Source organism: Mauremys reevesii, linkage group 25 (assembly GCF_016161935.1).
Source record: "Mauremys reevesii isolate NIE-2019 linkage group 25, ASM1616193v1, whole genome shotgun sequence".
NCBI classification, from domain to species: Eukaryota; Metazoa; Chordata; order Testudines; family Geoemydidae; genus Mauremys; species Mauremys reevesii.
Window position 1 is genome coordinate 18,845,297 of NC_052647.1, and position 62,063 is coordinate 18,907,359.

Here is a 62,063-nt window from a genome sequence, read left to right on the forward strand (position 1 = left end):
AGGTGCTTCAATAAACCTTATGTTACAGTGGCACCTTACCAGCCCCAAATGACGCTTTCCCCGCACAGTTGCCTGGATTTATCTAAAGTCCAAGTTCCCATAGCCAACAACTTAGTGGGCTGACGTGGTTAAGACACATCCGTTTTGTAGCCAAGGGTACACGAAGGAGCCATGTGGCCAGCATCATGTCCGACAACCAAGGACGGTCTCTAAATCAACTTAAATACTGCAGCCATCATTCAGTGTTTAAATATTGATCTGCAGCTGCCTTAGAGCCGTTCCGTTCAAATCAATCCATCCCTGAATTGCACCAAACTCTTACAAACTAGATTTAAGTAGTTAGTCAATTCCTTCCTGAATTAGACTTAAGAGCTGGTCTATACTAGAAAATTAGGTCGCCTCAACTGCGTTCGTCATGGGCATGAAAAATCCACAGCCCTGAGCAACGTAATTAAAGTGACCTAAGTTCCCGTGTAGACAGTGCTAGGTCCCTCGACCTAGCAACCGCCTCTTGGGGAAATGGATTGCCGACGGAAGAACCCCTATGCTGCACTACTGCGGTATTTCCAGTGTAGACAAGCCCAAACAATTTACCCAGGTTTGTAGCAGTGCCATGCAATTCAGTGAGGAACTGACTTCAGCTGAACATCAGGTTTTAATGGACCGAAAAGCAACCTCCAGTTGGGTTTTGCATCTGTTTAGATAAAGTGGTTTAATAACAGCATCTGATCAAATGAACGCAGTCCTCCAGGCTCGACATTTGCTGTTCATGCTTCTAGATCCCCGTGATCTAGTCCTGGCGGACACTCCGTCCCAGCGGTGTTACAGGTGCTGGAACCAAGGTGAGTGATGATTGGGTTAGCAGGGAAAAGGGTTAGCCCGGGGTTAAGCCACTAACCTGGGACTCGGCCTCAAGTTCAGTTTGTCGCTCTCCCCCACGCTGCTGGTGTGACCTTGGGCAAGTCACTTCGGGCCTGATCTTCAAAGGCTCCGAACTTCCATTGATAATGGGAGGATCGGGGGCTGAGGTATTTGGGTACCTGCTGGGCTGTTCGAAAGCGCCGCTGGAACTCACTGAGAGTTAGGGGCTTTGGGCAATCTGTTAGGTGCCTAAATCTCTTTTAAAATTGGGTTCCCAGGGTGTGTCCTGGGGTAGCAGGACTTGCGAGCCCCCTCACTGCCACCTACCCTTAGTGTGAAGATTTCTTCTCTGTGCCTACTGAAGATTAGTGCCCTCGCTCTCCCAGCCTCTGACCATGCAAGCTCTGCCTTGCAGGCCTTGCGCACGCGCTCTCTCTCTCTCTCTCTCTCCAGGTTAGCCATAGGCACGAACCCACCTGGGAGTTCTCCCAGCATCTCTGGAGTGCCCAGGTCCTGTGCCACTGAGCCCATGCAGAGCTCTGAGATCCGCTACTCCCCGGGAATACCGGCATCAACTCCCGATCCCCACGCTCTGCTTAGCACACGGCACTTGGAAGTATATCTTGTGAAAAGAAGAATTAAATTCATCGTCGCAGAACAGAGATTCAAAAGACAGTAAGTACGAATATCGGAAACAAATGGTTACATAGCAAAGAAAATCATAACACACCTGCTGAAGCCTAAACTTAACTCACCCCATCTCCTACAGGCTAGCTTACCCCAAGTCCTTTGCCCCAGTGTTTTCAACCAGGATGACTGAGATTCTCCCTTTGATAAGATTGAACGTATTGTCCGCTTGGCTTCACAGACTGAAGGATCCTAGGGTGTGTCTCTGCAGCACCACGCATAGCAGGTCTGACCTTTGATCTTCACTGAAAATAGGGTCTGTCCCCCTGCAGGAACAGTTTCTCTTCCCGTTAATTTCCTTCTGCAGTCTCTGCAAGGGTGTGCGGACGTCCCCACGGGGCTCAGCCTTCCCTTGCCTTTGAGCACCAGGGGCTGCGGAGCGGCAGCGGAGCCCAGCGCTTGCAAAACCCCAAGCTCCTTGCAGGCTGTCGGAGGCCCTGAGGCCGGGAACAGGACGTTTGCTCCCCGCGCTGCCTCCCGTACGTTTGTGCAGGAAGCTGGAGCTGGCAACGCTGGGACTTTGTGGTTTCCTAACTGCACCGAGCTGAGAACATGCTTGGCCTTGTCTACTTTCTTTTGTTGTTTTTAATCACCTCGGGGCCCGATTTCATTCCGTATCTTGCAGGAGAAACCAGCACAATCTCGCACAATCAGAGCTCTGTGTCCAGTCCCTGGGCTTGGACGGCTTTTGTGTTACTCTGGCCAAGATTAATTCCACACCGTTGCCCACCCCCCCAGATAAAAATCCTGCTTGGGGCAGGAGCGTTGCTCTTGGCATTGCGGATCTGCTCCCCGAGAAAGGTATTGGTGCAGCAGCTGGCAAACCTGTGCCATCCCGGCACCCCACCTTCCCTGCGGGAAGGGATCTAAAGTTGTGGAAACCTAGCAGAGCTGGCTGGGAATGGGGGAGGGGAAATCAGCATGAGAATGCCCCAAATCTGGGCGTCCTCAAGACGTGCATTTATCTAGTTCCTCTTCAGAGCTTGTCTCTGGGGTTTCTAGCTGTTAGAGAGAACATGGCGTAGGGGCACTTCCGCTAATAGGGCCAGATATTCAACTGGTTTCACTTTGCAAAGCTCCATGGACTGTTTTATGCACCAGCTGAGGGTCTGGCCCAGTGTGGAACTGATTTGAAAACCCTCTAAAGGGGTATGGCCAACAACTGAGCCTGTTTGAAGGCAAATAGTACTTTTTAAGAGGAATCTGGTGCACTGTTTGGTTAAGCAGGGTCCTATGTGGGTTCGCTGGAGAATTATGCTGCAAAAGTTACGTTTTTGTTGTTTGATTAGAACATAAGAACGGCCAGACTGGGTCAGACCAAAGGTCCATCTAGCCCAGTATCCTGTCTTCCGACAGTGGCCAATGCCAGGTGCCCCAGAAGGAATGAACAGAACAGGGAATCATCACATGATCCATCCCCTGTTGCCTGTTCCCAGTTTCTGGCAAACAGAGGCTCGGGACACCATCCCTGTCCATCCTAGCTAATAGCCATTGATGGACCGATCCTCCATGAATTTATCTAGTTCTTTTTTGAACCCTGTTATAGTCTTGGCCTTCACAACATCCTCTGGCAAGGAGTTCCACAGATTGGCTGTCCGTTGTGGGGGGGTGGGGAACTTCCTTCTGTTTGTTTTAAACCTGCTGCCTATTAATTTCATTTGGTGACCCCCTAGTTCTTGTGTTAGGAGGAGGAGTAAATAACACTTATTTGCGTTCTCCACACCAGTCATGATTTTACAGATCTCTATCATATCCCCCCTTAGTCATCTCTTTGCCAAGCTGAAAAGTCCCGGTCTTATTAATCGCTTCTCATATGGAAACTGTTCCATACCCCTAATAATTTTGTTGCCCTTTTCTGAACCTTTTCCAATTCCAATATCTTTTTTTGAGATGGGGCGACCACATCTGCCCGCAGTATTCAAGATGTGGACGTATCATGGGTTTATATAGAGGCAGTATGATATTTTCTGTCTTACTATCTATCCCTCTCTTAATGATTCCCAAATTCTGTTTGCTTTGTTGACTGCTACTGCACATTGAGTGGATGTTTTCAGAGAACTATCCACAGTGACTCCAAACTCTCTTTCGTGAGTGGTAACAGCTAATTTAGACCCCATCATTTAATATGTATAGTTGGGATTATGTTTTCCAATGTGCATTACTTTGCATTTATTAATATTAAATTTCATCTGCCATTTCGTTGCCCAGTAACCCAGTTTTGTGAGATCCTTTTGTAGCTCTTTGCAGTCTGCTTGGGACTTAACAGATTCTAGCTGTTGCGGTTGTAAACATAACCTTGAAAATGTGAACAGGGTGTATGCTGCCGCAATGATGTCTGCTTGAGTTTGCACACAGCCTGAAACAATAGCACTGGATGGCCTGATTCGGGTAATTGAGCTGTTAACCCTGAAACCTAATGATGGTCAATTGCCAATGCTATTCCTTTTCGCAGAAATACCCAGGGTTACGATCCCTCTCCAAGTTGGGCCTGCAGAGCCTCCTGGCTGAGGCATCTCCCTGGGCTGCCCAGAGTCTCCCTCGCTCTCCCCAGCTCCACACTGCCTCAGCCTGGCTGCTGCTGCTGCTCTGCCTTCAGCTTCCTGGGCTGCTTCTCTGGCTCTGGTTGCTGCAGGTCTGCTCTCTCTGGGCTGTGCTCTGGCTTTTGGGCTGCAGCCCTGCTCCCCAGCTCAGCTTGGGCCCCTGCTCTCTCCTTAGCTCGGCCCCACTCTGTCCAACTCAGGCAATTCCAGCTCACACAAGGACAGGACCCCCCGGCCTCCTGACTCCCTGATTAGCCTGGCCCCTGTCAATCAGGCTGAGCTGGAGCATTGGCCTCTCCCCATTGTTCCTGGGGACGGTCAGTCTCAGGCTCCTGATTTCCCATGGACCCTTCCCCTTTTATTGCTGGGAGCTTGCCAATTAAAACGCCCCAGTCCCCTTACCCATAGACCGCGGGAACCGCGTGGTATCTATTGTTCTGTCCCTCACCTCCAAAGCCATGAGGCAAATCCATCTTTGCACAAGTGCTTGCGACACTCGCCTTTCCTGCAAGCATCACCTTTTCTCGCAACAGGAAGGGAAGGAGCGTGTGAGTAGCGGAGTGGGAACACCGTGCTGTGGAGTTGCAAATGGTCTGTCCAATATTCCTTTTCTGGTGGCGCCTCGTCGAAGGCCGGAAGGGAAGTTTGAACTACCTGCAGGAAAAAATCCTTGAATGGTAGTTAGTGCAAACTCTACCCTGCACTCCCCCTCGTTGATTCGATTAATTTCTCAGCCACCCTGGGGGGAAATCCTGTATAATTCCCCTTTCACCATGGGAAACTGAGGCACTAAGACTGTCGCATGGCCCACTCTGCTCCCAGCTGGGAATCGCCCTGCTGTAACCACTAGACAAACTGGGCCCGTTTTCAGTTTGGAGCTGAGCCTCCCACAACTAATGTGAGATCAGCTGGAGTTTTCAGGGCTGTGCAGGAAGCATGTTAGACTAATTCCCCTGGGTCACTTTAACACCTCCCATGGGGCCGCAGCAGGGCTCTGTCCCCCTGAGAGCTCCAGCCTCTTGTCAGATGTGGGCTTTGTCCTTCCTATGTTAGGAGTCGCTGTCCAGTAGGAACCCAGCCTCTCTGGCGCTAGCAGAACTGGCAGGACAGCCTCTGGCTGTCTCATCTGCTTGGATAGCTGCAGTGTATGTGGCCATGGAGCGGGCATTGCTCAGAGAGCCGGATGAGCCGGCTTCTGGTCCTGGCTTTGCTGCTGACCTGCTTAGAGACCCTGGGCTTCCCCCCCACCCCGCCTGCGAGCTCCAGGGCTGGGATTGTCTCTCACCCGGTGCCTGTCTCTATTGGCACCTCAGAACCTGAGTGATAATGGTGCTTTACCCAGGGTGGGGGATTTGCAGATACAGCATTGCCCATGCTCTAGACTCCAAGGTCCTGCTGGTCTCTGTGCAACAGCCGGGGGTCCCGGACTGGTGCTGGGCAGTGGGAAGGGAAGACAGGGTGCTGCTGACGGCATGGGGAACAGTGCTGCCTCTGTCAGACCCCTGCTTTGCAGACATGGCAGACTGCCTTCTCCCAGTTCTATTAGCATCCAAGTGAGATCAGGGCCCTCTTGGGCCGGACGCAGCACAGACACAGAGCAAGGGCCAGGCCCTGCCTCTAAAGACACCTATGGGCTAAACAGCACCAGCAATGGGAGCATCCTCCTGCTGGCCACGTTCATCTCATTGTTACCTTCGATCCTCCTACATGTTGTCTATTGTCCTATTCTGTTTCTAAGTGCCACAGGGCTGCCTTGTTCGTACAGCCCCTGGCACAATGGTAAGCTGAATAATAACTAATGAGCTGGTTAACACAGCATCAGCTGTGGGCAAGGTGCTTTGTCACTCCGTGCCTCAGTTTCCCCTCTTAGCTGGTGAGCTCTCTGGGGTAGGACTCAGCTTTTTGTTCTGTTTGTAAAGCGCCTAGCGCAATGCAGGGCTGGCCCATCGCTAGGGTTCAGAGTTGCCACTGCAGTGCAAATAATATTTGTTAGCCCTGTTTTATCACTGGGAAGCTGAGGCACGGGGAGGTCAAATAACACATCTGAGGAGCCTGGGAATTGAACCTAGGTATCCTGAATCACAGCCAGTGTCTTAACCACGGGGCTACCCCCCACTCTTGGTTTCCCTTGGCCAGTTGCTGCTCTCTTTACATTCTAACTCAAACATGCCTGTGATTAGCAATTCAGAGGCTCCCCCAGCCCGTCCCAGATGCTGAAAGCCCTCCTTTGTTCTGCTGTGACTCACATCTGTGTACACATGTGCGGCCACATCTCTGCAAGCACAGGATGCCGCGATTGAGATGCTCTCTTGGGACTGTCTGTGTTGGCAGCTGTTGGCCTTGCTTTAAAGGTGGCTTGCAATGGAAGAAAATGGCTTTATGTCCCCCTTTTTTTCCTGCTGCTTTGTTAGGTGTATTAGGGTAGCACCGAGAAACCCCGTCCAAGCTCCAGGCTCCATTGTGCTAGGCACTGTACAAACACAGGGGCCTGGTAAAGGGAGGGGGGTGGGTGTGAATCCTAGTATGGACAAGGCACGTAGCAGCTTTGATTAGAACCTCGTGACATTTTTCAGCTCAATTTTTTTTTTTCTGAAACAAATGCAGATTCAGGTCCACCCAAAATGTGTTTTGCAAATTTGTGTTCGTTTCAGCACGTTATTTCAGTCCCAAAAAACCCCCAACCAAACCAAACCAAACCCGTCCCCTCACAAAATCCACAAAGAAGCCGAACATGTGTCTGAAACGACTTTGTTTCAAAATTTCCTTCCATTTTATTTTTGAAAAAACGACAACCATTTTTGAAAAGCGTCAAAACGCAAAATGAAGTGGGGAAAATGTTTTGACTTTTCAGTTGGCCAAACATTTCCAGGGCAATTTTCATTTTGGGGTTGATCTGAAACAATTTTTTTCCCCCTTCAATTTCTCGGAACGGCCCATGAACCAAAAAACCCCCGTTCCTCCCACAGCTCTAGTTTTGACACCTACGGGCTGGTCAAGGCCAATTCTAGACCCCTCCCTGGCACTGGAATGAAAAGAGCATAGGGCTGCTGAAGGAGGAACGGTGAAAAAGTGTGGGGGATGTTCCAGTGTAGAATCATTGGGGATGGGAATCAGTGTAGGGACAGCAAGGCTGATAGTCACATCGTTAGAAGCAAGAAGTCAAAATTTTTAGAGCCGATCAAAATTTTCCATCAAAAATGAGAAACTGGGTTTCCAAGTCAGACGCTTTTCACGGGAAATGGCTGCTTGCCTCAAACTGTCGCTTTCTGGCCAATAACTGCAAAGTTTTGGCTAAAGCCCAAAGTTTGTTTCAAGTTTTGGTCAAAATTTGTCTGTTTTTTCCAATAAAAAATGGAAACGTGTCTTCTGAAAATGCCCACAGAAGCGACAAATGGTTGGTTTTCATTGCAACTTTGCTGTTGGGAGCAGGGAAATGTTTTTCATCCGGGGCTGGCAGCTTGATTTAGCGGCAGCGCTGGCTGGAGGGCTCTGAGAGCGGGTGACCCTGTCAGTGAGGCAGGACAGACCCTGGGGGCAAGCGCATTCCAGGCTTATCCACGTGAAGCATCCTCTTGCCAATGCGATCCTCGGGATGGGTTGATCACATCTGACTCCCGGCACAAAGCCGGCAGGGCTTATGGGAGAAGCGTCACCACGATTCAGGCATGTGACTTTCCCTGCACCCCGGTTTGAGCTGGTGCTAATAAAGTTCACTCCGGCAGCTGCCTGAGGCTCGTGGGATGGATAAACCAGACACAACAGATTGCAAAATGGGCAGCTCCACCCCCCAGACCATCTAGCAAGGGAGGGTGATGCCCCAGGGGAATCTTCTAGCTATGTTAAGTACATAAGATCTGCCATGCTGGGTCAGACCAATGGTCCATCTAGCCCAGTAACCTGTCACTGACAGGGGCCAGTGTACCCAAGCATCACGGAGAGTGTACAAGACAGGGAAATTTGGCAGAGATCCACCCATCTTCCTCTCCCGGCTTCTGGCAATCAGAGGATTAGGATCCCTCTTTTTAGCAGGGGCGACTCCAGGCCCCAGCACGCCAAGCACGTGCTTGGGGCGGCAAGGCACAGGGGGTGCTCTGCCAGTTGCCGCAAGGGTAGCAGGCAGGCTGCCTTCGGCGGCATGCCTGTGGAGGGTCCGCTGGTCCCGCGGCTTCGGCGGACCTCCCGCAGGCATCCCTGCGGAGGGTCCGCTGGTCCCATGGCTTCAGCGGACCTCCTGCAGTCTGCGGGATTCAAAGCGCGGGTGCACCAGGGATTTACATAGTGATATTTTCTGTTCCTTTCCCTAATCGTTCCTAACATACTGTTAACTGCTCCTGCTGCACTTCAGTAGCACCGGGGCAGCTCCCGTTCTTTAATAGCGTTGTTCTCAGGCTCCCCCCGTGAGGTAGGGCAGTGCTGTTACCCTGGGGAACTGAGGCACAGGCTGTATCTACAGCAGTGCCGCCAGCCACACAGGTCCTCACCCAGGGTTCCTGGTGGGCACGCACAGCTCCCCATACTGCACCTTCACCTCTTTAGTACTTGCGCGAGCTAGATTTACATCCTGTGACGGCGGGGTAGGCATATCCCGAATCACACGGGCCGCCTGGAGCAGAGCAACCTGGGTCTCCTAAATCTTAAACTGCCATCCTGCAGTCAACCTACAGCCTTGGAGGCAGGGGGCGGGAGCTCTTTGGAAGATCATGATCAGATACTGTGGAGGGAGACCCCATCGCTAAAGTAGCTCATCCCTGGCCCATTCCTGGCTTTGCAGATCAGGGCCAAGCCCCCTGACCTGCCAGCAGAAGCAGGTTGGGAGCCGGCGCAGGGAGCTAGATGCTGAGGGCTGATTTTTATCCTGACACCGTTCCAAGCCCTTCCAGTCCTGAGTTCCTCCGAGACGCTTCGGGGCCTGCGGGATATTGAGTTTCTGTCTCTGTTATTAAAATGCCCCGGGATCCATTCACCACTAACTGCACGTAACTCCCTAGAGCTACCAGCTGGAATGCAAGGCAGGGGCGGGCGCTGCAGCCTTGCCAAATGCACGGGCCTCTGTGACAAAGTGGGAATGTTCTTAATGTTTTCTCCGAATACTGTGCGGGTGCCTCAGTTTCCCCTATGGAATGAGCGACAGGGGATGGATCACTTGCCGATTCCCTGTTCTGTTCATTCCCTCCGGGGCACTTGGCATTGGCCACTGTCGGAAGCCGGGACACTGGGCTAGAAGGACCTTTGGTCTGACCCAGTCTGGCCGTTCTTATGAGACTCCTTAGAAAGAAGGAAAGAGTTCATCTGGGGAGTGGCAGGGGGCGGTTGGCTGGTTCCGAGCTTCTCCCGCAGAGACATTAAACCCCAGCCCTTGGTTAATTCTCTCTCTTTATGGCACCAGCTAATGTGATCAAGGGACATTGCAGGGGTGGGGGGTTAGAGGATTCCATGGAGGGCTTAAAAGGGGCTTTTGCTGACATTGATTTCTGCTGCTCCTTTGCCCTTGTTCCTAATGAATTAATCCCAGCCAGGCCAGGAAGAGGGAGCAGCTGACAGAACCCAGGTACAATGACGCAGAAAAGATTCCTGTGCTGTGCTCTGCTTGCTGAAGATAAGCTCCCACCGTTGCAGCGGTGACGTTGGGACAGGCCCCCAGCCTACGGTACTCAAGGCACGAAGCATTTTGGCAGGAGCTAGAAGGCTGGGCCACTGCATTAATGGCCCATCGGCCCATCCACTGGGCATGATGTCACGACGGCAAAGTGAATCAACGAGGCCGATTCCAGCTGGGAAGAGTCCGCCGCAGCCTCGGCAGTGAAGGAAGAAGTCACCAGGTGTGATGAAGTGGGACTGTTCTTAATGTTTCCTCTGAATACTGTGTGGGTGCCTCAGTTTCCCCTAGGCATTTCTTAAGTCTCCAGCAGGCATAAATGGCCGACACTCTGTCTCCCGGCAACAAATGGCCGGGGCCCTTGCCCCCTGCAAGGGGATGGCTAAAGCTGAACAAAGAGATCAGGTGACCTCCTGTCCCAGGAAAGAGACAAAGGCCAGGAAGGAGGGGCTGGAGGGGGTTTCAGTTGGGAGCTGGTTGGGGATGAGGGGTGAGTGCAGACGGGGTTGTCTGGCTCGCTGAGTCCCAGAATGGACCCACCGAGGGGTCCCGTGCTCTGTACCTACAAGCTCTGTTTTAGACCCTGTTCCTGTCATCTAATGAACCTCTGTTTTGCTGGCTGGCTAAGAGTCACGTCTGCCTGCGAAGTTGGGGGTGCAGGACCCGGTGGCTTCCCCAGGACCCCGCCTGGGTGGACTCGCTGGGGGAAGCGCATGGAGGGGCAGAGGATGCTGAATGCTCCAAGGAGAGACCCAGGAGGTGAAGCCGTGTGAGCTTCTTGCCCTGAAGACAGTCTGCTCCAAGGGAGAGGAGGCTCCCCGAGGTCCTGCCTGGCTTTGTGGGGAGCAGTTCCAGAGCATCGCCCGGGGACTCCCTGACACCAGGTTCCCCAGGTGGCAGGAGAACTCCCCCCCCTTTGGGGAGGCCGGCCTGCCCGCCCACACCCCAGAGCCCCGAGCGTGGTGTCCCCCCCTACCGCCGCGACTGGAGGAGCCCCAGCCCTCCCGAGCACCGGGCCGGCCCCAGCTCCGGGCCGAGCCACCGCCCCACCCCAGCCGTCCACGGGGTCTGACATGGGCCAGGGATCTAACGCCTCAGAGAGGGGCGAAGCGCCTGGCAGGGAAGAATCAGGCGGTTTGTTTTGAAACAACCTCCATATCTGGCAGCCCAGAAATGTGCTATTTTTAAGGCTGAACTCTGGATAACCTTGAACCTGACCTCTTCCACCCAACCACGCAGGCTCCCGGCCCCTCCCCGCCTGCCACAGCCCTGGGCTCGGGGTGATTTCAGCAGGGCCGAAAGGGGGGCGCTGTGTCGTCTTGTTTTGCTGGGACCGATCTCCCCAGATTTCCCCCCCTCCCCACCCCCACCGCTTCAATGAAACTAAGCAGCCGGAGGCTGGAATTCGGTGATGGTTTCCCATCCATATTAGCAGCCTCTGCCCAGCCAATGGCTGATCCCAGTCATCGAATCGGGAGATGCTTCCGCCCCTGGCAACGCTCAGCTTGGGACGATGCCTCTCTCCCATTCCTGGGAGCTGGGCGCCGTTCAGATCGTCTCTTCCCGCGGCCTCGGAAGTGAGACCCAGAGGCTAGCACCGAGGAACCTTACTGAAATCAGGGGCCGGGGTGTTGTACGGATCCTGGGGGATTTGTGTGCACCAGGGAAATGCCCACCCGTGTAACTGGGATATTAACACACGCTTGATTTCCCCGGACAAGGCCTGAGTGAGAAGCAGCCCCTGAGCCCTGAAGGGGCCTTGAAGGCTCAAGGTCACAGAGCAGGGTGCAAGCAGAGCAGTGATTGGAACCCAGGTGTCCTGACCTGGTACCTGAGCCACCAGCCAATGCTGCCCCCTTCTGCTGAAGACCCATCTTGTGAGGGCAGAGATGACGGACAGAAACTCCTCAGCCCCACACCCCGGGGCTCTGGTTGTTTCCCCCTTGCGCAGGTTTGGGGAGGCGGGTTAACCGTGCATTTGCGACCCAGCAGCGGTGGCTTCAGAGTTAGGGATCAGCTGGGAAAGGAAACCCGGGGAAAACGGGTCCCAAAGGAGTCCCTGAGAGACAGCCGAGGCCGTGTCGGGTGCCTGGGCGGGGAGCTCAGAATGAATGTAGAGCCTAGGGCCAGATGCGCTGCTGCAGCAGAGCGGCTGAAAACCCCGGCAGATCTTACAGCAAAGAATCGGGTTGCAGAACGGGCCCGTCTTGCCCTGGAATATCTTCTCCAGAGGGCTCTGCCCTTCCAGCCAGTGCTCCCAGTTCAGTCTGGGAAGCTCTTTGATCACGGGAGCACCCAGACACAAAGAACTCGCAGTCTGACCAGGCAAGACGGACACAGGGTGGGAGGGGGACTAGGGGCCCAGACGGAAGTGAGTGGGGCGGGGCAGGGAATAGCCCCATTAGGGCGGGGAATAGCCCACATGTCTCCTGATCGAAAGCATCAGCCATGAGGCCACTGCCTAAAGCCGCGCACATCCCGTCCGCCTCCTGGCCGTAACCCAGCCCCGTCACAGCCGCGCTGCCTAGTGGGACTCGGCTTCCTCACGGCAGCAGGAAGGAATTTGTCGCCCGCCTGCTCTGGGATGCTCCGTGTCGACACTGGTCCCTCACATCAGGGCAACGGTTCTGACCCCCTGACCCTTAGGGACGGGGCAGGGAAACCGGGACCCCGCAAGCTGCTGGGACGCCGGACCCCGCCCCCAGCCCACATCTTCCCCGTGCAAGAGACTCAATCCACCTTCATCCCAGCCCTGGCTCCATCCGTGTACAGCTGCTCCAGTGCCCCACCCCCCAGGCACAGCACGGAGGGACACTTCCACACACCAGGCCAGGACTCCTGGGTTCTCGCCCAGGCTCTGTCGCCAGGAGGCCTCAGACAAGCCCCTTCCCCTCTGCTGACCCATGTGGGTGGAAAGCTCCATCAAGCCCTTGGCACCATTATCAGTTAATTAACGAGCACGTGGCCGGCAGAGGCAAGCGGCAGAGGCCCCTACCCACACCTACGACCTTGGCGGGGGGGTGCTCTAAAACAGGGGACTGCCTCTAACCCCCCTCCTGCCGGCTCTCCCAGACCTGCAGCTTGTGCGGTGGCACAGGGGCGGGGCGGATGCCTTGTTCCCCCACTTCTCTCCTTATCTGATCTGCTTCCTGGCCATGTGGACGGCCTGGGAGAGATGGGAAGGGGTGGGTGGGTGAGTGGGAAGCAAAGTCATTCCTCCTCTTGGGAGCTGGGCTGAGGGTCTGCAGCCCCAGAGCCGGAAGGCTGGAAGGAAACAGACGCACACATAGACACACACATATATATATATACACACACAGAGCACATATATCTATTTGCTCTGGAGGGATTTCAGAGCAGGAACATGTTTTCAATTAGCCACTTCCACGGCTTGGAATCATGCACTGAAACGAGGATCTCTTCACCCTTCAAATCTACACACAGACCCCAACCCCTCTCCGCACACCATTAGCCCCAAAGGTTAAGACCCCCTTCCCCGTCAGCTCCTGGCCTGGCTGCATCTCAGAGATCTTCCATCTCCACCTGTTGACGGGCCCCAGCGGCGTGAGCTCGCAGCTCACCCTGGCACGGCTGACTTTGCTTTGGCACCAGACGAAATATTATTAAGCGACTGTGTGTCAGAGCAGGGGGGGGGAGCAGGGCAGGAGGTGGAGTTTTCAAGGCAGTTTCAAAGAGCCAGAGGAAGAAAACAGCAGCGTAGACAGAGGAAAAGCCGGAGGGAGCGGTGGGGACCTCATGGGCTGGGGCAGTGGCTCCGAGTGCTGGGGACACGACTGCTGCCAGCCACCCCGGGGGAGCAAAGGCAGCAGAACAAGAATGCAACTGACCAAGGTGTGTTACCAAAATCTGCGCAGCAAGGGGGGGGGGAGAAGGGAAGGGTCAGATCATGTGACGAACAGCTTTGGGGAGGGAGGAAGCGCTGCGGGGGGGTGGGGGAGAAGTGCGTGTGGCTGCGGGGGGGTTCGCCGTCAGGGGATGGGAGCCGTTGTTTTGCAAAAGGTGACGCGATCTAGCGGGTTAAATGGGAAACAGGAGCCGGGAACTCCCCGGATTGGCCTCCGATTCCCAGCATGAGTCACTTCCCCTACGGTGCCTGCCCCCTTCCCCCCCATCTGCACAGTGAGGGTCCCAGCTCAGAAACCCCCCTCCAACAGCTCCAGAGGAGAGGGGGCCCAGGGACTGTGGTAATGGAGCAGAGCAGGGCCCAGCCGGTCCTGTGGCCAGCACCAGCTGATTCAAAGACAGGGGCAGCCCTCCCCAGTATGGACGATTATGCAATCAACATTGCACCAGGGAAGAGCCTTCCTGACCCCCTGGGACTGGCATGTGCCCTGAATTAAATCCGTGGATTTACATCCTTGCTAATAACAAATACCAACTAGAACCAGCGCATGTTCCCCCACAAACAGCCAATCCTTTTTTTTTTAACCCTAAAGTCCCAGCCATTTCATGAGGCGGTGAGTTCCGCAGGCAGATTAGGATGGAAGGATGCGCTGGCCAACGTTCGGAGGACAAGAAGTGCTGAGTGTGTTCAAAGAGGAGAGGGCCTTGCTTTCCTCCTGCCTCCTGGGCTGCCAGAGGGGTTTGCCATGGACCACACGTTGCGGGGGTGCCGCCGTAGCGAGGAGGCAGCTGTGTCAGGGCTCCCCATTTCACCCGACGTGATGGGTTTAAGCGCCAAGCTGCGGCAGGGAGGTGAGAGAGCTGCTGAACCGGGGACTTGTCCAGCTGGGAAAATAAAGCCCCTTTCTGTGCTGTTTGCATGTTCCCCAGGCATGGGGCCTACCCAGGGTTTGTGTTCCCCTGCCTGCATATTTTAATTCCTCCCTAGGCTGGGAGCTCTCGCTTTCCCTTTCTCCAAGCCTCTTTCTCTGGCCTTCTTGGCGCCCTCTGATTCGGAGGACGTTCTTTGCATTTTTTGAGGTTAAAACCTGATTTGAGGGGATTTTGTGTGTGTGTGTTTGTGTTTGGCCGGAGCAAGGGGAGCAGAGTGCACCGGGGTGAGATCCGGTTGGGGATCCTCACAGATGTCTAATTCACGGGGGGCAGGGGGGAGGGGCCAGGGGTCGCTGATGGGGGGGGGCTAGGAGACGGAGCGTGGAGGGAAGTGTTTACTCCAGGGCTGGTGGAACAAGTAGCTGCTAGGAATCTACTCTGCTGGCAGGAAGCTACTGGAATTCAGCAGGACCAGCTGATGGAATCAACGGGCCAGAACTGCCCCTGGAGATGACGGGGAAGCAGCGTGGTCTAGCAAAGACGGTGTGACATATTGGCTAGGGCATTGCACTGGGTGTCGAAACCCTCTGGGTTCTCTTCTGAGCTTCGCCCCTGATGTTAGATGAGTGGCTTCCCTGCTCTGATTGCCTCAGTTTCCCCTCTTTGGGGCAGGCACTGCTTGGTGGGCTGTGATCTCTGTTGAGCAGAATGCAAATCGCGAGTGGACAGTGCTTGGTTTTACGCAGAAAGTTAGTGACTAGATTTGCCATCTGCAGACGGACCACTGAGCCTGGGGTATATGGACGGGAGAGCCCTCAGTATAGCTAAAAATGTCACTTATCTGAGCACAGCTGCTGGGTGGAACACGAGTTGCAACAATGCGTCATTTCATCTCTTCTAAGCCAATAGAAACAGCAGCTGCCTGGGGTTTTAATGAAGTCACAACCCTTCAGGGACTGTGTCTGTGGGGCCCTGATCTTGTCCCCAGGGCCTCTGCCATACAAATCACTACCAGCAGCTTGTTCTCCCATCGCAGGGAGCTGGAAGGCAGGAGCTTGTGCGGGTAGAAGCAGCGGCTCGGATGCCCAGGGAGCAGGCCGACCCGATCAGCAGGGAGTGGCTTTGCAGAGTTACCCTTCTGCAGGAGGGAAAGTTTGCAGGAGAATTTCAAAGGCCTTGTTTGTACTTGGGACTCAGCCATCAGAGGCCAGGAACCGACGCAGCAGACAATGGATCTCGCCAGCTGCACGGGGTTAGCCGCACCAGGGCAAGCCGTGGCTTGGGCTGCGTCGGGATCTGTCACACCCCATCCCTTACTGAGCACTTCCTGCAGCAGAGCCCTCCACAGGCCGTAAGGCGGGGCAGTACCATTAGCCCCATTGCACAAAGGGGGAAACTGAGGCACGGCAAAGTGACTTGCCCAAGGGCACACAAGAAGTCTGCGGCAGAGCAGGGAATGGCCCCTCTGGGTCGCCTGTGTTGATGGCTGGTGCCCAGCCATACCGCCTGCCCACGCTGGCTGCTGGCCATTGCCTGAACTGGGCTAATCCCCAGTCTAGACATGGATTTCGGGGGCAGCCCGGGGTGTGTGCGTCACACCCAGGTGAGGTCTCCCAAAGCCCTGTTATCGTGGCGTAGCCCCTGGCCATTTGATTTCATCTCACAGCAGACTTTGTCTAGCTGCCAGGCAGGGGCCCTAGGCGGGAGCTGCCGGGGAAAAGATCTCACGGATGTCGCAGCAGTCGTAGGGTAAGGCTGGCTGGCTAGGTGCTTTCCACGGGCCCATCACCACGGCATCTGGGCGTTTTGCAATCATGAATGGATTTTATCTTCACAATCTGCCCTGCGAGTAGGACAGGACCATCGCCCCATTTAGAGAGGGTGAAACTGCGGCTCGGACAGGGGAAGAGAGCGATCTTGAGATTTTTCCAAAAGCCTGGCAGATAGAGCCCTAGGCTGGGACTCAGGAGACCCAAGTTCTACTCCTGGCTCTGCCAGCGACTCTGGGCAAGCTACTTTGCCACTCCGTGCCTCAGTTTCCCCCCTCTGAAGAAATGGACAGTAATTCTCTTTGCGCTGCCCTCCCACCAACCCCCAGAAAGACATAGAGACCCTCAGCTGCGAGAGGCTCTCCATGCAAAGCAGCGTCATCCCATCCCCGGCCCTGTCCTGCCCACCCCCAGGCCTTCCAGCTCCCTTCCCAACCCTTCCCCGCTCCTAGCTTGCTCCCAGGCATCACCCTGCCCCTCATGATCCCTGCAATGCCCCTGCCCCATTTCCACCCACAGGCCCCCTGCTCCATTCCCAGCTCCTGCCGATCCCACATGGAAGCGTGTGCCTGGGGGGGGGGTAAACCCAGCCAGGTGCCTGTGCCCACCCTGCAGTGAGCCAGGCCGGGCACAGCGGCTGCTCTGACAACCCCGTTGCTCCGGCCTGGCGCTGCCAGAATGTCCTGGAGCCGTGCCACAGGCCTGGCAAAGCCAGGACCCCCTGCTCAGGTTACTGATCCCAGCCACCCCCTTCTACTGCCCCTTGCCCCCCACCCAACCCTTCGGCACAGCCGCACCGAGCTGGCAGGCTGGCCCATCCTAGCTGCGTGGGCAGCGGAGTGAGGGGAGCCGGCAGGGACCCTCGTGAGTCGGACTCCACAGGCGGCTGCACTGACACGGCTGGCAAAGGGTTAATTAAGGACATTCCCCCCCCACACACCAGTGCCCCCAGGCTCTCCGTACAGGAGCAGAGAGGAGACTGGTTAGGAACTGGTACCCGGGGACAAGGGCTCAGTGGGCAGATCCAGGGGCACCATGCTAGCCCAGCCTCTGGGGCAGGTTGCACCTATTGCGGATGCCGGGACCGGTGGCCCTGGCTGGCCCCTTCACCGAGGCGGGTTACAGCGGCTGGGGCAGGGGGGGTTAGAGCTTTTCCCCTGCCAACCAAGCTGCCGTGAATCCCATGCTCTCTCTCCACAAGCCCCTCATCCAGCCCTGCCCCCTGTGTGCCCAGCTGGCATAGAGGGCAGAGTCTGGGCAGAGACCCTCCCCCCAGCTGGAGAATGGGGTGGGGAGTCACCAGCCCGTGCCCACTACCATACCCCTAAGTCTCAGTGGGCCAGTTAGGACCCAACTGAGACCCAGCAAACTCATCGCATGTCACCCCACCCCCTCCAATGTTCCCAGCCTGCAGCACAGACTCAGGGCACTGGGCTGCCAGGGAGCTGTGCCCCGGGCATGGATCCTAACCCCCCCAGGCCCGGGGGAAGCTGGATCCAGGCCTGAATCCCAGCAGCCAGCCCAGAAAGCCTGGCCCCGCTCCAGTTCTGATAACAGCCTTCCCCTCCTCGGAGCAGGAACGTTACCCTGACAGGGAGCCTGGCGTGATGGAGTGAGAGTGGCCAGGACACCGGATGCAGGCAGCTCGGCCAGGCCCTGCTCAGAGAGGGGGGTTGGCCCTGGCAGGGCTAATTGCCTGTGACGAGCCCATGAAGGAGGCTGGGATCGGCAGCCAATTCCCGCCCCCCTCCCGTTTCCTTTCCTCTGATATTTAGCCCCAAGATAATAAATATGTTCAAAAATCCCCCTGAATTGGCAACAGGCCCCGCTCGATCACAGCCGCACAACAGAGACCGGGGCCCTGGGGTACCGGAGGCTGCACAGCCCCAGCCCCAGCCGGCGAGTGGGGAAACTGAGGCACAGAGCAAGGCAGGGCCTTGTCCAAGGTCACGCTCTGGGGCTGTGGCAGACCCGAGCCCACATCTCCCCCCGGTCTACTCCAGCGCTCTGCCCACTGCGCCACGCTGTCTTCCCCTCTGCTTGGCCGTTGTGCACATCTCTGGGCCCCTTCCGAAGACGTGGCCTCCTGAATGGCAGGTTGGCAGCCTCTGGTTCCCGCCACCGATCGCCAAGCGCTTTGCGAACAGGCAGCCCTGCCCCGCCTTAGGGAGGGGTGGACGCTAAGGCCCAAGGACCTGGCCGAGGTCATACAGTGAGGGCATTTGCAGAACATCAGAATCCTGAACTTCCAGCGTCCCCCGCTCCAATCACTAGGCCCAACTCCCCTCCTCAACCTGGGATGAGAACCCAGGAGTCCTGACTTCCAGCCCCCCTGCTCTAATCACTAGACCTCTCTGCCCTCCTAGAGCTGGGATGAGAACCCAGGAGTCCTGATTCCCAGCCCCCTGCTCTAATCACTAGACCTCTCTGCCCTCCTAGAGCTGGGATGAGAACCCAGGAGTCCTGATCCCCAGCCTCCTGCTCCAATCACTGGACCCCCCGCTCCCCTCTCAGAGCCAGGAATAGAACCCAGGCGTCCTGATCCCCCCACCCCCTGCTCTCCTCACTAAAGCCCACTCCTCAGTACCAAACCTGGTGAGACGCAAACAGCTGATGTGCTCTGATGCTGTTCATTCACCTTCAGGGCAGCAGAACCAGGCAGGGTTTGTTTCACGCCCTCTCCCGGGTAGCAGCCCCTGGTGAGAAAGGCAGGTCCGTAGACTGTCAGCTCTTTGGGGCAGGAGCTGTGTTTGTGCAGCCCCTGGCGCCCTGGGGTCTTAGGACGAGATTGGGGGGGCACCAATAATCCAAATAATAATAATAATAATAAAACTGGAATCCCTTTGCCAGCTGCATCTCGCCCCGTGCAGTTTAGTGCCTGCCCACAAGGTGGCGCCCCGTGACCTGCGCACAGAGCCCAGGGGCGGATGGCACAGAATTGGCTTCCCGGTGGACTTGCACTGGCGATGCCCGGGCGAGCCTGGCTCCAAGCCGTGGAGGTCACAGGAAGCCGGCGGAGTTCCTCCCAAGCCCGGCTCCTGAGTGCTATGGGCCTGGGGAGAGCGGGTCAGGGCCAGGCCGGGCCTGGGAATGGGACGGCGTCTCTGGGGAGGGGGGGCCGAGATTTGGGAGTCAGCAGGCAGAGCGGGCCATGGGCGCAGCTCGAAGGCCAACTCGGGGGCGTTAAAAGGGGGCGGGGGGGCAGCACGGAGCGCCTGGCTGCTCGGGCAACTGCAGCTACCTCTTTGCTAAGAACTATATCAGACCAAGCGACAGTGTGGGCTAGTGGGCAGAGCACTGGGGGTCTATTTCTGGCTCTGTCGGTGACTTGGGCAAATCCCCCTCCCCCCCCCCGCTCTGTGCCTCAGTTTCCCCTCCCATCGCATTTGGATGGCGAGCCCTTTGGGGGAGGGGCTGTCTATGCAACCCCCAGCGCAAGGGGCCCCTGGCCTCAGCCCATAGTGCAGGTGACAGTGGGTAAAGGGGCGAGGCCCTAAATCTGTTAACAGCCTGGCCCCCCGCGTCCTTCGTTACCGTGCTGCCCCCTAGCTGGGAGCGTCCCGGGGCCGGAAGAGGGACGGGGTCCCTGCCTCCCCATTGGAACAGAGATTTCATACAATCTCCCCTGCAGGGAAGAAGCTGCCGTTAGCCCCTTGGTCCAGCGAAGACGCCCTGTTGCCCCTGTTCCCCGGCCAGCCCTGCGGGGGCCGCCCCAGGGAGCTGGGTGGAATGAAAGGAAAACACGAGGCCGGAGGAACGTCAGAAACATTCCCAGTTCTCGGACTCTCCGGGGCGCGGCCGGGTTTCCAGGGGGCGTCAGACCCCGTTTGGGGCCAGCCACGGGGGTCGGGACGGGACTTAGGTCATGTTTGCACCCGGCCCAGCCCAGCAGGGGAATCCGGGCCATGTGCCGAGCATGGGGCCACCAGCCCCAGGATTCCTTAGGGCCGAGAGGCCAAGCGGTTGATCCCTCGACATTAACGCTTTCTGCGCCTCGCAAGGGAGGTCCCAGGCCTGAGCTGCGTGAGCCGTTATATTAACACTCCCTGCGGCTGCTGGGCTGCCTGTGTCCGGGGGCTAATCCCCCCCCGCCTTAGATGATTTCATTTCTGTGGCAGGAAGCCAGCACGCTCAGCCTCCCTGCAAGGAGGGTGGGAAAGGGGGCCGGGACGAGCGGCTGAGGGAGGAGAGGGGGTGTTTTCCTCCGCCGGGGCTGCATTCCGGAGGATTCGCTCTGACCCAGAGGCCCAGGAGTTTCCCCTAAGCAAGATAGCGGCTGGAATAAGACGGAGGAGACGCCGCTGTGTCCGGCCAAGCGGGGACAGCTATGCCCGAGCCAGCCGCTGGGCAGCGAAATTAGCATGAAGGTAGGGACCAGGCAGAGCCCTGGGCCGGCGGGCAGCTGGCAGCCCTGTCATGGGGCAACAGGGCAGGGAGGATGGAGCGATGCTGGTTCTCTAGGCAACCGTGCGGGTCCTGGGCATGGGACATAGGATTTAAGGCCAGACGGGACCACCAGGTCATCAGGTCTGACCTCCTGTGCATCCCCGGCTAGCAAACCCTCTCCTCCCCGCATGCCACACCCCACAGCTGAGTGCAGACATTCCCTGGGAGAGCGGGAGCGGGGGCAGGGGACGCCCCTGGCCCTCTCTGCTGGGGGAGGAGGGGTGTGTCCGATACAAGCAGCTGGTCCTTAGCGTACGGTTTAAATCAACGCAAGAGCTGCAGGGCGCTGGGATTCGGGGGGGAGAAATGGATCCCAGACTCATCATTAGAGAGAGATGGAGATTGGGGCAATCATTTTCTTTCTTTCTTTCTTTCTTTCTTTCTTTCTTTCTTTCTTTCTTTATCCTGCACCCCAGTGCTGTATTCACTAGGCCACACGGCCTCCCTATAGTACTGCCAGATCCCGATCCTTGTTATCCCCAGTGTAAATGCAAAGCAATGTGAATGGAGTGACTCCAGATTGACACCGGTCTAACTGAGAAGAACTGAGCTCCAGTTTTATTAGAAAGCAGCGTCACTCAGGAGTTGAACGCTGCTGGCCGCGGTGTAGGGGTTTGCGGTCACTTCCGCTCTTTCTCCACCCGTCCAGCCTCTGTGTTTATTTAATCGGTGCAGCCTCGTCTGCCCCTTCATCGGAAAAGGGAACGGGCCGAATTCACCACTGGCATAAGCACAGGCAACTCCACTGTTACAGCAGGGAGGCCTCTGAGCCCAGACGTCTCTCTCCCAGACCAGGATGGGCCGGGTTTGCCAGCGGCAGGGCTGGATTTGCCGGTGCCCCGCACGCTGCGCCTCTCTGCAGAGCTGGCGGCTTGTTTTGGAGCCTGGTCGGGAGCTGAGGGCATGTGAAAATCTAGTCCGGAGTGGTCCGTTCCGTCGCCACGGCTTGCTGGGTTTGAGGGCACGGAGCAGCTGGGCTGTGGCGGCACCGCGTGCCTCGGTGCGTGTGAGACAGCATGTGAGGAGGCGCTGGCGGGTGGATCGATCGGCACGGTGATGCACGAAAGCCGCTGCGCCAGTTGCAACCCCTAGCGTGAACATGCACGAGGGTGGTGCAGCTCCGTGTGTGCAAAAACACCCAGCGGGGGAAAACCTTTAGGCTTGACTTTCGCCTCCCTAGGTCTTCACACCACGCACAGTCAACCTGTGGAACTCATTGCCAGGTGATGTCGTGAAGGCCAAAAGTGTAACCGGGGCCCAAAAAGAAGGAGATATGTTGATGGAGGATAGATCCTTCAATGGCTATTAGCCAAGATGCTCAGGGACATGATCACCATGCTCTGGGTGCCCCACAACCTCCGCCTGGACACCAGGGGATGGGTCGCTTGATGGCTGCTCGTTCTGTTCGTTCCCTCTGAAGCATCTGGCCCCGGTCACTGTCGGAAGACAGGATCCTGGGCTAGCTGGTGGCCGTTCCTATGTGGACTCAAGACCTGCCAGATCTCAGCATTGGCCTCTCTTTGCTCTACTTGACAGCTGGTTCCCCGGCCAGCCCTGGGCTGAGTCACTCCCCCCACAGCTGTTCCCAGTAGGAACAAGCGGGAAAAGAGAACCGTTTTCCAGGTCTGGAAACCACGTGGGTGCTCTGGAGGTGAGGGGACGCCCATGCCCCATCTTAAAGGGGCAGCTGCTGCTCGGGCCGCAGATCACTTCCTTGGGCTGGGAGGAGCTGGAAGCCAGGCTGGGCGGGTGGGATGACACGGTGGGGGGGTCCCTGCTGAAAACCACGCCCCCTCCAGGCTTCTGTGGGAGACTGCAAGTGGAAAGACCCTTCCCCCCGCAAAGCCTCTTGCCCTGGCAATGCCAGTTCAGCGCTGCAGACACAAGAGGAGTGGGATGGTTCTCTGGGGTGCTCCGGATGGCTGCAGCACCCGGAATCATGGTGCTCCCCTGCACCTGGGCTCTGTGCATTCTTGGCCTCCGGGTGAAGCTTAATGGGTGCATGTTTCAATGCTGTCCTGCCCCCAGGGCAATGGGGAGCAAGGAGCCTGCCTGCAAAAGGGATGCCAGCAGCCCAGGGAGGAACGAGGTGACTTGTGCCGGGTTGGTACCGTGGGAGGAGTCAAGGCTGCTTGGATCTAGCATGCCTGGTAGTCAGAGGAGGAAATTGGCTGGCAGGACTCCTGGTTCTATTTCTGGCTCTTCTGCGGACAGGTTATTACATAACCCACTGAGGGGTGTCACACGCCTTCCTCCTCTGTGGCCAGGGCCGCTGTCGGAGGCAGAGTGGTGCCCCAGAGAACTCACAGTCTAGCCTGAGGATGGGAGGGGAAACTGAGGCACAGAAAGGGGCCATGACTCACCCCGGGTTACCCAGCAGGAGAGGTGGAGCCGAGCCTAGAACCCAGCTGTCCTGAGCCCCAGGCCAGTCCCTGACCTCTAGAGCAAGCCAGTCTCAAAGCGCAGGTGGGTCCTGAAGGCCCCCGGAGCCCTTTGCGGGGCACGTGCAGGGGATTCTCCAGGCGACGGGCAGCAGGACTGACCTGAGGTGCTTGGGGAACAGGGAGCGTTGGAGAAACTCAGGACGGGGGGACGCTTGGGTTTGCACGAGAGCTCCACTCCCCTGCACAGTAGTTAACCCAGGGCCAGGGCGGCAGGGAACTGCGGCGGGAATTTGCCAGGGGTTGGTTAATTAGCGGGTCACAAGACTCCAGTGGCAGCCCCTTGGCACCCTCCCAAGGTGCCTGCGGCCCTGGCGGAGCAGAGACAGCGGAGAGACACAGCAGAGGCGTCAGGCCGGGAGCAGGGTCAATTGTGCCCTGCAATTCATTCTCCAGAGCTGTGTCCACTCTGGCTTGGAAGGGGGAGCCGCGCAGGGAGACGGTCAGTTTGCCCCAAGATCGCCCTGGTTCCCCAGGAAGGAGCACCCCTTCCCATGCTGCCTGCCACCCCTTTGCCGTGATCTGCCCCCATCCCGCCTCGCTGCTTTGGCCTGTGCACTGGGCCACGTGGACTCTCAGCCTTGGGGGCCGGAGCCTGGTTTGCTCCATGTCTGTACAGCACCTAGTGCGGTGGGTGCTATCGGCCCAAACTTGCCTGATCCCCCCTTTGCCCGAGACAGGATCCCCAGCTCTGAGCCAGCACACAGTGACTGGAGGGGGATGGGGCTGGGAAGTGGAGGGCCCCATGGCTGGTTGCCTCTTGCTCAGTCGCTCTGCATCCCTGGAGGGGCAACTGAATGGGTGAGAAAAGAAAACAGGGTGTTCAGGATTCACACACACACCCGCCCCCCCCGGCCACTCTCGCAGGGCTGCGCCATGCCCCTCGAGTGGGCCAACCCCACCAAGGCTGAGGAACTGGCGAGAGCCCCTGGGCTAGGAGAACTGTCCTATGGGCTACGTTTACATCCAGCGGCCCTGGGTTCGAGTCCCACCATGAGCCACCCACAGGTGTCCTTACAGGGGGCTGAGTTCCTCTCTCGGGTGGAAGGGAGAAGTGAAAGCTGAGCTGGCATCTTCCAGCAAAGGCCTCCTAGCGGGAATCCTGTGCCAGGGGGTCTCTGAGTGGGGCTGGGAACTCTTGGCCTGGGGGGATGGTATCTGTTGTTGGAGGGGGGCAGGAATGAATTATTCCTGTGCGTGGGGAGGGAGAAGGTGTCAGGCCCTGGCTCTCTCTGCTGCCTGGAGTGGGAGTGAGAGAAGGTGGCGGCTGGGGGCTCCCGTCCATGTTTGGGGCCTGCCTGCCCCAGGTGACAGGGGGCTGCCGACCCCTCTAGGCCTGACACTGAACTGCCTCTGGGAAGGGGCCAGCAGCAGCATGGGTGTCCCGAGTGCGTCAGTGCTCAGCCCTGCCTGGCCCACGGTGCCGCGTGCGACCCTCGCCGAGGACAGGCTCCGAGACGTGTGGGGTGGCCGTGCCAGAGCCCAGGCCCAGCCGTGTCCTGGCGGGCAGGGCCCCGCCCGCGGTGGCCTTCGCTGTGACCTCAGTGTGAAGGGAAGCAGCTATTGTGAGTCAGGAAACACCAGCTCGTCCCTTCGTCCTGATCCCAGCCCCTGGGCCGGGTTCTGGCTCATTGTTTCCAACCTCACATCCTATCCCACGCGCCCTGGCCCCCTCCGGCTCTGACCGGGCTGGGCTGCCGGGGGAGTTAGACCGCTGCGGCTGGGACGGGCTGAGCCCACCGTGCCGTCGGGGGCCACCCTGGATGGGGCTGCCTCGGCGCGGGCGGGCGCACCCTCTGGCCAGCCCAGCACCACGCCCGCTGCCATGAAGCCTAGGAACACCGTGGAGATGCTGCTGAGGGCGCTGGGGAGGCGAGAGAGCACCCGGGGGCCAGGCTCCAGCAGGGTAGGTGTGACCCCCCCCCTTGTCCCCACCCCCCAACTCAGCTGACAACCCCCCCAGTCCAGGGAAGGTCGGGGTGGGATGGGGTGGAGAAAAAAGGATCAACTCTGCAGTGGGGGTTTGGGGTGTCAGCAACATAGGGGGTCACCTGCACCCCATATCTAATCTCCCCTCATCCTATCATAGGATGAGGGGAGATTAGATATGGGGTGCAGGTGTGGGGGGGGGTCTAGCCCCTCTCATAGGCTCTAGGGCAGTCAGCCAACGGGGGGCACCTGTGGGTCCGACCCTCCATTGGTAACCAGGGTAACATGGAGATGGGGGGGGGTGCTAAGGGAGGCCAAGCCCTAGCCAGTGGGAGGCGCTGTCCCCTGCCCGTGCAGCGGGAAGGATGTCGAGGGTGGGGGCCACGGGCAGGTCCCGGGGCCGTCCGAAGGTCCCGCGTCCGGCTGACTCATAAATAGCTTCTAGGAGGGCCCGGCCTTGTGACGGGGCTGTCAGGGCGCCAGGCCTGTGCTAATCGGCGTAACCCTGGAGCACGGCCCAGCCGGAGCCATTCCAGGCTCGGAGCAGCAGGAGGAGAGGCTGGAATGTGGGGCCCCTGCTTCCCCGGGCACAGCACGGCCCGGAGGCTCCGGCTAGTCCCCGGGGCCGGATCGCGGCCCTTCAGTAAAGAGTGCGGCACGGCCCTGAGCCCTAACGGGAGGCGATGAGCAGAGATGGTGGTGTGTGTACAGCAGGGACGCTGGGCGGAAAGGGTTAACCAGGCAGGGCCTGGCACTGGGACTGGGAGGGAAGGGTTAACTGGCACTGGATGGCATAGGGAGGGAAAGGTTAATCAGGCAGGGCCCGGCACTGGCACTGGGAGGGAAGGGTTAACTGGCACTGGATGGCACTGGGAAGGAAAGGTTAATCAGGCAGGGCCCGGCACTGGCACTGGGAGGGAAGGCTTAACCAGGAAAGGCCTGGCACTGGCAGTGGGTGGCACTGGGAAGGAAGAGTTAACCAAGCAGGGTCTGGGACTGGCACTGGGAGCAGGGGCGGCTCTAGACATTTCGCCGCCCCAAGCAGGGTGGCATGCTGCGGGGGGTGCTCTGCCGGTCGCCGGGAGGGCGGCAGGCGGCTCCGGTGGACCTCCCGCAGGCGTGCCTGCGGAGGGTCCGCTGGTCCCACGGCTTTGGTGGACCGCTTGGCGTGCTGGGGCCTGGAGCCGCCCCTGACTGGGAGGGAAGGGTTAACTGGCACTGGCACTGGGTGGCACTGGGAGGGAAGGGTTAACCAGGCAGGGCTTGGCACTGGCACTGGATGGCACTGGAAGGGAAGGGTTAACTAGGCAGGGCCTGGCACTGGCACTGGGTGGCACTGGAAGGGAAGGTTTAACTAGGCAGGGCCCGGCACTGGCACTGGCTGGCACTGGGAGGGAAGGGTTAACCAGGCAAGGCCTGGCACTGGCACTGGATGGCACTGGAAGGGAAGGGTTAACCAGGCAGGGCCCGGCACTGGCACTGGGTGGCACTGGAAGGGAAGGGGTAACAAGGCAGGACCCGGCACTGGCACTGGCTGGCACTGGGAGGGAAGGGTTAACCAGGCAAGGCCTGGCACTGGCACTGGATGGCACTGGGAGGGAAGGGTTAACCAGGCAAGGCCTGGCACTGGCACTGGGTGGCACTGGAAGGGAAGGGTTAACCAGGCAAGGCCTGGCACTGGCACTGGGTGGCACTGGGAGGGAAGGGTTAACTAGGCAGGGCCCGGCACTGGCACTGGGTGGCACTGGAAGGGAAGGGTTAACCAGGCAAGGCCTGGCACTGGCACTGGGTGGCACTGGGAGGGAAGGGTTAACCAGGCAAGGCCTGGCACTGGGAGGGAAGGTTTCTCCTGGCCCATCCAGTGGTCTGTAGAGCTCGATGTCCCCGTGCTGGGGCTGCATTTCTGACAAGCTTCACTGGGGGGAAGCTCAAGCCTCTTTCCCTTGCTGGCCATTCCCTGCGTGAAACGAGTTTGCTGGGTCTCAGCCCAGCTCCTAGCCAGGGGGTGTTGCCAGGCTGCACAGCGGGCTGCGCCCATAGCCAGGGTCCGTGCCAGGTTTGCCCCCTTTCCTCCCCCCCACGGCGCTGCGCTCGCTTCACTGCCGTGATGACCCATGCCAGCTGGATTCCAGCGCGCTTGGGCAGGGTAGCCTCAGGCACCGCGTTTGCTGTGTAGACAGCCTCACCGTTTATACCCTCCCAGCCTGGGCGCTTCGGGGATTATAAAACACTCTCACGGGCGGTTCTGGCACCAGCGTGGGAGGCTGCGATTGGGCGACGGTGGCGCGGGCACCGGGGGATGGGAATTACAGACACATTCTCGGGCTGGCCGAGGGCCGTGGCTGAGGCTTGGTGCACACAGAGGGTTTTACCAACCCGGTAATTTTCGTGGAATTGGTTTCCAAACGAGAAGCGAGATCCTCGGATTCCGGGCAAGACGTTCCCAGGTTCCCTCCCTCCTGGGGACCTGACCCCAACATGGGAACCAGGAAGTGAAACTGACCATGCTGCAGGGAGGGGAGTGAAATGGTGGTGCAGCGTGGTTTTGGGATCCCATGCAAAGGGATTGACTGGGAGGGAGGTCTCTTTGGACCGTTCAGTTGTGGCCCGATCCGTGGCCCAGGGGAAGAGAGGCTGGTTCTCACATCGATCGTTTGACAGGGCCTATTTTAAGGCCGGGCACCCTCCCTACCCGCTCCCTGCCAGCCATTCTCTGAGCACGGGCGTGTTTCCTGAGCAGGGAACACGGAGCTCAGCTTTAGGGGAACCTCCCATCCCGTGTAGAGCTAGACTGAACTGCAAGGGCCGGTGTCTCTGCTGTGGCCTGGTGTGGGTGCCCGGGGGCATCGGCACATGCTCTTAAGGGGTGCAACAGGGCATCCCCTGCCCATATATCGGACACCAGGAGCGACCGGAGAGGGGCGGCAGGGCAGGGACTGTCTATGGGGTACCAGGAGCTGCCGTTCTCTGCCAGCTCCCTGGGGGGGGGGTGAATCTCTAGAGGGAGGGGGGAACACACACTCCTGCCCAAGGGTCATAGCATGGCGCCTTTGCCCTTAGGGTGGCACTCACAGGGGCGCTACCCCGGAGGAGGTGCTGGGCACACCTGGCTGCCCCGTGTCTTGTCTCCCCTGCCGAGGGCAGGGCGAGGGGAGTAGAGCAGGGATGGGCCAGGGAGTGATGCCAGATTGGGCAAGGGAGGGTGTCTCTCATGTTATAGGGAACCCTCCTCCCTCCCTGCTCTGCCAGCTGCCCGGCCTCCCTCAGGCCGGCGGGGAGGTCACAGGCCCAGGCTGAGGAGGCCTGAATCTCCCCTTTCCCGAGTTGAGTGGGGGCTGGAGCTGGGTCCTGGCTCCATCCCTCCCTCTGCATTTCTCCTCGTCCTTCCTCCCTCTAGCCTAGCTCACAACACCCCTCTCCCAAACGACGGTGAACGGGCCCCGGACACTGAACTCTGCCTGCAAGTGGGTGCCCTGCTGGGGGCCAGCCTGGGGCGTGTGGATGGGGTGGGTGATGCCTAGAGGCCTGCAGGCCTGGGGACGAGGGCCCAGCTGCGGGTATGACCCAGAGAGGCTGGGACGCTGCCCGAGGCGCGGGCACTCAGCAGGCAGCATCGTGACCCGAGCCAGTGAGTAAACATGTTCCTGGACTCGGCTGGGAGCGGGGAAGGGCTGGCGGGAACGGGGGGGGAGGGGGGGCTGACTGTGTCGCAGCTCCCCACGGGCAACGATTGCGAAAGGCAGGCAGAGCCGAGCCAGATCCCTGCTGTATTTCCCCGCCGGCCTGGCCAGAGAGCAGCCCGCCCCGAAGGGAAAGGACGCAGGGTGGGAGTGCCCTCTGCCCGCCCCCACGCCAGCGCGGCTTGAACAGGATGCCGGTAAGCGGTGCCGGTGCGCTGCGGGTCAGCCTGGCTGGGCGGCACCGCCCACGGCCTGTGCTGCCAGGGGTCGGGGCTGGAGGCTGGTGGGGCTTAAGGAGGCGGGGGGCAGGGAGTGGTGCATGGGTGAGGGCTGCACCATGTGCGGGCCAGCAGGTGTTTCGGATCCTGCCCCGCCCAGCGCCCGCTGCCGTGCAAAGACGCTGCCGTTCTCCTGTGCCCGGCTGATGGCACGAGGAACGGGGGAGGGGATACTCCAGCTAAGTGACCTGGCTACTCGGGGGGGCCGTCGGCCCAAGCTAGAGCCGAGCCGGCTGCACAACCGTGGTGCCCGTCGCTGGCGTATCTGAGCCCCTCCGAGCACCTGACTGGAGCCAGCGGCTCGGCCGGGCGCTCTCTGTTGGACACGTGCCCGTGGGTGACTGCGGCGGGTCCTGTGCCAGGCATCCAGCTCAGAGTGAGGAGGGGGCATATTAGCAAAGCAGGGTTTACCCCCGACCCCCCCGATCTCGCTGGGCCCTGCCCGCCTTCTCCACCTCTCGCTGGGCCCACCCTCGATCCTGCCCTTTAAGAACGAGCCTTGTTTTCGCAGAACACGCCGGGCAACAAAGCGGGCGATTCATGGCTATTTATAGCGCGGGCGGCCATGCCCGAGCCGGCGTGAATGGCCCATTCAGCGGGGTTTATACAGGCGCAGGCACGGGGCTGCTTTCCGTCACCCCTTCCCTTCCCTTCCTCCCCAGGGACGAACTACATGTCCCAGGAGCCTCCTGCCCTGCTGGGGGGGTCGGGGGGGTCGGGGGAGTGGAGGATGCCTGGCTGATTTCAGGCATCATTAACCAGATGGGGGGAAAACCTGGCTGGAACCAGTTTGGCGCAGCTCCTGCCAGCCTGGATTGGATGGCTTGGCAACCGGGGCGGGCCAGGCCAGGCCGGGGAATAGTTGACTCCAGTGTCCGCTGGATGGTGCGATGGAAGAGAAAAAAGCGGGGGGCTTTGGGGGCACCCTGTGTCTGTCCTGAACTGGTGACCCTCCCCGGAGTGGGGTTAAAGGTGGGGTGAGGGTGTCAGCCCCCACCCTCCCATCACCTTCATACGCAAAACCCAAAGGGGAGCGTGGCCAGACCATGCAATGGGGCAGGGAGGACAGGGCTCTGGAAGCAGCAATAAACAGCCCCTGCACTTAGGGGGCAGCACGGGGGCACTGGCAGGGCTGGTCTCTCAGTGGGGCAGGGGTTGTCTCAGTTTTGAGGGCTTTCATGGCTAACCCCAACGAGGCCTGTTAACTCGGCCCGCCTTCTAAACCCACCCACCTCCCGCTGCAAAGGCGGAGGCATCGCTGCTGTTACGGCAGCAGGCCCTGCGAACAGGGCCCCGTCGCGCCAGGCGCTGTACATACGTACACAAAACAAAGCCGTCCTGCCCCGAAAAGCTCATGGGCCAAACAGACCAAGGGTGGGAGGGGAAACTGAGGCACGGAGCGAGTAAGTGACTTGCTCAAGACCACTGGTAGAGCTGGGGGTAGAACCCAGGTGTCCTGGCTCCCAGTCTAGCACCTACCCCTGTGCCTCGTTCGCTGGGCCCAGTGGTGGGCTCTGGCAAGTGGAATTTGGCCCTGTGTAACTGAGCCCTCCCCAGCAGAGGGCCGGTGCGTGGGGGCAGGGACGGAGACTCTGCGGGGAATCCATGGCATTTCAGACCGATCCCACACACACACACACACACACCAGCCGCACGGCTGGAATCCGGCCCCTCGAGAGGCTGCGTTTCCGGCCGGCCAGCTGTTGCGTTTCTGGCTAATTGGTGCTGCACTGTGGGGGGGGCAGCGGTTGGGAAAGGCCCCCCGCAGCTGGCAGGACACATTCCCTGCCCCTCCGTGCAGAGCTGACAGTCATTGGCCCTAAGTGGCGCTCGGAGGGGCTGGGGGAGTGAAATTTGGCAGTAGTGCCCAGGGGCGTAGGGCCTGCTGTGCCCGGGGACTGGGCCATGGCATGGGCTGTAGAGACCGAGCGCCCCCTGCAGGTGGGTGTCCAGTGCCCTGTCGCGCTCTCCTTTAAGGCACTTCCAGAGAGGCAGTATGGCCTAGTGGCTGAAGCACGGACCTAGCGCTCAGGAGACCTGGTGTCTCTCCCTGGGCCCGCCACTGTCCTGCTGGGGGACCCACACACTGCTCTCCCCATGCTTTAGTGAGCCCTGTACCAATTCTGCCCTGTGTTTGCCTCCATAGCCGGAGAAGGTGCCCGAGCCGCACAGCTTCAAGGAGAAGGCCTTTAAGAAGAAGAAGAGAGCGTGTGTGGTGTGTAAGGAATCCATTGAGGCTCTGGGCCTCGTCTGCCAAGGTACCAGCCCTCACCGCCCTTGCCCTCCTCAAACCTGGTCCGAGGGATCCCAGCCCGGCAACCCGCAGCCTCGGCAGCCCAGTACCCAGGGCACTAGCACCAGGACTCGCACTTCCAGCCTCTGGGCACACCAGGAGCCAGGCCCCCGTGCACAAGCACCAGGACTCACACTCCCAGCCCCCGGGCTCACCAGGAGCCAGACCCTAGTGCACTAGCACCAGGACTCACACTCCCAGCCTCCGGGCTTACCAGGAGCCAGGCCCTAGTGCACTAGCACCAGGACTCACACTCCCAGCCCAGGGCTCACCAGGAGCCAGGCCCTAGTGCACTAGCACCAGGACTCACACTCCCAGCCCCTGGGCTCACCAGGAGCCAGGCCCTAGTGCACTAGCACCAGGACTCACACTCCCAGCCCCCGGGCTCACCAGGAACCAGGCCCCCATGCACTAGCACCAGGACTCACACTCCCAGCCCCCGGGCTCACCAGGAACCAGGCCCCCATGCACTAGCACCAGGACTCACACTCCCAGCCCCCGGGCTCACCAGGAACCAGGCCCCCATGCACTAGCACCAGGACTCATACTCCCAGCCCCCGGGCTCACCAGGAGCCAGGCCCCAGTGCACAAGCACCAGGACTCGCACTCCCAGCCCCTGGGCTCACTAGGAGCCAGGCCCTAGTGCACTAGCACCAGGACTCACACTCCCAGCCCCCGGGCTCACCAGGAGCCAGGCCCCAGCACATGAGCACCAGGACTCACACTCCCAGCCCCCGGGCTCACTAGGAGCCAGACCCTAGTGCACTAGCACCAGGACTCACACTCCCAGCCCCCGGGCTCACCAGGAGCCAGGCCCTAGTGCACTAGCACCAGGACTCACACTCCCAGCCCCCGGGCTCACTAGGAGCCAGGCCCTAGTGCACTAGCACCAGGACTCACACTCCCAGCCCCGGGGCTCACCAGGCCCCAGGCCTCAGTGCACTAGCCCGGCTGCACAGGGATCTCCCCTTCACACACCCCTTTCTCTCCCCTACAGCCTGCAAGATCGCCAGCCACAAGAAATGCGAAGCGAAGGTAGGAGAAGGCGCGATGCCGAATTGGGGGCTGGGGGGAGATGGTTGGAGCCCAGCCTTGGGGACCATGTCCCTTCCTGGCCACAAGTGATGGGCAAACCCAGCTGATGGGCACCCAATGCGGCAGGCAGGGGTGTCTGTCCACAGAGGGTGACCCCAGTTCCACCCTGCACGGCCCAGCGGGCACATGGCTTGGATCACTCCCAGGCCGTGCTCGGCGGGTACTGGGGGCCCAGCGAGGGACCCCCTGAGGCTGCAGCCAGAGGAGATGCTCAGCAGCCTCGGGGAGGCTTGCTCACCCCTATGGGGCAGGAGGAGGCTCCTGGCGGCAGGGAATGGGGGAGCTCAGCCGGGGAAGGGAGCCACTGTGGGTGGCAGCTTCAGCACTGCAGGAACTGGTCCCTGTGGCGCCAGGGGGCTGGGGGAGGGAGGGATGAAACTCAGCCTCAGTGACCCAGGCTCCTGCCCTGTTTGCTGGGAGATCCAGGCTCTTATCTCGGCCTGGCCCAGCAAAGGGCAAGAGAGCAGCGGAAGGGAGCACGTCTGAGGAGCAGCAGGAACATGGGGCCGTGGGAAATGTCCTGAACCGAGGGAGGGCAGAGTGAGGGCCGGCAGCGTGGCCGAGCAAACATTCCCCGTGGCTCTGGCATGAGATGTGGAGTCCTGCCCTCTCAGAGAGACGGACCGCGGCTGCCAATGCCAGAGCGGGTTTCCGGGGGCTTTGTGTGAGCTACGCTGGGAGAACTCAGATTTACTGGGGTTCTGGCAGGGCACTGCTGTGAGCAGGGCACTGCTTTAGGGAAGCTCACCGCGCTGGGGTCCCGACAGGGCACTGCTGTGGGGATGCTCACAGCGCTGGGGTCCCGGCAGGGCACTGCTTTGGGGAAGCTCACAGCGCTGGGGTTCCGACAGGGCACTGCTTTAGGGAAGCTCACAGCGCTGGGGTCCCAACAGGGCACTGCTGTGGGGATGCTCACAGCGCTGGGGTCCCAGCACGGCACTGCTGTGGGGAAGCTCACAGCGCTGGGGTCCCGGCAGGGCACTGCTTTGGGGAAGCTCACAGCGCTGGGGTCCCAGCACAGCACTGCTGTGGGGAAGCTCACAGCACTGGGGTCCTGGCAGGGTACCACTTTGAGCAGGGCACTGCTTTAGGGAAGCTCACAGCGCTGGGGTCCTGGCAGGGCACTGCTTTAGGGAAGCTCACAGCGCTGGGGTCCCGGCAATCCACTGCTTTAGGGACGCTCACAGCGCTGGGATCCCAGCAGGGCACTGCTGCGAGGAAGCTCACCACCCTGGAACACTGCTCCAAGCTTTACTCTCCTCCCCTCCTACCACACCTGGCTGGAGACCCAGTGCCAGGGACGGTTCCGCAGGGCCCGGTACTCGGCACGCTCCGGGCTTTGAGACCTCTCTGCCGGATGCAGGTGGCCCTGTGCTGAGCCCCACGGCTAGCTGCAGCCCTCACCGTGCCGGAGCCCCTGCGTCTCTGGCCCTTTAAGCCTTGGTTGTGTAATTATGGTTGCGCGGAGCTGGGAGTTTTTCTTGGCCCTGGGCCAGCGTCTGCAGCTGGAGGCTGCTGGTTCTCCTCCGGGATTTTCCGGGGCACTTTGCTCCGTGCAGACCCTCCGTCCGTCCGTCCAAGGGGCGGAGGGCCGCGCTGGAGTCAGATGAGGGGAAGGCTGGGGGTGAAGGGAGAAGTGGCTGAGCGAGGGAGGAGAGGATAGAGGGAGCGGAGAAGATCCTGCAGCGGAGGGGGAATTTGGGGGCCTCCCCCCATGCGGGGAACAGCTGGATGGAGAAGCCCGGCATCCTAAAGACGAGCTCCACCCTGCCCTGCTGATCCCCAGGTAAAGCTCCGCTGCTGACAGCCAGGGGGACCTGTGGGGACAGGCCAGGATGCCCCTCTGATCGGCCCTCTCCGCCCCCTCCACCGGGGGGCAGCCCAGGGCAGAGGAGGACCTGATTGCTAAGAGGTCTCCATCTCGCCAGTCCCTTTGGCAGCCCCTGGGCTTTGCCCAAGAAGCGCCTGTCAGGGGCATTTATCAGCAGGCAGGAGGTGCCCGGGGGGGTCCAGAGCCTGCTACGGGGAAGGGGGGGCAGGGCTGGGTACCGTGCCGCAGAAAACACCCTGCCCAGAGGAGCTATCTCCGTCCAGCGCGCTCCGGATGCCAGGGTCCCTTAGAGGTGATGTTAGGCTGAGATGACACCTTGCGAGAGGGAGGTTTATAGACTGAGGCATCATCTAGTGCAGTGGTTCTCTAACTTTTTTACTGGTGACCCCTTTCACACAGCAAGGCTCTGAGTGCGAAACCCGCTCCCCCCCCCCATAAATTAAAACCACTTTTTCTATGTTTAACACCATTATAAATGCTGGAGGCAAAACAGGGTTTGGGGTAGAGGTTGACAGCTCGCGACCTCCCCATGTAATAACCTCATGACTCCCAGTTTGAGAACCCCTGATCTAGTGTTTAGAGGACTGGCAGCAGGACACCTCTGTTCCTTGCTCTGAAATGGAGTGAGGTCTAGTGGCTAGATGAAGGGGGCTGGGGGCCAGGACTCCTGGGTTCTATCCCAAGCTCTGGGCGGGAGTGTGCTCTAATGGTTGGAGAAGGGAGGGAGATAGGGAGCCAGGACTCCTGGGTTCTGTCATTCGCTCTGCTACCGACACAGTGACTCCACAGTACCTGCCCCCACTCCGTGCCTCAGTTTCCCCACCTACAAGCTGACTTTCGGGGAGGGGAGGGTGAAATGTGGCAGCTGGTAGAAGCCACATGCTCTTCAAACACTGCTCCTGGTTGTAGGAAGCGGGGCTCGGGGAGCGGCCAGGGGGACCCCTTTCCACATGGCCCCTGTAGCTTTCAAGCCCATTTGCCTCGCTCCCAGAGTTTCTGGTTACGGTGCTTTTCCCACATCCCAGCCCCCCTCTCCATCCCGCAGGCCGAGCCAGATGTTTTCCCAGGCCGAAGCTGAGAGGCAGACCGGGGAGAGGGGGCAGGAAGTTTGCACTGAGGATGATTTGTGCGACACACTTTGCTCTGGACAGCAAATGTTCAGATAGAAACTGCAGGAGGGGAAGGGAGGGGAGTTAACAGGCTGAGGGATGAGGGAGAGGATTGCAGAGGGATGCAAGGTGGCTAGCAGGCGCTGCGGAGGAGATGGCTCTTGCACCAGGTTGGGACAGGCACCAATTGCCTAGCCAGGAGGAGGAAGAAGGAGGGAGAGGGGGGTGTCAGATCAGTGAGGGATTTGGGGGGCAGTGAGGTGCACAGGCCCAGCGGTGTCAGATCAGCGTGGGGTTCGGAGGGTCGGATCAGTGGGGGATTTGGGGGGCAGTGAGGCGCACAGGCCCAGCGGTGTCAGATCAGCATGGGGTTCGGGGGTCGGATCAGTGAGGGATTTGGGGGGCAGTGAGGAGCACAGGGTGGCATGGTCAGATCAGATCAGTGTGGGGTTTGGAGGGTCGGATCAGTGAGGGATTTGGGGGGCAGTGAGGAGCACAGGCCCAGGGGTGTCAGATCAGTGTGGGGTTCGGAGGGTCGGATCAGTGAGGGATTTGTGGGGCAGTGAGGAGCACAGGCCCAGGGGTGTCAGATCAGCATGGGGTTCGGGTGTCAGATCAGTGAGGGATTTGGGGGGCAGTGAGGCGCACAGGCCCGGCGGTGTCAGATCAGTGTGGGGTTCAGAGGGTCGGATCAGTGAGGGATTTGGAGGGCAGTGGGGAGCACAGGGTGGAATGGTCAGATCAATGTGTGGCTCTTGGGGGATGGGGAGCGCAGGCCGGGGTGGGGGGGTCTGATCAGTGAGGGATTTGGGGGGCAGTGAGGAGCACAGGGTGGAGGAGTCAGATCAATGTGTGGCTCGAGGGGGATGGGGAGCGCAGGTCGGGGTGGGGGGTCTGATCAGTGTGTGGCTCAGAGGGATGGGGAGTGTAGGACAGGCGAGGGGGGCTCGATGGGAGCTCAGTCCAGAGCAGGAGTGGCCAACCTGGGGCTCTGGAGCCACATGCGGCTCTTCAGAAGTTAATATGCGGCTCCTTGTACAGGCACCGACTCCGGGGCTGGAGCGACAGGTGCCAACTTTCCAATGTGCCAGGGGTGGGGGGCTCACTGCTCAACCCTTGGCTCTGCCCCAGGCCCTGCCCCCACTGCACCCCTTCCCGCCCCCTCCCCTGAGCCTGCCGTGCCCTCGCTCCCCCCCCCCCCCCCGCCAGAGCCTCCTGCACACCAAGGAACAGCTGTTCAGGAGGTGCAGGGAGGGAGGGGGAAGTGCTGATCAGCAGGGCTGCCGGTGGGCGGGAGGCGCTGGGAGCGGGGTGGGGGAGCTGATGGGGGGGCTGCTGACGTATTCCTGTGGCTCTTTGGCAAGGTACATCGGTAAATTCTGGCTCCTTCTCAGGCTCAGGTTGGCCACCCCTGGTCCAGAGGGTGAGCTCAGCGAGGGGCTCGGGCAGCGGGAGGCAGGCGGCCTGGGGACCGCAGGCTGCTCTGGGGGCTGGAGGGGTTTCAAAGCCTGGAGGCTGAGTGGGTGGGGAGAGCTGTTGGAAGGGGAGGGGGCAGGGGGCCGTGGACTCATTTCTTCTTATGCAAGAGGCATCCCATAGCCTTTCTCCTGCCTGTTCCTTCCTAAGGGAAGTGCCCCCACCCCCATGGCTCTGGGGGGAGCGTATGGGCCCAGCCGGGGGCGGGGGATGTACCTGCCCACTCAGCCCCACAGCTGCATGGGGAGGGCGGGCCGCGGGGTGGCACTCAGTTCAATCCCTCAGCTGGCTCATTAAAAGGCCCATCTAATTTTACGACCATTGTTAACAGAGATTTATGGCCTCTGGCTGATTCAGTCTCATTCTCCAGGGTGCAGGCGGTCAGGAAGGAATCCCCTCTGCACAGCACGTCAGGTGCTTTATGGGACTTGGGGGGAGCAGTGGCACATCTGGTGTTGGCCACAGGATGTCGCCCCAGGGAGACCCTGGCTTGGCAGAACCCACCTGCCTAATTCTACCTTCCCTGCCTGGCGGGACCTCTGCACGCCCTGTAATTAGGGGCTTGTTGGTACTCGGTGCTGGCATGCGGGGCTGTGGCGCTGCCAAGGCTGGGATGCCTGGGGCTCTGCCCGGCCCCAGTCCCACTAGCTAGCGCCCAGCCAGCCGTGGCTTGTCCTCTCCCTGCGCCGGGACCAGCGCCTCTGGCGGCTGATGTGCCCCTGGCTGGTATGGGGAGTGAGAGGGGGTGTCTGGGGGTCTGGCTGCAAACCCAGTGGGGGGGTGGGGTTCATCCTGTAGCCATGCCCTGTCTCCCAGAGGGTTAGGGGCAGAGGTGTGGGGATGGAGCGCAGTTGGGGGTCCCTTTTGGTTCTTACAGTGCGTCCCTGCTGCTGCAAAGACGTCCCGGATCTGGTTCTTGGCCTGCGATCCCCATCCCACCTCTCCCCCCGAACTCCTCATTGATCCAACATGCCCCCCCCAGCCCGTGTCCCCAGCCCGCCCCCTCTGATCCCTTCTGTGATCCAACACGCCCCCCACCTCCCCCCAATCCCCTCTGTGATCCAACATCGCCCCCCTGGCCTGCGCTCCCCATGCCACCTCCCCCCGAGTCCCTCACTGATCCGACCCCCCTGGGTTGTCTCCCCACCCCCTCCTCCGCCAGTTCCCAACCCAAGCCTAAGCCCAGGCACCAGACAGAGTTGCTGGGGTGCTCGCGGTTGGTGGGTGAGCTCTGGCAGGGAGCCCTGGAGCTGGCCAGCTCCCAGGACGGTGCCCAGGGTGGCTTGGACGGAGACGTGCCAGGAGGCAAGGCAGGCAGGGACGGGGGGTGGCAAGACACGGCCTGGATGGATTGCCAGGTCCTGCTCCCTAAGCCAGGCCTGCTAGTGCCCCACGGCCCTGGGGCACACAGCAAGGGGGAGCCGGGCAGGAGGGAGCGGGTGAAGGGCAGAGAGGCGCGGGCACGCAGGAGCTGACTCTGGCAGGGGCAGGCTGGCACTGGGGGGGGCGGTGGAGGGGAGGGGTGTACAGTGCAGGGCGGATGCTCAGAGCTCGGGCTTGGGAACAGGGAGGCCGCAAGCCCAGGACCCGCAGCCTTCGGCTTAGCGTGGAGGGTCGATGTAGCAGGAGGCGCAGATTCTTCTGGAGCAGCTCCTCGCCCCGCACGGGGCTGGGGGCTGGGGAATTGTTCTCCCCTTAATACCGCGGAGCGACCAGCTCTGCCCCCAAGACTCTGGCCTGGACCCCCCCCCACCGACCCAGCGGCCTCAGCTCGTCCCTTAGTCAAAGCCACCAAGGCATTATGGGAAGGGCGACCTTGGCACGGCCAGGTGCCCCCCTGAGGTGGGGGTGTGGGGCAGGGGAGGGCCCCCCCTACGAGTCCGTTTCCTTCTCTCTGGCTGGAGCCGGGCCGCCTGGCGTGAGGCGTGGCGGAGGGGGAGGGGTGGGGCCGGGGGCAGGTGAGGTAGGGTCCGGGCTGAATGGGCTCACTGTGCGCCCCCAGCCCAGGGTGGGGCGCAGCCTGTTTATGTTTCTCTATATATAGCCTCCCCCCATCCTCCCACCCCGGCCACGCCGCCACCCAGGCCCTGCCATGAATCGCAGCCTCTGTGTGTGCCCGAGCTGGAAAGGCCCAGCCCGGGCCAAGAAAAACACCCCTTCCCCACGGCCAAGGGGGGGTCCAGCCTCCTCGCTGCACAGAGCCCGCCTCACGGGCCAGCCCGGTCTCCTCCCCCCCGCCCCCAACCCCAGGGAGGAGACGTCCCGTCTGGAGGGGGGTGGAGGAAGCGTCCCGGTGGCTGCCACCGCACAGATTTCCAGGGGACGCTGCCCGGCTGGGTCCCCGCACCGCGCTGACCCCCTTTGGCTTCTTGTTTCAGGTGGTGTCATCCTGCCAGCCCCTTCCCCCGCCTGAACTGGTAAGTGCCAAGATCGGTCTGTCCCCATTCGCACCCCTCTGGCGATCTCTCGCTGAGCCACTGGCTGCTAAAATGGGTAGGGGTGGGGGAGAGAGGCGGTTTCCATGTGCCAGCCACGGGAGCCACCAGCCTTGCTACCCCTGAGTCCGTATCTCCTGGCGCTGGGTCCCTGGTCGATCTCGCCAGAGGTCTGGGTCGGGGCATGGATGGGAGACGGCTCAGAAAAGCCCCAGAGCGACGGGCCACAGCGTGGGACGCTCAGAAAGGAGCCCTCGTCCCTTGGCCTCGGGGCTGACCCCGGTGCCAGACACCATGCTGCTGGAGATGCCATCTTTCAGGCCAAAGGGAGAACCAAGCACCTGGTCACTCCTGCTCCTTCAAGATCTGCTGGAACTTTTTTCAAGAATGAGAGCCGCCCCCACCCGGTCCTGGCCAAATTCCAACCTGGATTGGGTAATGCCGGGCTCCCTGCTGGGGCGCTGGCAGCAGGAATTAAACCTGGGCCTTCGGGATCTTAATGCACAGGATCTAATGCATGAGCTGACAGATCCCCCTCGCCTCGCTGACCCTGTAGCAGGCTCATCAACCTCTCTGGCCTAGATCCCTCCAGAGGCTGCTGGAGATGCACAGCGCCCCTGGCATGGAATACACTCGGATTCACTTCCTGTCCTAAACGGGATGCAGTGTAGCTGCTAACCAGCTGCCAAGTCCCACCCCAGAGCTGGCTGCATTTCAGCGCTGGGTGAGCCATTCTCCCATTCCGTTGGGCGCTCCAACTTTCGGGTGCTCAGCCGGAGGCCTGATTTTCAGCAGCTAGAGCTCCCGATCGGAGTCCGAGTAAATTCCAGGGGCTTCTTCTGAACCAACGGGAAGTGGCGCAGTGAGCCTTGGAGTCGGGTGGCAGCCGGGCCTCAATGCAGAGGCGTATCCTGGCATGGAAAGCTGGGATAATCCCACTGGATGAAGCGCGGTGGCCGGCCTTTCTGGCCAGTGATAGGGGATGAATTGGAGACTGAAACAGCCAAGGGCTGGGTCGGCTGGATGGCTTGTGGGACCAGGCCCAGACTAGTGAGTAGGTCACTGGTTCGAAGCTGGGTTAGGACAGCAATGGCTACTAGTTGTCACCGGCTGATGGTCGTTTGGTGGCCTTTGCCTTTGGTGTCTCAATGGGCAAGTGTCCCTCCGTGGCTGGCAGGCTAGGTGGGAGGGAATAGAACTCGTCTCCAGAGGGAGTAGTCACCCTATGGCTGCCTGCAGCGCACCCATGCCCGGGTACGGCAGCAATGCAGCAGCGCGGAGGAAGCTCGACGCTGCTGTGTCTGCCTGGTGCACAAACAGCTGGTGCGGATGTCAGCTCTGGGACCTGCTGCGTGGTGAGCTCAGGCCTTGGCAGTGAAAAATCGTCCCACTCCACCCTGTCAGAGAAGATCCAGATGTAGCATCTCCCAGCCAATGGCTTTGGCAGGAGGGTTCCTCTCTGGCCCGAGACAGGAAAGTTCCCTGGGAAACCCTCCAGGGCCTGATTCTCCATCAGGCTGCGCCTTGAGTTGGCACAGTGGGGGCAAATGACCCCAGCGTGTGAAGCGGGGGGCTGGGTTCAAATCCATGCTCTGCCACAAGCTTCAGGTGACCTTGGGCAAATCACTTAGTCGCTCTGTGCCTCAGTTTCCCCACCTGTACAACAGGGATAATAGCCCTACCCTGCCTCATGCGGGCGCCTCGGCGAAGGTGAGGTGCTCTGATACTATGGCGAGGGAACTCACCTAGGTACCTTAGCTAGAAGTTGTGGCGGCCCCAGCTGCCGATGCAACACTAACCCCCGCAGGCAGCTTCCTGATCCCCACAGCTGGTGTCGGGCCTGGAGCATGGAGACTGAACACACAGATTTGCTTTCTTGCTGCAGTCAGGCTGACATAGTCCATTTGGGAGCCTAGGAGGCCCCTAGATCCATTCTTGGGCACCTAAATAACTGGCTGGATTTCCACCAACAGCCCCCATGGACCTCAACAGCTTTGCCCTTAATGGCCATGAAACATACGAAGATGGCAGCCCGCTAGGCACTCCTCTTCCATGCTTCATCTTCCACGGCCATATCCAACCCTGGCCACTGCTGGCTACGGGGCTGGATGGGCCCTGGGTCTCTTCTGGGCCGGATGGACCATGAGTCTCAGTCTTTTCTGGGAGGATGGGCCATTGGTGTCTTCTGGACAGAACAGGCCACTGATCTGTTCCCCTCGGCTGAGTCCTGCATTGCCCTCTCCATCCCTGGAGTCAATGTTAGCCCTATGTGCCCGTGGCCAGTGTCAGCAGGTGGGTGACTCCAGCACCCCGCCTTGCTCTGTGCCCCGGCTCATGAGCCTGGGGCCGAGAAGCTCCTGGAACTAACAGCCCTCTGGCCAGTGTTAGCTTTCCCCACCTGCCCCCTTTGATCCTGAGAACAGCAGGTGTTTCCTTTCCAGACCTCCTCAGCCTGATGTCAGTTTCACTTCCTGCTGCCCACCGGTTGTGCCAGCTGGACTCCTGGTCACTTGGGAAGGAAATGGGGCCACGATCCAGATGAATCACGAAGCCGCTTCAGTGAGGAGCTGTTGGCTCCATTCCCAACAGCCAGGGGGACGGGGACACCCACAGCCGGTGTGGGGGGGGGGGCACCCACTGGCTTCCCCTGAAAAATCTCAGCAGAGAGGCCGAGGAGCTCACAAATACCGAACTGGTCCCCCGGGCTGAGTTGCAGCTCATCCCTCCTTATTACCTGCCGTAGAGGACTCAGCTGAGATTGCGCTGGGTGCTGTACATGCAACAGCTGCCTCCTTGGCGAGTGCCCCTGTGGAACTAGAAGCATGAGCTGCTGAAGCGCCAGGCTCCAAAGCTGTGAAAGACTCAGGGGCTTACCTAACAGGCAGAAGGCACGCACAATCTAACAAGGGGATGAGAGGCTGGGCGGGAAACTGAGGCACACAGGCTCACCCCAGGGGCAGAGCTGGGACTAGAACCGAGGTCTCCAGTGTCACTAATAAACAGGTCACTCCACCAGCTGAGGCTGTCAACATTGCACCTTTGACCAGGCCTGAACGGCCAGCAGTGCCTCTTGTTGCTTCTTCCCCGTTCCTGACGTCCTCCACCCCCAGCTCCGGGCCACATCACGCAGTCGGTGGTTGTGGGACCGGGGGAGGTTTACAAACTCTAGCTGCTGACCTCAGGGCCAGCTGGCTCGGCGCCCAGGCCTGGCGTCTCAGGGAAAGGGCCGATGCGTCGCTATCAATCTCCTTCTCCTCTTGTCAACTCCCCTCGCTCTCTCTCTTCTCCCTTTTCCCCGTACTCCAGAGGCGGAACACTGCTCCGGCCCGGCGCATCGAGCACTTGGTGAGTACCTGCCTCGATTTATCCCATTGGACCCCAAATCCATGCCCCATTGCTGGCGTGAGACCTTCCCTCTGCCCCAGTGGAAGGGGGGAGAGATCCCATCCCTCTCCCCCCAAAGCTCGGGGAGTGGCTGGATGCTGGGATTTTTTATAGGGAGGAGTGCTTCAATGGGGATGGTGCCTAGTGGGATCTGAGTCTAAACAGCTGAGGCAGGGAGCCCTCCTGTGCTGGCCTGCTCCCCCAGCCCTGTCCCAGAGTAAATAGAAGAGAAGTGGCTCTCAGACCGAATAAACAAGCCACCAACAGAACTGATCTTCCACCCCCCTGCCTGCTCCCACCACATGGGGTACAGGATGAATGAGCTTCTCCACCCTCACCTCAGACCCCGCCCTCGCCAGTCCCAGGCGTAACCCCCCAGTGTCTTTGCCGGCTCACCTCAGCTCAGTCCCCCAGGGGTGCACCCCTCCGTGGCTGGCTGCTGGCAGCACGGCCAACCCTCCTTAGCGGAGAGGCCAGCAGCCCATTAGGGCCAAGGGGACTGGGCTCATCCCAAAGGGGAGTGCAGGGGCGGGGGGGGGGCAGGGATGCTTGCCCCAGTCCTGTGCTGTCCCCACTCATCCTTTGGTCCCCAGGACTGTCCACCCAGGCACTTTCCTCGGGGAGAAGGCGGATCTGGGAAGCAGCCATGGGGGTTGCTGACCCCTAGTGCTGGGGGAATTCAGCCCCGGGGAGCCCTCTTCCTGCAGGGGTGCATTGCCCCGTGGACTCTGCCCCGTCCATTTCAGTGCAGGGCCGGGGGCAGGCTGGCCTGCGATGGCAGAGGAGTGGCACTGCATGGGGCATGCTGTGTGAATGGGGCGGGGGCCAGCCTCCGAAACGGTTCCCTCGAGACATCCCCAGCGCCTGACGGGGGGAGCTGGATTTCCCTGCCAAGACCCTGCATGGTTATTCCCACACCGGCCAGGCGTGGAAGGGAACTGGGCCGTGGGATACGGGGAAGGGGGTGAATGGGGTGATGGCGGGGAGGGGGTTGGTTGCCCATCCCCGGCCCTGCCCATTCATTAGGCCCAGTGGGGCGTTGCCGTACCGTTGTGCCGGCTGGCGGGAGCCCAGTGTGCTCACCTGTCCTACCCACGCCCTCTGACGGGGCCCAATGCCCCCACCCGACCCTGGCTGCCCCCAGCAGGTGTCGCTGTGCAGCCTGGGGCAGCAGAGGTGCAGCCAGGGGGCGAGGGGTTAGCCTGCCGGTGCAGATCTCACGGGGTGGGGGAAGCGAGTGGAGAACTCCGCCCGTCCTCTGGGCTGGGAGCCGGGGCCCCCGCCCACAGCCAATTCCATTAGGTCAGCGGGACTCTGGGAACAGAGCAAGGGCAGCTTGGATCCTGGCCTCTGACATCCCCCCGGGGGATCGCGAGTTGCAGGCTGGGCGCGGGCGGGACCCGTCCCTTGCTGTCCCAGGCCGTTCCCACCCCCCAGCAGCCTGGGCCCGGGGCTGTGGTTCGGTGCCAAGGGGCCACGTGGGCCCCCGATTTCCCCACGCTGACCCCTCCCCTCTCGCCCCCCAGGGCTCCACCAAATCCCTCCACACCTCGAAGCAACGGAGCACGCTGCCCAGGTGAGTGGGTGGGGCCGGCAGGGTACGGGGGGGTTGGCTCAGACACCGAGTGGGGGGATCCACTGCTGGTCTGGGGGTCCATCAATGGGGTGCACGAGGTGGGGTAAAGCCAGGCACCCGGCTAGTTGGGGGCGATACCCCAGGGAGCTGCCTGCCCTGCAGGGGTGGGGTACCCCCCAGAGCTGGCACACCCCGACACTCACCCCCCCACACACCTCCCCAGGAGCTTCAGCCTGGACCACGTGATGGAGCGCAAGTACGACTTCGACCTGACCTACATCACTGAGCGCATCATCTCCGTCTTCTTCCCCCCCGCCCTGGAGGAGCAGCGTTACCGCGGCAACCTGCGGGAGGTGGCGCAGATGCTCAAGTCCAAGCACGAGGATAAGTACACGGTAGGGGCTGGGGCAAGGCAGCTGGGGCTAGTGGTTAGAGCGAGGGGGCTGGGAGCCAGGAGTCCTGGGTTCTATCCCAGCTCTGGGTGGGGAGTGGGCTCCAGTGGTTAGAGCAGGGGAGGGTGGGAGCCAGGACTCCTGGGTTCTATCCCCAGCTCTCGGGGGAGAGGGCACTAGTGGTTAGAGCAGGGGAGGGTGGGAGCCAGGACTCCTGGGTTCTATCCCCAGCTCTGGGGACAGAGGGGGAGGGGAGTCTAGTGGTTAGCGCTTGGGGGACTGGGAGTCAGGTTTCTGCCACTGACTTGTCCTGTGACCTTGGATGAGTCTCAAGTGCCTATCTGTGCCTCAGTTTCCCCCCGTGTGGCTGCCCAGGGATAACAATGCTGCCCCGGCGAGGCTGCGAGGTTTCCTCAGTGTTCACATGGGATTTGTGCTCCGGCCGGGCAGCAGGGTGGGGGGTGCTGCAGCCAGGGGGGGATTGGGGCATTTGTGTCGGAGGGGCTGCGGGTTGGAGGCTCAGCCCTGGGCGCGGGTCTCACACCAGGGGCTGGAGGGTTTGGGGGTCGCGGGATGGGGCAGGGCCGGCTGGGGCCCCTTGGCTACAGTCGCCGTCCCGCAGCCAATGAGCTCGCTCTCTGCCTTGCAGCTTTTCAACCTGTCCGAGAAGCGGCATGACATCAGCAGGCTGAACCCCAAGGTGAGAGGGGAGGGGCACCCCACGTCCTCCGGGGGATCCCTGGCTTCTCCCAGGGCGGGAGCCGCGGGACCCCACTCTCTAGCTCTGAGCTGGCCCTTCCCAGCTGGCTGTGTTGGGGTGGGGGAGGAATCTAACCGCTTGCACCCCGATGTGCCGCAGGTTCAGGATTTCGGCTGGCCGGACTTGCACGCGCCCCCCCTGGACAAGATCTGCTCCATCTGCAAAGCCATGGAGACCTGGCTGAACTCGGACCCCCAGCACGTCGTGGTGCTGCATTGCAAGGTGAGGGGGCAGGGTGGGGCTGGGGGGCTGGGGGTGGGACACAACGAGGAATGGGGAGAGGTGGGGGTGGGGCAGAGCCCCTGCCCCGCGGCGGGGTCATGCTGGGTCGGGGGTTGGGCTGCAGCAGGAACACCTCCCCCCCAGGGGCCCTGATGGTGCTGGAGGGTTAAGGGGGCGCCGGCCCTGACGCTCTCACTCCCCTGCAGGGCAACAAGGGCAAGACGGGCGTCATCGTGGCTGCCTATATGCACTACAGCAAGATCTCTGCCAGGTATGGGGGGGGGGGATCTCCCCTCCTGGCTGACCCCCCTCCCTCGGTGTGTGCTCGGCCCGTTCCCCTATTTCCACCCAGCTGCTTCCCTTCAGCCCAGCCCCACTGCCCCAGGGCAGTTCCCTCCCTCCCCCGGCTGTTCCCCCCCTCCTCCCACCCCCACCCCCTCCACCCAGCCTCTCCCCCCGCCCTCGCTGTTCCCCCCACCCCCCAGGGCTCTTCCCCTCACCTCAGCCTACCCCTGCCATGGTTGTTCCCCTCAAACCCCAGGGCTGTCCCCTCTACCCTCCACCAGCCTCTCCCCGCCCTCGCTGTTCCCCACCCCCAGGGCTCTTCCCTCACCTCAGCCTACCCCTGCCATGGTTGTTCCTCAAACCCCAGGGCTGTCCCCTCTACCCCCACCACCAGCCTCTCCCCTGCCCTCGCAGTTCCCCATCCCCAGGGCTATTCCCCACCCCACCCCTCACCCCAGCCTACCCCCACCCTGGCTGTTCCCCACACCCCAGGGCTGTTCCACCCCACTCCCACCCCTCACCCCAGCCTACCCCCTGGCTGTTCCCCCCACACCCCAGGGCTGTTCCCCTCCCCACTCCCACTCCCTCACTCCAGCCTCCCCCCCTCGAGCAGAGTCAGGCCCCGAGCCCCGGGGTTGCTCTGGTGGCCGGAAGCTCCGGCACTGACCCCCGTCCTCTCCCCCGCAGCGCAGACCAGGCGCTCGGCACCCTGACCATGCGGAAGTTCTGCGAGGACAAAGTGGCCGCGTCCCTGCAGCCATCCCAGAAAAGGTGAGGGGGGGGGCGAGGGGCGGAGGAGGGGGATGTGATGGCCATGAAGGGACAGGGAAGGGTCCCCACTGGCTGGCCCCTCCCCCCAGCTCCACTGGGGGGCAGGACCCTGGGGCTGAGCTGTGCCCCCTGAACCCCCAGGTACATCAGTTACTTCAGCGGGCTGCTCTCGGGCACCATCAAGATGAACAGCAACACCCTGTTCCTGCACCACGTCCTCATTCCCGCCATCCCCAACTTCGAGGCCAGCGGAGGTGAGTGCCACGGGGCACACGCAGACTCCGGCAGCCCCGGGTGCTTGCCGACGATCACACGTGCAAATTTGCCGGGGAGTGCAAAATGGGCACGCTCCCAGGCACAAACCCCCAGGAGTCCCGGGGCGCACGCACGTGTGAACCGGCAGCGCTCTCCTGAGTGTGCAGGCACACACCCAAACGGGCCTGCACGCGTGGGTGTGGCATTGCACCCTCGCCAGGGAGCTCACGCCCCTGTGTCCTGAGCCAATCACGAGGGCTCCCTGCCAGCCTGGCTCAGCCCTTGGCTGGAGCAGGCTGCCCCCTTCCCCTCTGCCCCCTCTCTTAACCCGTCCCTCCCGCCCTAGGCTACCAGCCCTTCCTGAAGATCTACCAGTCCATGCAGCTCGTCTACACCTCGGGGATCTAGTGAGTATGAGGCGCCTGCTGCATGGGAGCTGCTGGGCCCGGCCCCCAACGCTCTGATCCCAGCCCCGTGTTTCTCTGCCCTCCCTTACAGCAGTGTCCCGGGCCCCGGCCCCCAGAAGCTTTGTGTCACCCTGGAGCCAGCCCTGCTGCTGAAAGGGGACGTGATGGTGAGTACAGCCAGCTCCAGGAAGGGGCTTCCCGGTGGGGGCGGCTCTGCCGGGTAAGGAGTGGGCACAGGCTCTGAGCCTGGCAGGGAAGGGGGCAGGAGGAACGGGAGAGCTGAGGCTCTGTTGCCTGCCAGGCAGCTCTGCGAAGCAGGCAGTGGGTGTGAGCATGGGCTTGTGCACACCCAGGCTGGGAGGTGCAAATGGGTGTACACGTGGGGGGGTGCCCGTGTGCACAAATGGCAGGTGAGTGTGCCCACGTGTGTGTGCATGGGGGTATCAGTGTGCACAATGGGTGTGTATGAGCACGTGTGCACAGGGGTCTGAGGGGGGGTGTGCAAGAGGGGGTGTCACTGTGCACAGTGGGTGTGTACGAGCGTGCCTCTGTGTGCACAAGGGGCGAGCCACGTGTGTGGGTGTGCACAGACGTGGGCGTGCATGGGGGCCCGTGGACGTCCCTGGGGGGGCCCCCGTGTCAGTGCTGACTCTACCTCCCCCACCCCCAGGTGAAGTGCTACCACAAGCAGACCTGCAGCTCTGACCGGGACGTGGTTTTCCGCGTCCAGTTCCACACGTGCACCATCCACGGTGCCCAGCTCTGGTTCGGGAAGGACGAGCTGGACGAGGCCTGGCAAGGTGAGCAGGGCAGGGGATGGTGCCATCGGCAGCCTCCAAACGGGGCAGCCACCTTCCCGGGGGGCCGACCACTCCCGGCCCTGGGCTGCTCCCAGGGCACCTGCATGCAGCTCAGCACCCCTGTATGCACCCTGTGGTGGTGACCCGTCCTGCCCCAGTGCCTGGGACCACTCTGCTCCCCCTGTCCCCCCATGTACCTGGGATCCCTCTGCACCCCTGCCCCCCAGTGCCTGGGACCCCTCTGCCCCCTGGTGCCTGGGACCCCTCTGTTCCCCCTGGTCCTCTGGTACCCAGGACCCCTCTTCTCCCCCTACCACCTCATACATGGGTCTCCCCTGCCCCACATATTCAGGAACTCTGGGCTCCCCCTGCCCCCTCGTATCTGGGACTCCTTTGCTCCCCCTACCACTTCATACCTGGGACCCCTCTGCTCTGCTGCCCCCACTTGTACCTGGGACCCCTCTGCTCCCCCTGCCCCCTCATACCTGGGACCCCTTGCCCCCTTGTGCTGGACCCACCATCCGCTCTTGCTGCATCCTCAGCCAGTAGCTCCTCTGTTCGCGGCGCACTACCCTCTCCTCTCCTCTCCCCAGACGAGCGCTTCCCCTTCGAAGCCAGCGTGGAGTTCGTCTTCTCTTCCGGACCCGAGAAGATGAAAGGTGAGGGGCTGGCAGGCGGGGAGGGGGGAGAGTCCCTCCCAGAGTGGTAGCACCCCCTAAGCCTCCCCCACCCTGCTGCGCTGAGCCAAGTTCGCCCCCTGGGCCAAGGCGGTAGGACCTCCCCTTTCCCCCACCAAGCCAGGATCGACACCTCCAAGCCAGAAGTCCCATTGCCCTGAGCCAGGAGACCTCCCCCAGCTGGTGGGAGCCCCCCCAATAGCCAGGTGTCTCCCCCCAGGCTAGGCTGCTGTCAACCCAGTCCCTGGCTGAGGGAGCCGCCCACACAGGGTCCATCTCCCAGCCGGAGCCCGCGGCCCTCACCGATTCTCTCCCCTCAGGCCTGGAGACCTTACGGAACAGCCCAGCCATCACAGTGGATTATAACATCTCCGATCCCATGGTGCGCTGGGACTCCTACGAGAACTTCAACCTCCATCACGAGGACAGCCTGGAAGGTACGTCTGGGCACCGGCACGGCCACCCCCAACCACCGGAGCTACCGGCCAGGGCTGTGAGGCCGCTCATACAGAACAATGTGACTACGGGCTTGGGTGGAAGTCAGGACACTTCTCAGCTCAGCCGCTGCCCTGGGGCCTTGGCCAAGCTGCTGCCCCTCGCTCTGCCTCAGTTTCCCCTCCCACCCTTTGTCTGTTCAGACTGTGAGGCAGGAAATGGTTTTCCTGCCCCATGAATATTTTCCAGTTTAAAAAATGTTCCTCTCCCAAATCAGGACGAAAAGTCAAAACTTCCAAAAAATTTGTGAACCGAAAAACTGGGGGAAAAATGTCGGTTTGGGCCAATGGACCCAATGGGTCAATGTTTTGTTTCGATCACTCTGAACCCTTTTGGTTCAATTTTGCCCTTTCTCCCCCCCTCCCCCCATGGAACGTTTTCTTTCGAAATTGTCAAAACTTTTTTCCAAACGTGGCTCGAGCCGGGAGATTTGCCGCCCCCGCCCCGGCTTCACAAACTGTTTCCGCTAAATCAGCATTTGTCTACCGAATTTCCCCCACACGCCATTTTGTCAGTAAATCCCCGACTGGCTCTAACGGCGATTGCTTTGGGGCCAGCTGCTTGTGGCATATGTACAGCACCTAGCGCGGGGAGAGAAGGGGCGGCAGCAAAACCCACCCCTGAAGCAAGAGCCAGTGTTTGTGTAGGACCTACAGTTTTGTAGAGAGAGATTCCAAACCAAGGGGAGTGAATTGACAAAGGGATTGACATGAGGGTCTGTGATGGCTCCTCTGATTTGGGGGAGGATTTGGGGGGCTGGGTTTGGGGGGCAGGACATGAATGTCTTAAGCAACCAGGAGATTTGTGGGAATGTAATCGTTCCGGGATATTTGGTCATTGGCAGGAAGGGTTTTTCCTGGGGTCTAGCACCCCCTGGTGGAACGAGTCTAAGTGAATTTCTGAAGTTATGCGTGTGTGTCCGTGAGTACATGTGTGTGTGTGTTCATGTCTGTATATCCCTCTTTGGGTTGTGTCTCTGTGTGTGTGTAACTTTACGTGTGTGAGGGGGGAGGGTCTCTGTGTTCATGAGGTTGTGGGTTTCGGTTTGTGGCTGTCGGGGAGATTTTCAAAAGTATGAATGGGAGTTAGGATATGTGTGTGTGTGTGTGTGTGTGTGTGTGTGTGTGTGTGTGTGTGTGTGTGTGTGTGTGTGTGTGTGTGTGTGCCCCTGCTGCCCCCTGCTGGAGGGGATGAATCCTGCAGAGTGCGTGAGTGTGTGTGTGTGTATGTGTGTGTGTATCCCCTGCTGGAGAGGATGGGACCTGGGACCCCTGGGACACACCTGCTCTGTGTGTGTGTGTGTGTGTGTGTGTGTGTGTCTCTCTCTCTCTCTGCTGCCCCCTGCTGGCAGGGACGAATCCCACTCTGCGAGCATGTGCAGGTGCCTGTGGGTGTTGGCATCCCTGTGCACTCGGTGCCCGAGTTGAGCCCTGACTGGGCCCTGCCGTCTGCTCCCCTGCAGACATGGCCCACACCCGCGGCCCCGTCGACGGCAGCCTCTACGCCAAGATCAAGAAGAAGCGGAACCTGAGCGGCTTCTCCGGCGGCGGCGGCGGGAGCCCCGCCAGCGCGGACTCCACCCAGCAGGGCAGCCGCTTCCTCTCCGTCAGCAGCGACTCGGGCCACTCCTCCATGCTGGCCGAACCCTCCCCTCCCGCCAAGCTGCTGCCCACGCCAGCCGAGCGGGAGGAGCTGGACAGGCTGCTCGGGGGCTTCGGGGTCAAGGCCAGGCCGGAGACCCCCAAGCAGCAGAGGGGGGCATCCCCGCCCCAGGAGCTGGGGGGCTGCCCGCCCAGCAACGGGGCCAGGGACAGGGAGACGGCCATCCTGGAAGACGACCTGGTGGAGATGAGCCCCTTCGGGCCGCTGGCGTACCCCAGCCGGCGCCCCGGCCTAGCCCGCCACTGCTCCTGCCGCCTGGGCTACCGCTCGCAGAGCTGCCTGGGCACCCACAGCCCCGAGAGGCTGCCCAGCGGTGCCTACTACAGGCCAGAGGGCACCTTGGAGCGCCGGCGGCTGGTCTACAGTACCAACGGGGTCCACCTGCACCCCGCCGAGGGCTACCCCTGCCTGCCGCAGGAGGCCGGGCCGGGGGAGAAGCGGCGGGTGTATCGCTCCCTCTCCGAGGGCCTGCAGCCCCTCGCCCACCCCTACGCCTACGAGCTGCCCCACAGCCCCAGCAAGCGAGAGGACCTGGCCTACAAGCCACCCAGCTACCGGGAGGTGCTGATCCTGGAGGAGGAGCCCGGGTGCGGCTTGGAGCTGTGCCCATGCCAGGACTGCCAGGAGAAGGCTCACGAGGAAGCCGGCCTGCCCCCCACCGCCGCCTTCTACGGCCTGCGCCTGGGCAGCCGCGAGCCTGAGGAGTGGGCCCACGAGAGTGCCAAGTCCCCCCTGTCCCGGGCAGGGCACCCCGGCCAGCCCGTGCCGTTGCTGATGCCGGCCGCCTACAGCCAGCGCAGCCGGGGGCATCACGAGGTGTTTGACTTCGAGCCCGCCCACGCCAAGATGCCGGCGCACTTCGGCCACGGCTACCCGGCCCAGCCCATGCCCGGCGCCCATCAGAAGGGCCACCAGGGCATGGAGCAGAGCCTGGAGCCCTTCCACTACCGCTACGGCCCCCCCTACCCCGCCCTGCTGCCCCACGGCGCCTACGCCTGCGGCCCCCCCGCCCAGTGCCCCCAGCCGCCCTTCTACGGCCGGTCCCCGGCCAGGCCCTGCGCCTCCCCGCCGGACATGCGGCCGTACACGCCAGGCTACCACTCGCCCCCGTCCGGCTCGGCGTCCCCCGTCAGCTCGGCCTACCCGGCCTCCAGGAACCAAAGCTACGAGCCCCAGTCCCCGGAGACAGGCCAGGGCTACCCACACCCGGGGCACCAGGACCGGACACCCGCTGGTGAGTGCCTAATATGGCCCCGGCTACCGGGCTAATGGTGGGGACTGGCTAATGGCCCGGGGGGGGGAGGGCTGGTGTGTGGCTAATGGGGGGAGGGGTAATCTCGCCAACAGCCAGGCAGGGGAGAGGGTTGGTGGTGGCTAAAAGAGGATGGTGGGTGGCTAATAGCTAAGGGGGGAGGGGGCTGGTATGTGGCCGATGGGGAGGGGGGGAAATCTGGCTGACAGCCAGGAGGGTGGGGGGCATGGCCTGTATTTCACTCCAGCTGCTCTCTCCCCCTCCACCCCCAGAGATGCAGGGCCGTGGGGAGGAGGCGCCCTGGCAAGACGTCCCTGGCTCCCCGCGTCAGCCCCACCGGGAGGCTCACTCCGCCTGCCCCGCGCCCCCCGAGCTGTCGGGCCCGCCGACTCCTCTGCACACCAGCAGCCCGGTGCAGAGCAAAGACAGGTGCGTGCCGCCCCATGTGCAGGGCGGGGGGCGCTGATGGAGTCACCCATGGGACAGAGCTGGGCCCAGGGATCCCAGGGTAGGCACAGCGAGGCCCAGCGGCAGAGGGGTCCGAGGACCAGAAACCGTCTCCCCCCCCCCACACACACACTCAAAGGAGACCAGCCCCCCCCCCCCACACCCCTTGATGATGCCCAGGGCACTGCTCCCCCTGCAGCAGGTGTCTTGGGGTCGAAGCTCCCAGCCCCTGGCCAGGGGACAGTCGTCCCCACTAGAAACAGCCTCCTGGGGTCCCCCGGGGAGCCACCAGCCTGTGCTCTGCTGCCCTGGCACAAGCTTCTATCTGCCCCCTGTGGGCTGCCCCCCATGCGCTGGCTGGTGCCTAGGGTGATACTGAGTGTGCCCCCTCTGTGATTCCACAGCCCCGCGATGCCCAAAGGCGGCACCCCGGCTGCCAGCCTGCAGGAGAGCTCGGCGTGCTCCAGCCCCGAGGACACGGCCCCACCCAGCGCCAAGAGGACCCCAGAGATGAGCTCAGCCCTGCCAGGGGCCGCGCCCAGCCCCACGCAGCCCCCTTCTCCGACACAGGCCTGTGCCCACGGAGCCACCTCCAGGGCCCAGGCCAATGGGCCGGCCCCGAGGCAGCTCTGTCCCCGAGCCCACAGCCCCGCCAGCCCGCCCCAGGGCACCGGCCTATCCAGGGTGAACCCGGGAGAAGCCCCGAATCACCTGAATGGCCCCAGCTGCCCAGCTGTCTCCCCTGATTCACCCCCCAGCAATGGGACCCCAGCGCACCTGCTGCCCCCTGGCATGGACAGGCTGGCCCAGCGCAGCCCCCCGGGCGCACCTGCCCACAGCCCGGCCTGCGCCAGCTGCAGAGCGACAGCTACGCTCAGGAACCCAGCCCCTTACAACGGGCACCTGCCCAGTGACAGAGCCGAGCTGGCCCCGGGCACCCTGGCCCGCTGCCCCAATGGCAGCCCCCTCCCGAGCCCCATCGCCTCCTACGGCCCCTCCGACCTGCAGTGCTCCCCGACCCCTGCCTTCCCCATCGCTACAGCCTACTACCCGGGCGGGGAGAGGAGCCCGCCGCCCCCGGGCTCCCCCAGCCAGGGCCACGCCCGCGATTCGCCGCAGCAGCCGCCCTTGCCCGAGAAGCGCCACACGCCAGCGGCTGGCAACTGGGAGAGGAGCTCGCCCCCAGGACGGGGCATCGGGACGGGCCACCACGTCACCTTCGCGCCCGACACCGCCAGGCCGGACCCAGGTAGGAGATCGGCTCCGCTGCGGGGACGGGAGGACGGCGCCAGGGTCCTTTCATAATCTGCCAGCCCGGGGAGTGAGGGTCTGAGCTGCCCCACAGCCAGCGCTCCTGCCCCGCTCCCTACAGCGCCCCCTGCTGGAAGAGGCTGGGCTGAAAGCCAGGAGCCATTGTGGCGAATGTCACGTCCCGCCCCGTCCCATAGTACATGAAGGAAACTAGCTACGCCAGCGGCTAGGGACGGGGCATTTGCTTTCATCCTGTTTTCCCCGGTCCCATGCAAAGCAGCCAGGGAAGAAAATACAAAGCAATGACGGAAGGCGAGAGACCCCCCCAGTAGGTTCCCACTTGAGACGTGAGCATGGTTTTCTTTCACCAGCATCCCCGTCCAGCTCAGCGGGGGCCCGTTCTTCCCTTTCAGACATGCAGCCGGAGAGCCACAGCAACGTCAAATTTGTCCAGGATACGTCCAAGTTTTGGTATAAACCCAACCTGTCTCGGGACCAAGGTACAGTGCGCGGGGGGTGGGGCTTACCTTGATTCAGTTCACACACGGGTCGGTTAGAATTTAGCAGCAGCCATTTCATATATTTTTAAGTAGGAAAAATCTTTCCCTGGCCCTCCACTCCTGCTCCAGGCCGCGCTCAGCTTTCAGAGGTGGGACTAGAACCCAGAGGGCCAAAACCCACCTGCTCTAACCACTAGACATCACGTCCATGAGAACCCAGGAGTCCTGACAGCTGCCACCCCTGCTCCAGCCGCTAGATACCAGTACCTCCCAGAGCCGGGGATAGAACCCAGGAGTCCTGACAGCTGTCACCCCCCCTCGCTCTAACCACTAGACCCCACTCCCATCCTACAGTTGGGAATAGAACCCAGGAGTCCTGGCTCTCAGCCCCTCCCCCACCTAACTAGCAGGCTGCACACCCCTCCCATGGGGCTAGAGACCCCGACATACAGAACCATCCAGGACCCCAGGAGCATCCTCAGAGCTCAGCTGTCCGGTCACCCCAGTCAGTCTGTGTGGAGGGGCAGCCTGCGACGTGGAGCCTGAATTCCATCCCAGCCAGGGCCAGGCAGCTGGCACCGTCTGGGCATGAGCTGAACCCCTGTGGGGCAAGAGGCAGCGTGTGCCCCCCCCCCCCCCGAATGGCACCGCACCTGCAGCTCTGGGCTTGGCTGCTACAGGGCATGAGGAGCCGCGGTTCTCTGCACACATCCGCCCTCGGGGGGGGGGGGGCGTAGGCAGGGGGTGACGGCTGGCACGGGAGGCTCAAACAGGCTCTTCCCCTCCCCCCCCCCGAGCAGCCATCGCCCTGCTGAAGGACAAGGAACCCGGCTGCTTCCTCATCCGCGACAGCAACTCCTTCCAAGGTGCCTACGGGCTGGCTCTCAAAGTGGCGACGCCCCCGGCCAACTGCCTCACTCTCCCGTCGAAAGGTAAGACCATGCCCAGGCAGCCACCGTCCGGGGCACTCAGACAGCCCCGGCTGCGCCCCGCAGCAGGAACCGATCACTATTACCCCCAGGTTGTAGGTGGGGAAACTGAGGCACGGAGCGGGGCAGGAATCTGCTCAATGAGCCTATGCCAGAGCTGGGAAGAGAACCCAGGAGTCCTGGCTCCCAGTTCCCCGCCCCAGCTCTAGCCACTAGACCCTGTTCCCACCCCAGAGCCAGGAACAGAACCCAGGAGTCCTGGCTCCCAGTTCCCCAGCTCTAGCCACTAGACCCTGTTCCCACCCCAGAGCCAGGAACAGAACCCAGGAGTCCTGGCTCCCAGTTCCCCCGCCCCAGCTCTAGCCACTAGACCCTGTTCCCACCCCAGAGCCAGGAACAGAACCCAGGAGTCCTGGCTCCCAGTTCCCCCGCCCCAGCTCTAGCCACTAGACCCTGTTCCCACCCCAGAGCCGGGAACAGAACCCAGGAGTCCTGGCTGCCAGCCCCCTCCCCTGCTCTACTAGCCCTTCCATTGCCCTTTGGGAGCTGGTGCCCATCCCATTGCCAGGGCGCTCCCAGCCCCACCGGCACCAAGGAGGAGGCAGGGCCTGGGGCAGGGGCGGGGCGGCGGCGAGGGTCTCTCACCTGCCTGAGTCCCTGCCCCAGGTGACCCCATGGAGCAGCTGGTGCGTCACTTCCTGATTGAGACGGGCCCCAAGGGGGTGAAGATCAAGGGCTGCCAGAACGAACCCTATTTCGGTGAGTGATGGGGGGTGGGGGGACCCCCGCTCCTGTCCATCAACTCCGCAGCCCTTGGCTACCTGCCCTTGGCATGTCGCCCACAGAGCGATCGGCACCCACAGCCGGGGGCATCTCGCCACCCCAGCCTGTCCCAGGCGTGGAGCTTTGCCTTGGGTCTCCTGCGAAGACGCCAGCTCATCCTGCAGGGGGGAGCCCCGGGGTGCACTGGCGGGGGGGGGGCAGCAGGCTGGACCCGCTTCGGGGGCTTGGAAGGGGTGCGAGCAGAAGGATGCCAGAGCTGGGGCTTTGGGGAGCAAAGGGCATCGAGGAAGGGGGCCAGGGCGGGGGCACGGGGAAGAGGGTTGTGTGGGGGCAGCTGGTTGTGGGCTGGCGCAGGGGCAGCTGACGGTGCGTGTGCCCTGCAGGAAGCCTGCCCGCCCTGGTCTCGCAGCACTCCATCACCCCGATCTCCCTGCCCTGCAAGCTCCGGATCCCCAGCAGAGGTACGTACCCGGGGGAGGGGGCACCCCCAGGCCAGGCTCCCGGGACCTCTCAGCTGCAGGGGCCACTGCTGCAGAACATGGGCTACACACAGCCGCTCTGGCACCCAGGGAGGGGGCAGCACCCCTCTGCCAGAATAGAGGGAGGCCCTGCCCTGACTGCGCTCTCCCACAAGAGGGCACTACCCGCAGGTTTGAATCCCGCCTGCATCCCTCTGCCCGGGCCCTGCTGTGGGGTGGGGGGGATGCACTGGGGCCCCCGGCGGTTCCCGGCTGCTTGGACAAGGCCCCAGGCTCCCTCTGCTCCGTGAAGGCGCACACAGATCCCCCACCCGCACCCCGACACGAACTCAGGCCGCACAGCCATGTGAACCCAGGAGTCCTGGGCCCCAGGGCGTGCCCCTGGCAGAGCTGGGAATGGAACCCAGGAGTCCTGACTCCCAGCACTCGCCCCTCCCCCTGCTCTAACCACTAGCCCCCCACACCCCTCCCAGCGCTGGGAATGGAACCCAGGAGTCCTGGTTGCTTGCTGCAGCCACTAGCCCATGCTGCCTCAGCATCCCTCTCTCGCTCAGATCCCGTGGAGGAGACCCCGGACGTGGCCATCCCCACCAATGTGAGCACGGCGGCTGATCTGCTGAAGCAGGGAGCGGGTAGGTCGGGCGGTCCCAGCACCCCCTTGGGGCTGGGAGCTGGCTGCGGTGGCACGGGAGCGGTAGGGATCCCATGAGTAGTTGTGGGGGTCCTGGGAGACGCCCACCCACGAGCCACTCAGCACAGAGCCAGCCCAGGCGGGGACGGGGGCACCGTACAGCAGGCCAGCCCCACCCTGGAAGCACAGGGCAGCCTGGCTGGGAGATCCGGACTGAGCTGGGAGGGCCTCTCCCTTGGGGTCCGCAGAGGGGGACCTGGGGGGGGGGTCACAGAGAGGTGGGGGGGGTTGGCCTGTGGGGGGCGGAGGAGGCCGGGGGTTGGGGGCGGGGGGGAAGGAGGCCCCCAGGGCTGCCCCCGCCGCTGACGGCCCGTCCCCCACCCCAGCCTGCAGCGTGCTCTACCTCAGCTCGGTGGAGACGGAGTCGCTGACGGGCCCCCAGGCCGTGGCCAAGGCGGCTGCCAGCACCCTGAGCTGCAGCCCCCGCCCGCTCGCCTGCCTCGTGCACTTCAAGGTCTCGGCCCAGGGTATCACCCTGACGGACAATCAGCGGAAGTAAGTGACACCCCTGCCGCGTGGGCACACGCCGGGCCCCCCTCCTAGGGGGGCAGCCTCATTGGGCCCCCCTCCTGCCCTGATCTAACAGGTGAGACCCCAGGCCCCAACCCTGCCCTCTCTGGGGCATCCCTTCCACTCTCTGCCTACCACGGGGCATCCCAGACCCTGCCCCCCACCCACCACGGGCATCCCCTGTCCAGGCACCACCCCCTGCTGCAGCACAACTACCCCTCCCCCATCCCCTCGCTGCCCCTGCTCCCGTCCTCGCGCTGGGGGGCTGGCCCTGCCCCGGGCCACCTGCCCCGGTGCCCTGCACTGACCCCCAGCCATTGGCTTGATCCAACAGGCTGTTCTTCCGGCGCCATTACCCCGTGAACAGCATCACCTTCTGCAGCACGGACCCGCAGGACAGGAGGTAACGGACAGTGCCACACCCCAACAGTGGGGGCTGGGAGCGCCTCCGTAGCCTGCGCTCCTGCCCCGCTGCCCCACGCTGGGAGGGGCTGGGACTGGAGTAGCCGGGAGCTCCCCCCACAGCCTGCGCTCCTGCCCCGCTCCCCACAGCACCCCCTGCTGGGAGAGGCTGGATCCAGCGTAGATGGGAGCTCCCTCCCCCAGAATCGCCGTCACTTAGAGCAAATATAATTTTACCTACGAGAGACAAAGGCCGTTTGTTTGTTTAACTGCAGGTGGACGAATCCGGACGGCACCACCTCCAAGTGAGTGCGGGGAGGGGCCGGGCCAGCGCTGCAGCCACAGCCCACTGGGGGCTGGGGGCCGGGGGCCAGCACCAGAGAGCTGCTCTCTCACGTGCCCTGGTGTAGAGTCAGAAACCCTGTGACCTGCACAGCCCTCCCCCAGGACCCCTGCACGGCCAGGACAGAGACCCTCCCCCGGGGACCCCTGCATGGCTGGGACAGACAGACCCTCCCCCGGGGACCCCTGCACGGCCGGGACAGACAGACCCTCCCCCGGGGACCCCTGCATGGCCGGGACAGACCCTCCCCCGGGGACCCCTGCACGGCCGGGACAGAGACCCTCCCCCGGGGACCCCTGCACGGCCGGGACAGAGACCCTCCCCCGGGGACCCCTGCACGGCCGGGACAGAGACCCTCCCCCGGGGACCCCTGCATGGCCGGGACAGAGACCCTCCCCCGGGGACCCCTGCACACCTGAGATAAAAACCCTTCCCCAGGGAACTCCTCCACCCTGCCCAGTAACCTGCATGGCTCTGCTCTGGGCCTGGCCCTTCTGTTTGTCCCATGGATACTCTTGCTTGGAGCATCCTTATGCTTTCACCCTGTTTCACCCGCAGGTGGACATGGCAGGCCTGGGGTGGGTGCAGCGGGGTTGGGGATCAGCAGGGCTGGGGTGGGCGCAGTGGGGCTGGAGTGGCACCATGTGGTGAAGTTTGACCCAGTGGGGCCAGGTCAGCGCCGGGGGACCAGGTCAGCGCCGGGGGCGGTGGGGGGGTGGGGTGGCGTCTCGCCGGCCGTCTGGCTCCAGTCTCATCTCCTCCCGCGCAGGCTCTTCGGCTTTGTGGCTAAGAAGCAGGGCAGCCCCTGCGAGAACGTCTGCCACCTCTTCGCCGAGCTCGACCCCGAGCAGCCGGCCTTGGCCATCGTCAACTTCATCACCAAGGTCATGCTGGGGACGCACAGGAAATGAGCGAGGCCGGGAGAGACGCCAGCCCTGCCCCTTTCCCCCGGCCGGCGCCCAGCCACGCAGGGGGCAGCGGCTCCCGGCGGGGGCAGGGGCTGGGCTGCGGGTGCAGCCCACCCATCTCGCTGACCCTCACGCAGGCCTGATCCCGCTCGCCCTTCAGTCAGGATGGGGAGGGGGGGTTCTCATCCGGCCCTTCCCCCCCCCCAGCTCAAAGCTTTAACCCTGTCAGAGACACCAAAACCCAAAGGCACCTGCCTAACGAGGGGCCCAGTTCGGTCACATGCCCTGCGGTGGCACAGGAGGGGTTAATGCTCAGGGCTCTGGAAGGGGGCAGCCTTGGGGCTGGTGCTCTCAGCGGTGCGGGGTCACTGGAGACAGCGGGGGGCATGGAAGGGGGGGCAGCCAGGGGCTGGGCCGTTGCCGAGGGGATGAAGGCGCCTAGAGGGGGAAGCGTCGGAGAAGCTGTATGTGCCGAAGGAGCAGGGGGCAGGAGCGCGCGGCATTGAGCAAGGCCAGGGCCCACCCTAGGGTGCCCGGCCCTGCATGGGGTTGCCAGGAGCCGAGGGAGTGGAAGGGACAAGTTCACGCTCCCGGCCTGATCAGTGCAGGCACTTGGTTCTCAGCATGCCAAGGCCTGGTCACGGGATTCAAGAGCAGAGCCAGCGTGGTCTAGGGGGTTACAGCAGGGGTGGGGCTGGGGATCAGGACTCCTGGGTTCTCTCCTCCTGCTGGGCTGCGTCTTAGCAAGTGCCATGTCAGTACTCATGCGAGGGGCTGGTTGTTTCCTCGGCGGGCCAGCTGCCTACGGAGGCGGGCTGCTCCCACAGCCGAGATCCTGCCAGCGCAGGCAGGGGCCGACTCAGGTCCTGCTGCCCCAGAGCGACAGCGCCTTGTGGGGAGAGGGAGCCGGGGCCCAGCCAACGCCCCACAGCTTCTTCGCCAGCCGCCTGCAGTGCAGAGGAAGGGCTGCAGCCGGCCGCTGCCGAAGGCCGCGCCGTGGGGGTGGGATTTAATAAAGAGAAGAGATCTATTTTTGTCTAATAAAGAATTTATATGAGCTCCAGGCAGAGGCGTCTCTCTAATGTCTATGGGGGGAGTGGAGCATGGGGCTTTAGCCAGCTGCATATTAACAACCTGCCGAGAAAAATACCCTCCCAGCCGGCGCCAGGCATCTGCACCGCTGCGTAGCCCGGCTCACTGCTCTGGGCACGCTGCCTCCAGGCCCATCTTTGCGCCTACCGGGCTGAGCCGAGCCTGGGATTTGGGAAGGGGCCGAGGGGCCCAGCCCCGTCGGCTTGGAGCAGCAAGGGAGAACTCAGCCAGCAAGCAGGGAGGGAGGGGGAGAGGAGCTCCCATGGGGGCTGGGTCCAGACCGTGCACCGAACTCCCGGGATCAAAGGACCAGCCCCCTCCCAGGGCCAGGTTTGCTGCTCTGACCAGACACTTAAAAAACAAGCTCCCCAGCTCCGCCCCAGGGGAGGGCGAACGAGCCACCCGTGACAGATGTTAGCCACGCTGCGTGATGCACGCCTGGAAGATACTAGCCTGATGAGCCGTGATGGAGAAGATAGTTGAGGAGACTAGAATAAGCCCCTTCCTCCTTGCCCCCGGCCATCAGAGCTGCCGGACGGCTTTGCTACAAGTTAACTGTGGTGAGCAGAGAGACGAGGGCCCGTGTCTGGAGGGAGTCCAGACATCCTCAGCCCACCCCCCTCCACTGCATTAAAACACCAGCGCAAGCCGACGGTATGGGCCGTGTCCCGCTCAGCAGCGGCCAGAGGGCTCTTTCCCGTCGGCAGCAGACGGAGCCTCCTGTTGCATCACTGGCTCTTGCTCCTGACAAACAGCGTGAAGGAACCACAGCCGGTGACAAGCAGGCAGCTGCCCGGGTGCAGGGGGGCGGCAGGGCCCGAGCAAAGCCAGAGCGGCCCACGTGGCAGATGAATTCCCCGGCATCGGGCTTCGCAACCCAGGCTTGAGGGTCCACATTGCCCTCCGTAGGGTGGTAAAAAATCAGAGCAGCCGGCTGACTGGCAGAGGTTTCCCGTACCCAGCGCTAGCACTGCCCCCCGGAAATCCAGTCACTTCTGCACTTGCTGCTACCGCTGTAGGGGGCAACAGGACAATGCCCCACTCAGGCTTTTTGTTCCTCGCTAGGGTCTCTACTGGGTGGTTACCCTGCAGGGTGCAGCAATTACAGGGGTGTGTGTCTTGGATCAGCCAGATTTGGACGGGACCTTGCTTTAGGCCGTGTCCTAGTAGCCTGGGGAAGGAGAAACCCAAGAGGCAGCCAGCCTGGCTCTAAGGGTGGGGCAACGTGCCCCCCAGTCCAGCTGGCACTGGGAATGCCAGCTGTGGGGGCAGAGGCAAAGGCAGGAGCAGGCAGGGCTGGCGAACCAGCCCCACTCAGCAGAATCCTCAACAGGGCAGGAAAAATTTTTTTTTAATAAAAAATGGATTTTTTTAAATGTAAATCCCCTTGATTTTGTCATGTACAGTACATTTGTCTTCTTAAAATGATACTTGACTTGAATACAAAACATGTGATGGCCTAAACGACTTATAAGCCCTTAAAACACTGAAATCAAACATAAATATGATGAATCCACGAGCTCCTGCAAAAACGGGGGATCAAAGGCAGCTTGTCTACACCGCGAAAGGATGTAACTTTGGAGGGGA

At 61.7% G+C, this 62,063-nt stretch overlaps 1 protein-coding gene across 6 annotated transcripts; it reads left to right on the forward strand.

Annotated features, from left to right (window-relative positions):
- Positions 1-13,357: 13,357 nt before the first annotated feature.
- TNS2 (tensin 2) lies at positions 13,358-60,448 on the forward strand. 6 transcript variants are annotated; one of them, XM_039514249.1, is made up of 29 exons: positions 13,358-13,536; positions 31,111-31,222; positions 32,255-32,292; positions 39,147-39,185; positions 42,510-42,548; positions 44,114-44,163; positions 44,387-44,558; positions 45,205-45,255; positions 45,415-45,537; positions 45,744-45,808; positions 46,510-46,593; positions 46,735-46,847; positions 47,195-47,255; positions 47,347-47,422; positions 47,926-48,055; positions 48,649-48,714; positions 49,053-49,169; positions 50,690-52,123; positions 52,414-52,570; positions 52,993-53,837; positions 54,253-54,339; positions 55,140-55,271; positions 55,935-56,027; positions 56,435-56,512; positions 57,085-57,162; positions 57,548-57,716; positions 58,066-58,134; positions 58,409-58,438; positions 59,246-60,448. In XM_039514249.1, the coding sequence occupies exons 1-29, from the start codon at positions 13,441-13,443 to the stop codon at positions 59,385-59,387; spliced, it is 4,746 nt and encodes a 1,581-aa protein (XP_039370183.1). In that variant the 5' UTR covers positions 13,358-13,440; the 3' UTR covers positions 59,388-60,448. The 6 variants fall into 6 exon arrangements, with proteins under 6 accessions (XP_039370183.1, XP_039370187.1, XP_039370184.1 ...); XM_039514253.1 differs by lacking the exon at positions 13,358-13,536 and adding an exon at positions 20,417-20,557; XM_039514250.1 differs by lacking the exon at positions 13,358-13,536 and adding an exon at positions 24,750-24,983.
- The last annotated feature ends 1,615 nt before the right edge of the window (positions 60,449-62,063 follow it).

Excerpts from the sequence above, each read along its gene's own strand:
- TNS2 (XM_039514249.1), top strand. The coding sequence starts at position 13,441 with ATGGGCTGGGGCAGTGGCTCCGAGTGCTGGGGACACGACTGCTGCCAG. Across the intron at positions 13,537-31,110 it reads CAAGAATGCAACTGACCAAG|CCGGAGAAGGTGCCCGAGCC; the intron begins GTGTGTTACCAA and ends TTGCCTCCATAG. Across the intron at positions 46,848-47,194 it reads CAACTTCGAGGCCAGCGGAG|GCTACCAGCCCTTCCTGAAG; the intron begins GTGAGTGCCACG and ends CTCCCGCCCTAG.